Below are 72089 nucleotides of genomic sequence, written 5' to 3' on the forward strand. Positions count from 1 at the left end.
CTTCATAGACACCCTAGGAAACTTGAACTCTCTTTTCTGATACCAAGTTTGTCACGACTCAAGCCTACACTATTGCTCCTAAATGCACACGCAAGTGTACGTGGTCGCTAAAGTAGTACAACGACTCTTTCAAGCTAGATTGTCGAACCCAAAGGACTTCAAATCAACAAACACTAACTTTGTTGTAACTAAAATAAATTTAATAATGTGACGGACAATTTGAGAAAGTTTCTTCTAGTAACTATATGCACAATTTCAATTATAACTTACTGCACTTAAATTAGTTGCAAACAGGGATTTCACAAATTGGGAAATATTCCAGGGTTGTGGCATGCACCGATTTCAAACATAATAACAACTTATTCCAACATTTGACAGGTTAACCTCATTATTGATTCACAAGGTTGAATTTACATTCATGGTCTCCCGACCTCTAATCACCTACCACCATGGACAACTAAACTACATCATTGAGCAGGGATAGGCATGAACCAATTAAGGAGCATTATGCTATTGTCTTGTAGATTAACCAAATGAGGTATATAGGTATATTCCTATCCTATATACAAAACACTCTAAGTTTTACCCTAGAATGAACACGTTCCTTACATTCCTTGGTTTATCCCTCTATTTGTCTTACAAGTTCAAGAGTGAACAATGAATTTATTTTAAATTTCATCAATCATTATCAAAATAGTAAAACTAGAATGCAAGCATAAATCCTAAGAAAATCGGTCTCATGCTAGAAATAAATAATAGTATGCCATCAACCATAGCTACAACCCTATAATAAGGGAATTTAGCTACTCATAGTATGAATATTCATCAAATAATTTTCAAAGAGCATTAAAGTGTGCCAAAATGAAAGAGTATAAGAAAAGCCATAGAGTTTTTTAGCAAATTGCCCAAATCGTGTTCTCTTGTGTTTCAAAAATTGAATACAGATAAAATAATACAGCTGAACTATTTATAGTGTGAAATATAAAACACGTGACCAATTTCTGGGGTCCAGGTTTACGACGCGAACTTGTTCCCTCGCTTCACATTTTGAAGAATTGCTCTGCGACACGCCTTCATCACACACTTCATTGTTTTGTGTAATTCGTTTGCCACAGTTATCTCCCAGCTCCGCGACGCGGAGGTGCTCCCTCTCAATGTATTTTTCAGCTTCTTAGCCACTTCTCCTTATCAACTTTGACTTCTATTTTCCAACATCTTGGATGCTTTCCTTTTTTTAGCTCCTTTTGCTTGCTTTTCACCCTACAAACACCTAATTATATTGCTTAGAGGAAACACAATCAATTGACTCTGAAATTGCGATTCAAACTAGGAATTTAATCTCAACTCAACTCAGAGAAATAGGGCTCAACTTAACAATAAGATACTCAACTCTGGATACTCAAGGCTAGATACTCAACTCAAGATAAAGCAACAATAAAAGATGAAATATATGGAAAGCTTTTAAAACAATAGATAAAAACTCAATGTATTGAAGAATACAATGATAACTCAGTGTATATAAAAATACAATATAACTATATGAGAGATTCTCTAACCGGCAACCATTACTATGAGCTATGTGATGATACAGTGTCTTGCCCATGCTGCCACAACTTTCTTGTACTTCGTCGAGGTAGAACCTACTACTAAGTGGATCCACTAGTATATGCTAAAAAGCATTAAGGAATCATATAAAAAGTATGACCCTTTCTACCCACATTGGCTACATGGTTTATGAGGGTTGTGAGTTGTCTAAACTCTCCCCCATATCGGTGCTCAATACTACTCCTAAGAAAATACTGGCTCATATGTTGAAATATAACTCTTTCTGTGGTTTGAGATAATTGCTCAAACTACCCTCTTAAAAGAGGTAATTGCTCTTGAAATATCTTTTGAACTCATAATTCATTTAAAAATTTCAGTTTCTCTTTTATCAATGTAAAATTTATACCTCTGGGAATACATAGTCCCCTTATACTCTTACTCAATTCATACTTGAAAACTCTTTCTTAAAAAACATATAAAAATCATATTTTAATATGATCATTGATGACTCGGGAAGTCATACTACACAAACATTGATGGTATATCCAGCTACCATGTTGCTTAAACATTGATGGCATAACTAGATACCACACTATTTAAACATTGATGACATAAATAAATACCATACTACCTAAACATTGATGTCATACTCGATAGTCATACAAATAATATTTTAGAAAACTCTTTTCTCAAAACACATCTTTATTTCCTCCAAAAACTCAATTTAAAACTCAATTGTTGCCTTTAAATAAAAGCTTTTCAAAATTTATAACTAAACATAAGGTTCATGGTGAAATATACACATGAAAAATCAACTCAAGGATCTCAATAATAATATAGAAACTCAATAATTAGGAATTGAATTTTAAAAGAAACATGAACTCAAGAACTTAAAATCAACTTATCTCAAGAATACTCAAATCTAGGGAAAGCATCCTAGATTTCGCTTTTACTGATTTGAAAGTAGATGTAAGCCGTGAGGACGAACTAGTCAGACACTACGATAGCCTTACATACTTGGAAGAACAAGGTTCTTGAAGAATCTTGATGAGAAGTCTTGAAACCCTAGCTTGAAGGTAAACAATCAAGAAAACCTTTCTTGGGATTCTTGAGTTTCTTGAAATCTCTATGACCAAGAATTATCAGTCATTAGTGATTCATACTTGTATTGGAAAGAATGAAATTCGCAACTCTCACCTCAAGAACTCAACAAGAACTTCATTATCAAAGAACGAAGAACAAAACCTCAATAACTCAACAAGATTATCAATATACTCAATCTGATGGATGAAATTTGTAAAAGAAACTCATGATTGACGTGTGGGTGAACAAACTCAACATTATGGAAGCTTACATACCTCAAAGAACTAGGTTCTTGGCGAAATCTTGAATTTCTTGAACGAACACTTGAAACTTTGAACTTTTTCTCCTCTTGAATCTTCTCTCTAAAACCCTAAACGCTTTGGGGATGAATGAAACTGATTCTAATAAGTTTAGACCCTTAATTTTATGTATTTTGCATTTAGAATAAGAGGGGGTAAGAAAAAGATTAAAATACCCCTCTTATTTTTGGGTAACTTTTCTTAAATGGACAGCCTGACTTCAAAAGGGAATATCTCCCTCATACGAGCTCGAAAATTAGCAAACTCGATGGTATTGGAAAGAGGACTCAGAGATCATTTGATATCTTATGGGTCTCCTAAATCATCTTGTACTGAAAGTTATTGTCATTTGAAGTTGTCCCAAAACTTAAAGAACTAAGGAATGACTTGAATGAATTCTTTTTAATTCTTTTATGAACTCAAGTGCTATATCTTGTGACCTGACCTTAATACTTAAGAAATTTTAAATTACTTGGTAAAATCCTACTCACAACGAAGCATGGTTCGAGTCTTAGCTCAAAAAAAAAAATTGGAGTGTTATAGAAATAATAGTGTATCTAGGGGCGGAGTAAATATAGTGTTAGGATGAACCCCTTTAAACAAAAAATTATATTATTTATATACATATAAACTTATTTTTTAATGTATACATAGACATATAGTATAGTAGATGTTGAACTTCCTTCAACATATATTAAGGAGATTTTAAATCTCCTTAATTAAAATATTAGCTTTGCTACTTAGCGTATCCCATGCACCCTATAATAGAAAATGCACTAGGATTTTGAATCTTATGAAGAAATAATTCTATAAATACTCACATCCATAGCACATAAAATCACACTTGAATTAGTTTCTCTCTCTACAAAATATACACAAAATATAATGGGGTTCTTCCACAACCGTTTATTTTTAGCCATTTTCATACTTCTCATGGTTGTTACCAACAAAAGTATGTAGTCATTTGGAGTTATGAATACATGTTTTATTATTAATAGTTTTTCACATATATATTATGTTCTACGTCAAATCGGACTTGACTTTAATATCATGTCGATTTAAGATCTGACCTTAGTTTACACCTTAAAAGACGGTTATATAGGAGAAGATTTATCCAAATCTTATTAGAAATCCAGAATTATTGTCTTTCAGCGATGTGAAGATTTTTGCAACAATGTGTCGTTACTATGAAGGTGGTGACAGTGGGGAATGCTTTGGCTATCAGTGCTATTGCACCATTCCTTGTTAAGACATGTAGGAGGCTTACACGACAGGCTATTAGCTTAGTTGATAGAGCGTCCCGTCTCAAATGATTGTCATGTTAATTAGAAGAAGAAACAAGTTGTTAGCTTTATTTAATTTCCATTTGCATTCCATGTATTTTCTTTAATTTTCTTGTTTTAAATAAAGTATGTACCACTTATCATTTCTCAAAAAATTTATATCAAATAGTTTGAACATCAACAAGCGTAAAATAATACATAAATTGAGACTGAAGAAATAATACTTTATAAATATTATAGATATGAGTATATATTTAATTGATGCAAGTCAAAAGAAAGTTGAAAATCGCTATACTTGCTATCTTTATATTGACATTTAATTCAAATATTTTACTTTAGTATCGAATCTAAAGAAATATTTTATCAAACTATATAGTATATATATGACTAGAGACAAACACAGCAAACTCTAAGGAGTACGCCTCTAGGGAGATACGATCAACATAAATATCTGTCTAATTAAGCTTACTTATATTATCGTTCACTAATTTTTCAAAACATTTAGCCAATTAAACATGAAGAGACTAAAACACTGTGGTGTTAATGTTATAAAATATTTTTGTTATGTGTGATAACTTGAGAGACTAATTTCCTCAAACTGACATTATGCGGATTTCTAATTTTGAGATATTATTCTTATATATTAAATTTGACTGTATGTTTGAGGTCAATTAGTCAAGGTTGGTGATTTACTAGGATTTTGAAAATTAGAGATATAAATTATATTTAGAAAAAATAAATTAAAATTCTAAAAGATCTTTGCAAAAAGTATGGTCAAACACAACTCCAACTCCAACTTTGAAATTTAAAATAAAGTAATTTTTTTATATATATATTTTCATGTCCAAAATACCCACTTGATATTATCCGGCTACAAGTGAAATTGGGATGTAAACACAGATCATACACCTATTTTGAGGACCATAAATAAAGAAATTACATAAATTAAACTTACAAATAGTTAAACAAGAAATTACATTTTATTCTCTTGTGTATGTTGTGATCATTTCCTCCCAACAATCAACCAACATAGAAATCTTTATAATCTTCCTATGGGGAAGAAACTAAAATCAAAGGTACCTATGATAAAATAAGTTGCATTTAATGATGCCGCTTATTTTATCATAAGTATCTTTGATTTTATTTTCTTCCTTGTAGGAAGATTATAAAAATTACTATAAGCCATTGTTAGGGCTAGGGTCGGGGTTGAGTCCTTCATTAGATTGGGAATTGGATCCGAATCTGGGGTTATAGTATTTTCAGAATTTATGTCTAAATATTTTTGGAATAATAAGTGTTACAAAGAGGTCTTACTATATTAACTAAAGAAAGCTCTATTTTTTTTTTGTCAAGTAATAAAAATAACAGCAAAAATGACGTCATTTTCTGATTATGACATTCACACGAGCGAGAGATCTACATGAAGCTGAAGAACGTGAGGTACCATGTGAGAGGAGTTGATGCTCAAATTAAATGTGAGATGCTATATTATACATCCTTGACTCGTAATCTAGCATCTCACGTATTAAGCATCAATTTGTCTCATATCATATCTCACATTCTTCGGCTCCATGCAAATCTCCCGCCTCCTGTCAACATCATTATCAAAAAATTACACCATTATGGTTGTTATTAATAACTGGACAACAAAAGTAGAATTTTCTATATTTTTGGAATAATGAGTGTTACAAAGAGGTCTTACTATATTAACTAAAGAAAGCTCTATTTTTTTTTTGTCAAGTAATAAAAATAACAGCAAAAATGACGTCATTTTCTGATTTTGACATTCACACGAGCGAGAGATCTACATGAAGCTGAAGAACACGGTACCATGTGAGAGGAGTTGATGCTCAAGTTAAATGTGAGATGCTATATTATACATCCTTGACTCGTAATCTAGCATCTCACGTATTAAGCATCAATTTGTCTCATATCATATCTCACATTCTTCGGCTCCATGCAAATCTCCCGCCTCCTGTCAACATCATTATCAAAAAATTACACCATTATGGTTGTTATTAATAACTGGACAACAAAAATAGAATTTTCTATATTTTTGGAATAATGAGTGTTACAGAGAGGTCTTACTATATTAACTAAAGAAAGCTCTATTTTTTTTGTCAAGTAATAAAAATAACAGCAAAAATGACGTCATTTTCTGATTATGACATTCACAAGAGCGAGAGATCTACATGAAGCTGAAGAACGTGAGGTATCATGTGAGAGGAGTTGATGCTCAAATTAAATGTGAGATGCTATATTATACACCCTTGACTCGTAATCTAGCATCTCACGTATTAAGCATCAATTTGTCTCATATCGTATCTCACATTCTTCGGCTCCATGCAAATCTCCCGCCTCCTGTCAACATCATTATCAAAAAATTACACCATTATGGTTGTTATTAATAACTGGACAACAAAAATAGAATTTTCTATATTTAATATAGTTAGATATCTCTATAACAGTCATTTACTAATTACTTCAGCAGGGGTGATGCTACTATAGATAAATTGTGATGAAAAGAAAATGCTAAGACCTTGAGTGTGGTGATGCCACTCTATGTAAAATGTGATGAAAATAAAATGTTAAGACCTTGGAAATTTATAGAGGATTGTGATCCTAATTTCATATGATGCAATAAATAATTTTACATAAAAAACATGGAAAGTTAAGATTTGGAAGGAACTTAATTATTTATCCCTTTTTGCTTATAGAATTAAAAAGTTTGCCATAAAACTCTTGGAAATTTAGTAGATGGAAGGAACTTAATTATTTATCCTTTTTTTCTTATAAAAGTAGAAGGAATGAGATACTGAGGACAAATTATATGAAATTGGACATTTAAGATATCGAAGGTACTTAATTATTTATCTTTCTTCAATTATAGAAGTAGAAGGAATAAAATAGTGAGAACAAATTATATGAAAAAGACTTAAAAGTGTGTTAGGTATGAATGAACATATTTTGAATTGCTTATTTTTTGGTGTTTTGTAAGTAAGGAGAAAACATTATCCCAAAAATATGTAAGTATAAACGTAACTATGTAAATACTATAACCTTATATCAGAATCCGTGTCCCAATGGTTGGGGCCCAACCCAATGAAGGACCCAACCGTTGTCCCTAACAACGACTTAAGAACTAACCCTAACCTTGAGACCCGACACTTACCCATTATTTGATCGAGTCTCTAAATTGGGATCGAATCTCAGGTCGGGGATGAGGATTGGATTATGGTTCAGGGTTGCATTTTGGCTTGAGTTCAGAGAAGAAAATCGGAGAAAAGATCCTTCATACCCTATGTCCAGATTTTTGCAACGATGTTTATTGTTATTATGAAGGCGGTGTCTGTGGGGAATGTTATGGCTGCCAGTGTTATTGCACCATTGCTTGTTAAGACATGTAGGAGGCTTACACGACGGGTTATTACCTCAGTTGGAAGAGTGGCAGCCCCTATCAAATGGTTGTCTTTGATGCTAATTTGAAGAAGAAAACAAGTTGTTGTCTTTATTTAGTTTCCATTTCCATTCTATGTGTTTTCTTAAATTTGCTTGTTTCAAAAAAATTATGTACCACTTATTCTTTCTCAAATGTTACTTTAAGATCAACTTAATTTTTTTCCAGATTAAAATTTAAATAATAAAAAAATTATTAAAAAAGTATAGTAAGTTGCATTGAACGTACAGTTTTCTAATCAATACGATGATTTTTTTAAAAAATAAATATTGACCAAAGATCATATAGTTTGAATATCGAAAAGCGAAAAGTATTGTATAAATTGAGATGGAAGGTATATATTTATTTGATGTAAGTATTAGGAATTCAAATAAGTTAAAAGTTTTATATTTGTAGTTGAAACGAAAGAAAGAAGCGCTACATATAAGGTAGGAGTGTGCAAGAATTGAACCGACCAATAAACCAAACCGAAATGAAATTATTGGGTTATTGTTCTGTATTGATTTTTAGTATTGAGTTATTGGTAAATCGATAACCCATTAAGATGATAGCAATATACTACTTTACCCTTCATAAAATATAAATATTATTAATTTAACATAACTATACACTATATAAGTACTCCACACTACAATCTACACATTTCACACTTCAAAATATTTTTACTTCGCATAAAAATGATAGATTATGTTTTGGATGTAATATGTAATTGTAGCCTTCGTACTACATCTACTCGAATTGATGCAATTTCTCATATATTTATTTTGAGCATTTTCTTATTGGGTAAACCAAAAATCAATCCATTAATAACCAAAAACCAATAAAGAATATATTATTGATCTAGCATATATAAAAACTGAAAATGATGAATCACATCAATAATACATAAAACCGAACTGAACCGATCAATGGTGTGAAATCTTTTAGAGAAATTGTGTAGGTAGTGCGACCCAAAATAAATAATAATATTATGTCTTTTTAAGAGTATTTTTATATTGTTTTAGTCCATTATTGATATGACAACTAACGATTTGACAAGCTGAATATGAAGATTGTGGAGTGATAGTGTGGGGCCCATCTTAGTGTCTTTTCTCATCTACAGATCGGTTTATTATCTTTAAAAATAGTTTTGAAGATGCATAAACAAAAAGGAAGTCTTCAGTGTGCTTTGGTAATCTTAAATACTCATATGATTTGGATGACACCAAATTTATTAATCTCTATATAAGTCTATAAAGTGATGAGTCATGTATATGTAGAACTTTATTAGTTCGAAAGGGAGATGGTTAGGTAGGAGCATATTATTAATTATATATTTGTAAAAGTAAAAAAGAAAATATACATATTATACGATGTAAAAATCTTTTCGATAATCTAAGGCCTCTTTAAGAAAAATCGTGTGAACTCAACTAATGCAATTAATATCATATCATATTAAAAGTATTTTGAATTTACTAACCTCACATAAAGTGCCTCCCAATCAAGTAAACATGTTTATATTTTTCAAATATTAAGTTACAAATCTATACTCATATAATCAAATAGCAAAATGTTCCGTAATTCCCTCCTCAATTTCCCCTTCTCTTACGCCTAACTTTTAAAAAAAGTGGAATATGGGAGAACAATAGTGTGTACACAAATCTTACATCTATCTTGTGAAGACAATTATTAGAGAAAACGAAAATCATAGATATGCTTCAACACATCATAGAGGTGTAGGATTTCAAATCTAGAGAGAATAAAATTTATTCTCTTGCATATATTATAATGTTTTGCTCCCGACAACAATCAGCCAACAACATAACAATTCATATAATCATCCCATAGGTAAGAAAATTAATTCTCAAAGTTATCTATGATAAAAGGTATTATAATAAGTTTCCAGTTCATTTTCCAGCTCAGTTTCTCTCCTCAAATAAGCATTAAGTCTTGTTATCATTAAATCCACCACTCCAGTCTTGCCGCGTAATCTAGCATCTTGTATCATAGCATTGATGTCTCTCAAATGATATCTCAAATTCTCCAACTTCACTTCCATAGCTCCGGGGTAAGATAGTCTTGATGAAGCTACTTCGGACTAAAGGTCGTAAGAACTCGAGCTATTACTTCCCTGCAAATCTCCCGCTTTCTATCGCCGTCATCATTTGACAATGTCATTTCCATGATAAATTAATTACCAGATAAAAAACAAAAAAAAAACAAGAAAAAGATTACTTTTTACGGTCAAACCTCTCTAAAATGATAATTAATTAGTGTCACGACCCAGGCATACACCCTGGACGTGGCCGATACTCGAGAATCATTGTTAGCCCCTAAGCGAACCCTAATCCTGATTGACTACAAGCGGAAGACTAACTCAAGCATACATAAGCATCAAATTGAAAAAAATGTTTAAAAAAAACAAATTATTGAATCTCAAAACTCAATTGGATATACTGAGTATGAAACGTACGTTTTAAATAAAACATCAGAAACTGAAAGACTCTCCAAAACGGTCTATCTATGAAGCCTCTACTATTAAGGAAGGATGTCGGGACAAGACCCACGACACCTCAAAACTACTAATTGTGAAGTCCTCTACAATACAAGGAGGCTCACCAAAGCTAACTGGAGTGTAGAGTGATCTCAATGTTGATAATCATGAATACATATATCTATATCATAAAAAGATGCAAGTCGAATGACATCAGTACATGGAATGTAGGAGTATGTAATATGGCTGAGTTAACAAATAACTGAACTAAATGACTGAAAGAAACTCAACTGAATCATGCATGGACGTAAAGTGAAAACCATTTAAGCCTTACAATAAAATATACAACGAAAACAACATGAAAATAATATATTTTACTTGTGGGGAGTTTTCTAACCGACAACCATTACCATGAGCCCAGCAATGATACAACATTTCGTATCACGTTGCCAGGGACATCCTATACTTTGTCGGCATATAGGATGATATCGTGACTACGGATCCATCTAATTAGCCTTCTCAGAGGCAGTGAGGACTCTCATGAAGAATCAATCCTATCCTATCCTATGATGGCTACGTAATTCTTTGGGACTTCTGAATCATAAAAGACTCTAACCCAATTCGGTGCTAGATACTACTCCCAAAATAATTAATATAACATTGTGCTCAATTCACCCATTACAAAGAATGGACTTCTTACATTACTTGAAATACTTTTCAAAACATGAGACGTAATTACCTTCTTGAAAATATGCACTTATGAACTTATCTTTTAAGTCCAATAATTAACATAGATACATATGTATATGTATATATATATTTGACGTAAGTATTAGGCATGCAAATAAGTTAAAGTCTTATATTTGTAGTTGAAACGAAAGAAAGAATCGTTACATATAAAGTAGGGGTGTGCAAAAATTGAACTGACCAATAAATCGAACCAAAAAAATATTATTGGGTAATTACTATCAGGTTATTGGGTTAGCGAATTTTTAATGGTTTTATAAAAGAAAATATTGGGTTATCATTCGGTATCGATTTTTAGTATTGTGTTATTGTGTAAGCCGATAATCAATTAAGACGATGGCAGTATACTACTTTACCTTTCATAAAAATTAACTATCAATAATTTAACATAACTATACACTATATCAGCACTCTACACTACAATCTACACATTTCACACTTCACAATACTTTTACTTCACATCAAAAAATTCATGTTATATATGTTTTGGATGTAACATGTAATTGTAGTCTTCGTAATACATATACTCTTGTTAATGCAATTTCCATTAGATGTCACATTTTATTTGTTTGTTTCATTGTATTGAGCCAAATCGTTAGAGAAGTGAGCAGTCATATATTTATTTAATGGGCATTGATGACGTCGCCCAAGTTGACAGTGCACAACATTTGAATTAATTGATACATGTCGGCGGACTAAAAGATGAATGGTGACTTGCCAAAGGCAAAGGGAGAACAAGGTGACCATAGCGAAATGTGACAATACTTGGAGAAAGATTGAAGGCTTGACAGAAGAACAAATGTGGTACTCGATGATACGCCGAATGTGAAAGGTTGACTCTTAGTTTGGTATTTTTTATGGGGTTGGTGTTGATTTAATGTAGTTGGTATTGTGTTACACTCCGTTTTGTTGTTTTTCATTTATGAATTCCAAATTTCTTGATAGAATTCTAAGTGCTATATCATTCTCTGTGGGATTCGACCCGGACTCTTAGTTTGGTATTTTTATTGACGACGACTGCTTACTCTTTTAATTGGTTTTGAAGAGTAGTTTGAGCATTATCAAGCATTTTCTTATTGGGTAATCCAAAAATTAAACCGTTAATGACCAAAAACTGATAAATCGAAAATCGATAAAGAATATCTTATTGGCTTGTTATTTGATTAGCATACTTAAAAAACTAAAAAATAATAAATCGGACCGATAATACATAAAATTGAACTGAACCGTCCGATGGTGTAACATCTCGGTATTTGAAGGAGCTAAAAATAGAAAGAACTAAATTGTAAATAGCAAAATCTGAAATTTTGCAAGGTAGGCATAAGTTATGAGTTCTAGGTCAACTTCAAACGACCACGAGTTAGGTGGCTCATGAGATATCAAATGAAAGGTCTTGGAATCTTCTTTCCAACGCAACCAAGTTTGCTAATTTTTAACTTCGTGTGAGGGAGATATGCCCGTTTGAAGTCGGGATGTCCAGTTAAAGAAAGTTACCCAAAAATATTAGGGGTATTTTGGTCTTTTCCTTATCCAATCAGATTAATTTGATTTTTAGTAATGTTTTGTGGTCAAATCTGAGTTGGATCAGTTTTAATAAATCAAAATACGCTTAGGGTTTTGAGAGGAGTTGGAGAAGAGGAGAAAAAAGAGGAAAGTTCAAGGCGTTCATCAAGATTCTTGAGTTTTGTTGCAGATTTCGCCAAGGGTTTGATCCCTAAGAAGCATGTGAGTTCTCATAGTGATGGGTTCGTTCACCAATACGCCAATCATGTTTTTTTAAGCAATTTCGTTCTCAAAATTGAAGGAATTGAGTTCTTGATTATTGTTCTTAAAGTATTGTGTTCGTTCTTGAATTAGGATGGGTTTGATGAGTTCTTGAGACAATTGTATGGAATTTAAGAGTTGTTGTTGAGTGTATTCTTGTGTACTTTTGTGGAGTATTTGATTCTAAGTGATAGGAGAAGAAACCATTCGATTCTAGGTGAATTAGGGTCAGAAATAGAAGAGGAAAATTGGTCAAATTTTCTGGGCGGTGCCTGGGGTGGTGCCACTGATGCGCTAGGGTTGGCTGGCGCACCACACTAACAGTGCGTCAAGAATAGTTAAATGTAGTTTAGGGGCTGGCGCCCACACCACTCACTGCAGCAGGGTCGCCTGCCCCCACCCCTTCTCTGTCATTTAGCCCGTCTGAGTTCTTTAAAAGGGTACCTTTACTACCCTTTGATTCTAACCACTCTAAACTACTTCTAAACATCTAGAAATCATTCAAAACATGAACCATAACCTTGAATTCATAATTCAAATTCAAGGTACAGCTAAGAGTCAAGTCTTGAAAGTTCTTCGAGTCATTTTAAGAAGTCTTTTACAAATTGTTTTAAAACTTGTTTTAAATGACTTGACCACTGAGTTAAGGAAGAGTAGAGCTAAGTTCATTTTCTTTAAAATTATGTATGGGAACTAAGTATTCCTCAAAGAAAATGTTTCTATATTTAAGAAAAGTGGAAACACCGATTTCCAAAGGAGTTTATGAATAGTTTAAAGTACTATCTATTTTTAGAGAAAACCTTTTGAGTAATAATCTCAAAGTTAAGGAAGAGGAAATGTATTCTTTAAAACATAATGAGCTAACTATATTTTGGGAGTAGTATTGAGCACCGATATGGGGGAGAGTTCTAACAACTCACAGCCCCCATAAACTATGTAGCCAACGTGGGTAGAAAAGGATCATGCTTTTTAGATGATTCTTTTATGGCTTTTTAGCATAGAGTAGTGGATCACTTGGTTGAGGAGTTCTATACCCCAGCAAAGTATAGGACAATTCTAGCACCGTGGGCTAGACGTTGTATCATCACATAGCTCATAGTGATGGTTGTCGGTTAAAGAATCCCAAACAGAGTTTACTTTGAATTTTTGCATACAAACAGAGTTTATATTGTATTTTCTAATACATTGAGTTGTTATCTATTGTTTTAAAAGCTTTTCTTTATATTGCATTACTGTTATTGCTTTATATTGAATTGAGTTGAGGTTGAGTTGAGTTAAGACTAGGTAAGTTGTTCCTTTAGTCCCAGTTCAAGCGTATGTCATGTTTTAGATTTCCCCTCACATGCTTGTACATTCAATGTAATGACATCATCTGGCCTCCATCGATTTATGATGCATATATAGGTTACCAGGATCAGCAACTAGCGCTTCGTTGATCTAGTTGAGTTCCAGAGCTATTTGGTGAGCCTCCTTGCTTGCGAAGGATTCCCTATTTACTTTTAGTTATTTCATTTTGTTATTAGGAATTCATGGGTCTTTTCCCGATGTCCATTTCAGTTAGTAGAGGCTTCATAGATAGATAGACATTAGTTCATAAGTCTTTTCCTTTTCAGTTATAAATGTTTATAGACTTGAGTTGCCTCTTTGTCTAGTTGAATGTTCCATTACAACATTCTGAGTTTATTACATGAATTTATCTTTTGAGTTCTTTTAATTTTGAGTAAGTCTTCCGCTAAGAGTTAAGCCAAGCCAAGTGTTCACTTGGGGCCAGCAATGATTCTTGAGTGTCGGTCACGTTCAGGGTGTACGCTTGGGGCGTGACAAACTTGGTTTGAGAGTATACAGTTCAAGAGTCTTAGGGTATCTATGAAGCCGTGTCTGTAGATTACTAGTTATCAATGTGATGTGCCCCACATCTATAATTAGGAAGCTATGACATTTAAGAACTATCTCACTTCTTTCTACTCTTTTTGTGCGATAGAATTCATCTCTATAAAAGTTTCTTTCCTACTCATTCTTGCGCGTATCTTTCAGATCATGCCTCCACAAAGAGCTGTCTGAGGTAATCTTACTAAAAGGAATATTGAGGATCAAGGGGTACCCAGTGCACGAGAAATGAAACCCCAAGGAGAGGTTACTAATGTTGAGTTCCGGGATGCTATTCGGATGTGGAGTCAAGTGGTGGCCAATCAAGCTGGTTAGCAGAGAGGGGATTGAAAGGATGTGGCTAATACATCTAGAGTCCGTGAGTTCTTAAGGATTAATCCTCAAAACTTCATCGGTTCAAGTGTCACTGAGAATCCGGAAAACTTTGTGGAAGAGCTGAAGAATGTTTTTGAGGTTATTCATGTTGCTGATGCTAAGCGAGTGGAACTAGATGCATACCAACTGAAGGGTGTTGTTAGAGTATGGTTCGATCAATGGAAGAAGGGTAGCGTTGAGAGTGCACCAATTGTGAGCTGGGCTATGTTCGAAGAGGCCTTCATGGGGCGTTGCTTTCCCCATGAGCTAAGAGAGGCAAAGGTAAGGGAATTCCTCCTTCTTAAGCAGGAATCTGTGAGTGTCCATGAGTACAACCTCAAGTTCACCAAACTTTCCCGCTACGCTCCGGAGATGGTTGCTCATATGAAGAGCAAGATGAGTCTATTTGTTTCTAGGTTGTCTAGTCTATCAAGCAAAGAGGGTAAGACAGCTATGTTGATAGGAGACATGGACATAGCAAGATTTATGATCCATGTTCAGAAGGTTGAGGAAGATAAGCTAAGAGATAGAGAAAAGTTCCGAAATAAGAAAGTTAAAACAACAAGGAACGAGTGCGGATAGCATAAGAGTAATGTGAACTGGTCGTCTTTCCAACAAAAGCAAAATGAACCTGCTCCAATATCTTACTAGTGCACCTGCACTAAGGAACAGAGGTGAGTTCAAGAATCAGAATTCATAAAATTTCAGAGCTAGACCTACACGGTCTCAGGGTAGTGTGGCACAAGGATATAATGGGACTAATAAATGCTCAACTACACCTCATCCAATACTAGGTGTAGGCAAGCGTAATCTAGTATATAACCCAATGAAAGGTTGGGGTCGAACCCACATGGAGTGGTACCCAATTCTATTAGGAAGTAAAGATGTGATTCTAATCGTTTATAAAAGTAGACATTGTCGAAATAAAAAAAAATAAGTCAAAGCTTTGACAATGAATGTCAGATGGGAGGTTTTAAGATATCAATTACCAACTACAATAATCACTAAAATAGGGGATTAGAAAAGTAGGATGAAATTCTCGGGATGTGATCGATTATAAGCTAATTTCACTAAATGGGTAATTGAAGCCTATTAATAAAGTGTTGAATCATTGTGGGTAGGCTAGACTATAGGTGTAATTGTTTTCTCTTGAACAACTATTATGGTTCAGGCGAGTTCTCTTGAACCTCGGCAAGCTTGACACTACAAAACTGCCCAAAACCTTAATTTATCTACTCTCTCGAGCTAGAAAGGTAGGAATGAGTTAAGATTAAATCTCTCGAGTTGAAGCCATAACGACCCACACACTACAATCATCAATCGATAACCGTGGTTTTAGAATCTCTCTCTTGAGCAAGCCCAAAACACTAAGCTAAAATTGTATTTGCAATTACAATTCATAAATTACTAAGAGTCTCAGCTTTCGATCAAACCCACATTAAAACAGCATTTAAGTCATTAAACAACAATACCGATAAGCTAATTAGGCAAATAATCACATAATCACACCCCAAGAATTGGGGTTTTAGCCAAGCATCATAAAAAGATAGAAATTAGTACCAAAAACATTCTCTATGATCTGGGTATTGCAATGCAAGTCTTTAAAATGATCCAAGTGTTAAAAATCAAAGACCCACTTCGAATCTACTTGAAAAACCATTCAAAGTTGTTCTCCAATGGAAAATAAGAAGCAAACTCTCCAAAAATGGAACAAAACTAAAACTGGACTTCAATAATAAAAACGAGGACTCTTTTGAACTCTTTCAAAATTCAATTTATAGTTTCCAAATTTCAACTGCAAGGACCATTGGGCGAGGTAACTCGAGCATCGCCGACGTGCCAATCGCTCCATCTCATCGCCAGTCTTCCTTGGCCTTTAATCCTCAAGGTTCTGTGACTTTAGGCGATCCTGATTAAAATGCTGAAGTTTCAGGTATTTGAAGTTTTAGTGGAAGCATGGACACTTAGGCACAAATAGGGCTGAAAAGAACAAGAAATGGAATCTTACGGATCACCGAGTTCAACTTGGCGAGTCATCGAAATGACATGAACCACCCTTCGTTCTAGTACGCAAAGCCTTGAAGGAAGTGGATCAAAAGGCGAGGAAAGGAACAATCGGTGAGTCGCCGATCAGTTCCACGAAGCAGTACTGTACCGCCCAATGATCCATAATGCGAGGATGCAGGGCAAGACACTGAAGGCGATGAGCTGACCAAAAGGCGGATCCCCGAGTTCATCGGCGATCTTGACTAATGTCGCCGAACAATCCTCTGCAGCACAATCTGTGAAAACTATAAATACTAGTTAGAATTGTAGTCTTAGTGTGGAACAATTATTATTATTATTTTCACTTTAGAACATACTTTAGCTGATATTTTTTCTCTCATGTTTGGAGAGGGTTTTGTGGAGACTTGAAGAAAGGAGTTCTTCTTCCCTATTTGATTTCATTATCACGTTAGGTATAATTTCTTATTTCTTGATGTGTGGCTAAAAACCCCCCATTCTTGAGGTGTGATTTAGCAAATATGGGTTGATATTCTTGTTGGGTCTTGCTTGCTGATAGGTTAGATGTATTTTAATGGTGATTTCACCTAGTGGTTATGGTTTAATCTAAAGGGTTTGTAGTTGCAAATACAAAGCCACCCATGTGTTTTCATCTTGCCCGAGAGGGAGGTCGCGAAACCAAAACCACTAGACTGATGGCCTAAGGAGTGGGTCGACATGAGATTCAGGCAGAGAGGGTGAGCCCTAGTCCCATATCCTAACACTCAGCTTGAGAGAGTGAGTGTGGTAAGGCATAGGCTGGTCTTCATGCGGCCAATGGGTGTCTGAGAGGAACGCATTCGAAATGGGGTAAGTTGCCCGAGAGGGAACTTATTTTCATTTAAAGCTTAGCCTAGTCACTATTATTTTGCAAATTTCCTATCGAAAGCATGTACCCAACAATTTATCTCAACTTATATTTCGGTCACATCTCAAGAACCTTTCCCCATACTTGATTTTCTTATCTATTTTTTTGTTTTAGTACTTGTTACAAAACCCCCTTTGATATTTGACACTTTTGTGTCGCCCCCTTTAATTTACAATGTCTTTTATCGTAAATGTTTTTAGCTACGACTGGTTAAAATGTAAATTCTATTTTTCTATCAATTCTCAAAACCGCTCCCTTGGGATACGACCCCAACCCTTGGTTGGGTTACTATATTATCGATGATCGTAGACACTCATACCATATGATAGTGCCGTTGGTCACGATAAGCATCAAGCCCAATCTTCTTAAGTGGCTCCACCAGACAGGACTACACCTAAAGGAGCTATTTCAGGAACAGGCGGAGGGGCAAACCGTCTATATGCTATCACCAGTTTCCAAGAGTAAGAGAATTCTCCAGATGTTGTCATTGGTACGATCAAAGTCTTTACTTTTGATGTATACACTTTGCTAGATCCAGAAGAGAGTCTATCTTTTTTGACTCACTATATTGCCATGAATTTTGATATTCTTCCTGAGCAACTTCTTGAGACCTTTAGTGTTTCTACACTTATTGGTGAGTCTATTATATCTGAGAGAGTTTATTGTGGTTGTACTATCTCTGTCAATTACAAGGACACCATGGCTAACTTAGTCGAGTTAGACATGATAGATTTTGATGTTATTCTAGGTATAGACTGGGTTCATACATGTTATGCCTCAGTTGATTGTAGAACTTGAGTAGGTAAGTTCCTATAACACCCCGGAAACTAGTAGGCTAAACTAGAGATAAACATGAGGGTTATAGTCAAGGAAGGAGGGCAAGGGCCAAAGGAGTGGACTAAGCCAGCCTTCATTGGTGTAGGCACTGCCCCACTTACCACGCCCACCACCACGGCTCATGGTCAAGACCACAGCTCATGGTGAATACCATGGCTCGTGGGAGGGCTCGTGGTGGGCTAGGTAGTAGCCTTTCCAAATCTGCCCAAAAATAGTCCCCCTCTTCACGAGCCACTTCAAGGATCGTGGTCAAGACCACAGTGCATGGAAAGGCTCATGGAGGGGAGTTTGTGGTAGAGGATGAGTAGGAGGTGTCTTAACCACTACCTCAAGGCCCACAAGAGGGACCACGGCTCGTGGAACCCCTCGTGAAGATGCCTTGGGCTTGTGGGCTAAAGGCACTAGATGCCTAGCCACTGCATCAAGTTTCACGAAGGGGACCACGGCTCATGGTCATGACCACGGATTGTGGGGCCTCTCGTGGTCCCTGGCAGCTCACTTAAAGTGAAGGATGTGTTGGGTAATTCTAGTTTAAGTTCAACTTAAGTGAGGTCGTTTTGCCTTAACATAGGGTCACTATATAAGTCATTTAACCCAAAATTTCCACCCATTCAACTCATTATTTCCAAAACCCAAATCAATTCCTAAAAGTTCATCCTCTCCAAAAAAAATCTCTCTCTAGAAAACTCAAAGAAGAAGAAGAAGGAAGTAAAAGCTAGGGTTCAAGGAGCAAGGTTTTCACACCAAATTCATTGGTCTTCATTGATCAGGTATGGTAGTCCTTCATCCATGGATAGCTTTCATCCATGGAGTCCCTTCAAAACCCTAATTTCAAAGATAGAAATTCCCAAAAGTTAGGGTTTGATTACAAAGTCATGGGTTCCTTTCAAAAATGATTCTAATGTTTGAATTATGTTATACTATGTATGAATTGATGAGTTCCCTATGTTTCTAGGATGAATCCCCCAAGAACCCATGAAACTCCCATGTTACTCAATGTAATTTGTGATGTGGGTCTTTGTTGATGAAAGAAGAATGCTATGAAATTATGCATGTAGTGATTGGGTTACTTGAATTATGATTATATACATGTTTAATGTATTGAATTCTAGATATGTTGATTTGATATGAGTTCTGAACCTTGAAGGCGTAAAGTATGAGAATGATGCATGTTTTTATGGAATCTATGTATATGTTTTAAGAATACTTTGAGAGTAAAGTGTCTATGATTATGATGTAGTTGTTGTGTTGTGAAACGGTGTTCTCATACACACTTATGCATGAATATGATATGATGTGAAAGGTTTTCTCACAATATGGAGGTTCTAAGGTTGAAATGATTTCTCACCTATTGAACCTATATGAAGACATGGACAATGAAAGGTTATTCTCACGCATGATATGAGAGTTATCTTATGAAATAAGCATGAATATGAATTAAGTCAAGACTTAATATGTACTCCATGGGAATTCATGCTTAGCACCGAGTTGATATTATATATGAGATGGAAACTTTTACACTAGTTGAGTCCGGCTTCCAAATAGGATCTTTCTACACTAGTTGAGTCAGAATCCCCAATGTATGTCTCATGAGAATGGAAACCTTTTACGTAAGTTGAGTCTGGGTTTCTAGTAGCAATCTCCTTGTCCCATAAACTACATTCCTCCGTATAATATTTAGCTAGTGGATCCACCAAAGCTAAGAGTATGGTTCTACCTACCCAGTGTTGACCTTATCGGAGGGTACACAAGGTTTTGTTGTGTATTGTGATGTGTTAAGAGTTACACTAAGTTGTGTGTTAAGGCAGAATAGAAAAGTTATAGCTTATGCCTCCAGACCACTTAAGATTCACGAGAGGAATTACCCAACCCATGATCTAGAGTTGGTTGTTGTAGTGTTTGTTTTGAATATATGGTGTCACTATCTTTATAGTGTTCATGTAGATGTGTTCACCAATCACAAGAGTCTTCAATATGTATTTAGTCAGAAAGAGCTTAATCTCAGACAAAGGAGGTGGTTGGAATTACTAAAGGATTAAGACAGAGTATTCTCTATCACCCAAGTAAGGCTAATGTTGTTGCTGATGTCTTAAGCAGGTTGTCTATGAGTAGTACTTCCCATATTGAGGAGGACAAGAAAGAGATAGCAAAAGATGTGCACAGACTTGCACAATTGGGAGTCCGGTTAATGGATTCCAATGAAAGAGAAATGGTGGTGATCTGAATGGGGTTGAATCATCATTAGCGTCTGAAGTGAAAGAGAAATCAGACCAAGATCCTATTTTGCTTGAATTGAAGACATATTTTCATAAGCAAAAAGTGATGGCTTTTGAACAAGGGGGAGATGGTGTATTGAGGTATCAAGGTATATTGTGTGTACCATAAGGTGGATGAACTTCAAGAGAGGATCATGGAGGAAGCTCATAGCTCCAGATACTCTATACATCCAGGTTCCACAAAGATGCATCGTGACTTGAGAGAAGTCTATTGGTGGAGTAGTATGAAGAGGGGCATTGCAGAGTTCGTTGCTAAATGTCCCAATTGCCAACAAGTTAAGGTAGAGCACAAAAGGCCCAGTGGTATAGCTTAGAATATAGATCTTCCGGAATGGAAGTGGGAGATGATCAATATAGATTTTATTACTGGTCTACCACGGTCTCGCAGGCAGCATGATTCGATTTGGGTGATTGTAGATCAAATGACTAAATCATCCCATTTCTTACCGATAAAGACTACATTTTCAGCAGATGATTATGCTAAGCTATATATTCAAGAGATAGCCAGATTTCATGGAGTTTCGGTCTCCATTATTTCATATAGAGGTGCGCAATTCACCGCGCAATTTTGGAAGTCTTTTCGAAAGGGTTTGGGTTCGAAAGTGAACCTTAGTACTACTTTTCATCCACAAACAGATGATCATGCATAGTTCATCAAGCAATGGAGAAAGTGAAGACTATTCAAGAAAGGTTGAAAAAAACTAGAGTCATCAGAAATCCTACATTGATGTTAGGAGAAGAGACTTAGAGTTTGAGGTAGATGATTGGGTTTACTTGAAGGTTTCACCCATGAAGGGTGTTATGAGGTTTGGAAAGAAGGGGATGCTTAGTCCCCGGTATATTGGTTGTTACAGAATATCCAAGAGGATTGGCAATGTAGCCTATGAGTTGGAGCTACCATCAGAATTAGCAACAGTCCACCCAGTATTCCACATTTCAATGTTGAAGAAGTGAATGGAATATCCTTCACTTATTATACCGACTGAAAATATTGGTATTAAGGATATCTTGTCTTATGAGGAGATTCCCGTTCAGATTCTGGATCGTTAGGTTTGCAAGTTGAGAACGAAGGAGGTAGCATCAGCCAAGGTCTTATGGAGGAATCAGTTTGTTGAGGAAGCTACTTGGGAGGCTGAGGAGGATATGAAAAAGAGATACCCACATCTCTTTGAGTCAAGAGTGATTCCAAATTAAAGTACTAATCCTTTTCTTGGCATTTATTTTAGTTGACATGTTGTGTTACTTAGTGTTTGGGCTGGGTGTTTATTTTACCACCATTAGTCTACTTAGAGTAATCTCATTCAAGGACGAATGTTCCCAAAGGGGAGATATTGTAACACCTTGGTATTTGAAGGAGATAAAAATAGAAAGAACTAATTGGAAATAGAAAAATCTGAAATTTTGTAAGTTAGGCATAAGTTATGAGTTTTAGGTAAACTTCAAACGATCATAACTTTCAGTACAGGATGAGTTAGGTGCCCCACAAGATATCAAATGAAAGGTCTTAGAATCCTTTTTCCAACACCATCGAGTTTTCTAATTTTCTAGCTCGTGTGAGGGAGATATGCCCATTTGAAATCATGTTGTCTAGTTAAGGAAAGTTACCCGAAAATATGAGGGGTATTTTGGTCTTTTGCTTACCCAATAAGATTAATTCGATTTTTAGTAATATTTTGGGGTCAATCTGATTTGGGTCTGTTTTCATAAATCAAAATACGTTTAGGGTTTTGAGAGGAGTTCGAGAAGAGGAGAAAAGGAGAAAAGTTCAAGGCATTCGTCAAGATTCTTGAGTTTTGTTGTAGATTTCGCCAAGCGTTTGATACCTAAGAGGTATGTGAGTTCTCATAGTGTTGGGTTCGTTCACCCTCTCGCCACTCATTTTTTTTAAGAAATTTTGTTCTCAAAATTGAAGGAATTGAGTTTTTGATTAGTGTTCTTAAAGTATTATGTTTGTTCTTGAATTACGATGGGTTTGATGAGTTGTTGAGATAATCATATCGAGTTTAATAGCTGTTGATGGGTAGACTCTTGTCTACTATTGTGGAGTATTCGATTCTAAGTTATTGGGGAAGAAACTATTTGACTCTAGGTGAATTAGTGAAATGACCCAAAAGGTTCTTAAAAATATGCTTCTGAAGTTACCAGAAACTTGTTTAGCTATATCAAAAAAAATCCGTTTCATTTTTCAAAAATCCGACTTCATATTCTTGTTTAGGGGGTCAAATTGAGTGGGAGATGGGTCTAACCCAAATTTTAGAGCAACCGTATCAAAATCCGAAATTTCCAAGTGAAGCCTTTTTCGAGGGTCTACTTTGGAGGGTCATATCTCCTAGCACACAAATAATTGGGTGGCCCATAACATATCCATGGAAAGACCTTTGAGTTAGCTACCTAACTCACTTCGTTTCACCTCATTCGGAATTCGGACGAAGAATTTATGCCCATTTTCGTAAAATCTGTCCGGCAGGAAATGCAATTTCCAGTGAGCGTTTTTACTGTTCACCCACCTCATTTTTTTTTCTAAGTGTTGGACCATTTTTTCAAAGGACATATGTTATTTTCTATATACCATTAGTTCAATTCCCATCTCTAAAACATTTCCCAAAACACCTCTCCCATACTTAGACACATTTTCTCTCAAGTTCTCTCAAGAACCCTAATCCAAAACCTTCCTCAAGATTGAAGAGACTCTTGCTCTAAATTCCAAGCTTCCATTGAAGACACTCTCAAGACCTTCATAAGAACTCAAGGTATGTGGTTTTGAACTCATGGGTCGTTCCACCCATAGTGTCTAGACTCTATTCTACTCACTAATTCATGGTTTAAGTTAAGATTCATAAATTAGTCTTGTTCTTTGTAATAATTTCCTGCACATTGAATTTTAAACATAAAAAGTGATTGTTTTGAGCATGTTGTGACTCTAGAACTTCAATCTAAATTTGGAATGGATGTGAAGATTTTCATGTGGTATTGTGGGTGATAAAAGGTGTTGTTGTAGGTTGTTCACTAGTTTGGCTGCATAATTACTACCCTATTTTCCATGCTCTTTGATTCCATTACATGCCTTCAAGGTGTTTGACAAAATGTCCAACTATGGAGAATTGATCAATCGATGCTTTAAAGCTTGAGTTATGAGATATATGGCAATCCAGAGATGTGTTGATGACAAACTAAGCTTGTGTATATGTTCATTCCATACGTGAGATTGAATCAGAGCCTAATGGGAATATCCTATATAAAGTGTTGCATGACCATGCCCGGTCCGGGGGAAAAGAACCGGACAACCATGTTAGAGGTTTATACCTCACCACCTAGGATGCTTGCGATGTGACCAACATCAACCATGTGAGAGGTTTATATCTCACCACCCAGGATGCTTGGGGTGTGACCAACATCAACCATGTGAGAGGTTTATATCTCACCACCTAGGATGCTTGGGGTGTGACCAACATCAACCATGTGAGAGGTTTATATCTCACCACCTAGGATGCTTGGGGTGTGACCAACATCAACCATGTGAGAGGTTTATATCTCACCACCTAGGATGCTTGGGGTGTGACCAACATCAACCATGTGAGGGGTTTATACCTTGCCACCAGGGTGTCCGGGTGTGAACGGCATCCCCCATCCTAAGTTGGGGTTATAGATTGGTTGGATCATGCATACACATATGATATCTACTATTAGTATAGATTTACTTAAACATGTTTTGACTTCACTTTGATCATGCATCCTCATATTGTTATTCATAATGCCTATGAAACTATTTCTTGTATTTCGATTGTGTCCTTGTCTATTGTTGTGTTGCACCCCGCATACTTAGTACATTCCAAGTACTAACGCATATTTTGCCTACATGATGTCACCATGTAGGGACCGGAGCTACTCTTGATCCTTCTCTCCATTCACGTGGCTAGTACGGTGCTTATCCGAGTTTGTTGGTGAGTCCTCAATGATTCGAGGGCTATGTTATGTTTCCTACTCCTATGTTTTGAGACTTTAGCTTGCAATTGTATTTTGACTATGAGGGGAGCCGGTAGTATGTCATGGCCCCCGTCCTATCTATGTATGTAGAGGTGTGCGTTGGACAAGTATTTTGTAAATGAGCTTGACTCTTGTTCTATGATGTCATTTTGAAATGGTTTGCCCTTAGTCCCTATTTCCCGTTAATTAATGTTGATTGTACTTCCGCGACCGATGAAGTGTGATGACAAGTTTGAGAGGCTTGTTTGGGGTTCCTTCGGGTTCCTCATTCGCCATGTCACGTCTAGGCCCTAGGCTTGGGTCGTGACAAGCTTGGTATCAGAGCACTAGGTTGTTAAATCCTCGGAGTCCAACACACCGCGTTGAGTAGAGTCCTAATCATGGTTGTGAAGCGCGCCACGACTATGAATGGGAGGCTACAAAACGTTTTAGGAAAGGTTTCCCTTCTTCATGTTCTATGTCGTGCTTAGAGTGCGATAAGGTGATTCCTCCCTAACGCTTGTTCTTTGGATTGCTAGATCATCATGCCAAACATGAGGGGAAGACGGGCCCGATCACCGGAAGAGCCACCCACCAATGGTGAGCTCCGTGATGCACTCACCATGCTTGCACAAGTGGTAGCTAACCAAGTGCAACAAGGAGCCCAAGCTCCTCGAACTACCACCCCGGGGGAAAGGGTGAGAGATTTCATGAGGATGAACCCTCCGGTCTTCCATGGTTCAAAGGTGGATGAGGACCCGCAAGAGTTCATCGATGAGGTATGCAAAATCTTGACCATTATGGATGTTGGTGCTTGTGAGAAGGCGGAATTGGCGGCCTACCAACTCAAGGGGGTTGCTCAAATTTGGTTTGATCAATGGAAGGGTGAGAAAGGTAATGGCTATGTGGTGTTGTGGGAGGAGTTTAAACTTGCTTTCCTTAATAGGTTCTTCCCTCTTGAGCTTAGGGAGGCAAAGTTGGTGGAGTTCATGAACTTGAAGCAAGGAGCTATGAGTGTGAGGGAGTATGCCCTCAAATTTGTCCAACTCTCCAAGTATGCACCTCACTTGGTGGCCGACTCTAGGTCGAGGATGAACAAATTTGTGATGGGTGTATCCGACTTGGTTAGTGAGGAGTGTCGGTCCGCTATGCTCATTGGAGATATGGATTTGTCTCGGTTGATGACTTATGCCGAGCAAATGGAGGAGGAGAAATTGAGGAAGAGAAGGGGGCACGAGGCCAAGAGGGCCCGATTGGAGAATAGGTTCCCTAAGGGTGCTAGATTTCATCAAGGCCGAGGAAACCCTCATGTCAACCGGGGATTTGCTATCAATGTTCCTAGACCTCAAGGGGGAGGTGAAGTGGGTTCTATGGATGTATGCCCTAAGTGTGGGAGGAAGCATGGTGGTCCTTGCATGAAGGGTTCGGGTGCTTGCTTTGAATGTGGAGAAGTGGGTCATAAGAGGTTTGAATGTCCCAAGATCCGCAACAAGGTCCGAAGTGCTAACACTACTCCTTTGGGTAGAGGTGCTTCTCAAAGTGGTGCCCCAAGGGACAATCGATTTTATGCTTTGCATGGTAGACAAGGTGTTAATGAGACTCCGGATGTGGTGACCGGTATGTTGCAAATCTTTGATCTTGATGTTTATACTTTGATTGATCCGGGTGCCACCCTTTCCTTTGTTACCCCCTTAGTTGCTAGAAAATTTCATGTCGAGTCGGAATTGTTGCATGAGTCATATGAAGTATCCACTCCCATTGGTGTCTCTATTGTTGCTAGAAAAGTGTATAGAAATTGTCCGGTTTGCATATTAAATAAGTTGTTGCCTTGTGATCTTGTTGAGTTGAACATGGTGGATTTTGATGTTATTCTTGGGATGGATTGGTTGCATGCATATTATGCTTCTATTGATTGTAGGACTCGTAAAGTCAAGTTCCGATTTCCTAATGAACCCGTCCTTGAGTGGGAGAGCCGGGATGTTGTGGTGAAGGGGAAATTCATTTCTTGCATTAAAGCCCATAGGTTGATTTCCAAAGGGTGCTTGTACCATATTGTGAGAGTCAATGATGTGGAGTCTAAAGTCCCTCCTATTGAGTCTATTCCGGTTGTTAATGAGTTTCTAGATGTCTTCCCAGAAGACCTTCCCGGTGTCCCTCCCGAAAGGGAGATAGATCTTGGTATAGACCTCCTTCCCGATACTCAACCTATTTCTATCCCCCCTTACCGTATGGCCCCGGCGGAGTTGAAAGAGTTGAAAGAGCAATTAAAAGATTTGTTAGAGAAGGGGTTTATTAGACCTAGTCATTCTCCCTGGGGTGCTCCGGTTTTGTTTGTGAAGAAGAAAGATGGGTCTCTTAGAATGTGTATTGATTATCGACAACTTAATAGGGTCACCGTCAAGAATAGGTATCCTCTTCCAAGGATTGACGATTTATTTGACCAATTGCATGGGGCTAGTCACTTCTCTAAGATTGATCTTCGGTCAGGGTATCATCAAGTGAAGGTGAGGGAGTGTGATATTCTCAAGACGGCCTTTCGTACTAGGTATGGGCACTATGAGTTTGTGGTGATGTCTTTCGGGTTGACTAATGCTCCGGCTCTCTTTATGGATTTGATGAATAGGGTTTTCAAACCCTACCTTGATTCTTTTGTGGTGGTGTTTATAGATGACATCTTGATCTATTCTCGGGGTGAGGAAGAGCACAAGGGTCACTTGAGGGTTGTACTCCAAAGATTGAGGGAAGAGAAGTTGTACGCTAAATATGAAAAGTGTGAGTTTTGGTTGAAGGAAGTTGCTTTCCTAGGCCATGTGGTGTCGGGGGATGGTATTAAGGTGGATCCTAAGAAGACCGATGTTATTAGGAATTGGCCTAGACCTTTGACCCCGTCGGATATAAGGAGTTTCTTGGGTTTAGCGGGTTATTATAGGAGATTTGTGGAAGGGTTTTCTTCTCTTGCTTCTCCTATGACTAAGTTGACTCAAAAGAAGGCTAAATTTGTGTGGTCGGATGAGTGTGAGGAAAGCTTCCAAACTTTGAAAGAAAGGCTTGTGTCCGCTCCTATTTTGTCACTTCCGGATGGGTTAGAAGGTTTTGTTGTTTATTGTGATGCTTCCCGTATTGGTTTGGGTTGTGTGTTGATGCAAAGTGGTAAGGTTATAGCCTATGCTTCTAGGCAACTTAAGGTTCATGAAAAAAATTACCCAACCCATGATCTTGAATTGGCCGCCGTGGTTTTTGCTTTAAAGATTTGGCGTCATTATTTGTATGGGGTGCATGTTGATATCTTCACCGACCATAAGAATCTCCAATATGTGTTCACGCAAAAAGATCTTAACTTGAGACAAAGGAGGTGGTTAGAATTCCTTAAGGATTATGATATGAGTGTTCACTATCATCCGGGGAAAGCTAATGTGGTGGCGGATGCATTGAGTAGAGTGTCCATGGGTAGCTTGGCTCATGTGGAGGAAGGTAGTAAAGAGTTGGCTAAGGAGGTCCATCGGTTGGCCAAATTGGGAGTTAGGTTAGAAGGGGTGGATAGTGGAGGAGTAGTTGTTGTTGATGGTTCAAGGTCTTCCTTGGTTGATGAGGTGATAGTCAAGCAAGATCTTGATCCTTCTTTGGTAGAATTAAAGGCTTCGGTGAGTAGTGGTAAGGTGGAGGTTTTCTCCCAAGGGGGAGATGGTGCCCTTAGGTACCAAGGTAGATTATGTGTTCCTTGTGTGGATGGTGTGAGGGAAAGAATCCTTGATGAGGCTCATAATTCTTTTTATTCTATTCATCCGGGGTCAACAAAGATGTATAGAGACTTGAGGGATGTGTATTGGTGGGGCGGTATGAAGAAGGACATTGCAAAATTTGTTTCGGGTTGCCATAGTTGTCAACAAGTCAAGGCCGAACATCAAAGGCCGGGTGGCCTAACTCAAGACATTGAGATACCTACTTGGAAGTGGGAAGAAATCAACATGGATTTTGTAGTGGGCTTACCCAAGGCTAGAAGAGGCTTTGATTCGGTTTGGGTGGTGGTTGATCGGATGACAAAGTCGGCTCATTTCCTACCGGTTAAAACTACTTACGGGGCTGAAGAGTATGCCAAGTTGTACATTCATGAATTGGTAAGGTTGCATGGGATTCCTTTGTCTATCATCTCGGATCGTGGTGCCCAATTCACTTCTCACTTTTGGAAGTCATTCCAAAGGGGTCTTGGTACAAAGGTAAAGCTTAGCACGGCCTTCCACCCTCAAACGGATGGCCAAGCCGAAAGAACAATTCAAACCTTGGAGGATATGCTTAGAGCTTGTGTATTGGAGTTGAAAGGTAGTTGGGATGATCATCTTCCTTTGATTGAATTTGCATACAACAATAGTTATCATTCTAGTATCGGTATGGCTCCTTTTGAGGCACTTTATGGTAGACGGTGTAGGTCACCGGTTGGGTGGTTTGAAGTTGGAGAGGTGGCCTTGTTGGGTCCGGATCTGGTCATGGATGCTCTTGAGAAGGTAAGGATGATTAGGGAGAGGTTGAAAACAGCCCAAAGTCGTCAAAAGTCTTATGCCGATGTGAGGAGACGGGATCTTGAATTCAAAGTGGGTGATTGGGTTTATTTGAAAGTTTCTCCAATGAAAGGTGTGGTTCGTTTTGGTAAGAAGGGGAAATTAAGTCCTAGGTATGTCGGTCCTTATGAGATAATAAGAAGGGTTGGTAAAGTAGCCTATGAGTTGGGGTTGCCCAAGGAGATGGAATTAGTTCATCCGGTATTCCATGTATCGATGTTGAGGAAATGTGTTGGTGATCCTAACGCTATTGTACCTCTTGAGGTTGTGGGTGTTGTAGAAGATAATTTGACGTATGAAGAAGTCCCGGTTCAGATCTTAGATAGACAAGTTAAAAGGTTGAGGAACAAAGAAGTGGCGTCCGTTAAGGTGCTTTGGAGAAATCAACAAGTGGAGAGTGCTACTTGGGAGGCCGAAGCGGACATGCAAAGACGTTATCCTTATCTATTCAACTCCACTCAAGCCTAAGGTATTAAATCAAGTCCTTTGTACTCCATTGAGTCTTACATTTCAGCCCCTGAATCATTAATGTGCATATATGTTTAAATTGATGAGTTATGGATGCTTTACACTAAGTTTTGAAATCTTGAAGTGATGTTTAAATAAAATTTTTGCATTCATGTTGGGGCTGATATGTTCTTACTAAGTCTTGCCTTGTACGTCTCTTCCACATTCGGGGACGAATGTTCCCAAGGGGGAGATATTGAAATGACCCAAAAGGTTCTTAAAAATGTGCTTCGGAAGTTACCGGAAACTTGTTTAGCTATATCAAAAAAAATCCGTTTCGTTTTTCGAAAATCCGACTTCATATTCTTGTTTAGGGGGTCAAATTGAGTGGGAAATGGGTCTAACCCAAATTTTAGAGCAACCGTATCAAAATCCGAAATTTCCAAGTGAAGCCTTTTTCGAGGGTCTACTTTGGAGGGTCATATCTCCTAGCACACAAATAATTGGGTGGCCCATAACATATCCATGGAAAGCCCTTTGAGTTAGCTACCTAACGCACTTCGTTTCACCTCATTCGGAGTTCGGACGAAGAAGTTATGCCCATTTTCGTAAAATCTGTCCGGCAGGAAATGCAATTTCCAGTGAGCGTTTTTACTGTTCACCCGCCTCATTTTTTTTTCTAAGTGTTGGACCATTTTTCCAAAGGGCATATGTTATTTCCTATATACCATTAGTTCAATTCCCATCTCTAAAACATTTCCCAAAACACCTCTCCCATACTTAGACACATTTTCTCTCAAGTTCTCTCAAGAACCCTAATCCAAAACCTTCCTCAAGATTGAAGAGACTCTTGCTCCAAGTTCCAAGCTTCCATTGAAGACACTCTCAAGACCTTCATAAGAACTCAAGGTATGTGGTGTTGAACTCATGGGTCCTTCCACCCATAGTGCCTAGACTCTATTCTACTCACTAATTCATGGTTTAAGTTAAGATTCATAAATTAGTCTTGTTCTTTGTAATAATTTCCTGCACATTGAATTTTAAACATGAAAAGTGATTGTTTTGAGCATGTTGTGACTCTAGAACTTGAATCTAAATTTGGAATGGATGTGGAGATTTTCATGTGGTATTGTGGGTGTTAAAAGGTGTTGTTGTAGGTTGTTCACTGGTTTGGCTGCATAATTACTACCCTATTTTCCATGCTCTTTGATTCCATTACATGCCTTCAAGGTGTTTGACAAAATGTCCAACTATGGAGAATTGATGAATCGATGCTTTAAAGCTTGAGTTATGAGATGTATGGCAATCCAGAGATGTGTTGATGACAAACTAAGCTTGTGTATATGTTCATTCCATACGTGAGATTGCATTAGAGCCTAATGGGAATTTCCTATATAAAGTGTTGCATGACCATGCCCGGTCCGGGGGAAAAGAACCGGACAACCATGTGAGAGGTTTATATCTCACCACCTAGGATGCTTGGGGTGTGACCAACATCAACCATGTGAGAGGTTTATATCTCACCACCTAGGATGCTTGGGGTGTGACCAACATCAACCATGTGAGGGGTTTATACCTTGCCACCAGGGTGTCCGGGTGTGAACGGCATCCCCCATCCTAAGTTGGGGTTATAGATTGGTTGGATCATGCATACACATATGATATCTACTATTAGTATAGATTTACTTAAACATGTTTTGACTTCACTTTGATCATGCATCCTCATATTGTTATTCATAATGCCTATGAAACTATTTCTTGTATTTCGATTGTGTCCTTGTCTATTGTTGTGTTGCACCCCGCATACTTAGTACATTCCAAGTACTAACGCATATTTTGCCTACATGATGTCACCATGTAGGGACCGGAGCTACTCTTGATCCTTCTCTCCATTCACGTGGCTAGTACGGTGCTTATCCGAGTTTGTTGGTGAGTCCTCAATGATTCGAGGGCTATGTTATGTTTCCTACTCCTATGTTTTGAGACTTTAGCTTGCAATTGTATTTTGACTATGAGGGGAGCCGGTAGTATGTCATGGCCCCCGTCCTATCTATGTATGTAGAGGTGTGCGTTGGACAAGTATTTTGTAAATGAGCTTGACTCTTGTTCTATGATGTCATTTTGAAATGGTTTGCCCTTAGTCCCTATTTCCCGTTAATTAATGTTGATTGTACTTCCGCGACCGATGAAGTGTGATGACAAGTTTGAGAGGCTTGTTTGGGGTTCCTTCGGGTTCCTCATTCGCCATGTCACGTCTAGGCCCTAGGCTTGGGTCGTGACAATTAGGGTCAGAAATTGAAGAGGAAAATTCATCAGGTTTTCTAAGCGGTGCATGGGGCGATGCGTCAAGGGTGGCTGGCGGACCACGCCAGAAGTTCTCCAAGAATAGTGCTCTATAGTTTAGGGACTGGCGCCCCATACCACTCAGTGTGCTAGGGTCGCCTGCCCCCAGTCCTTCTCCGACGTATAGCCCGTCTGAGTTTATTCAAAGGGTATCTTTACTCCCCTTTGATTCTAACTACTCTAAACTACTTCTAAACATCTAGAAATGATTCATAACATGAACCATAACCTTGAATTCATAATTCAAATTCAAGGTATAGCTAAGAGTCAAGTCTTGTGAGTTCTTTGAGTCATTTTAAGAAGTCTTTTACAAATTGTTTCAAAACTTGTTTTAAATGATTTGAGCACTGAGTTGGAGAAGAGTGGAGCAAATGTTTTTACATTTAATAAAAGTGGAAACACTAATTTCCAAAGGAGTTCATGAGCAGTTTAAAGTACTATCTCTTTTTTAGAGAAAACCTTTTGAGTAATAATCTCAAAAGTTGAGGCAGGAAATGTTTTCTTTAAAACATAATGAGTTAAGTATATTTTGGGAGTAGTACTAAGCACCGATATGGGGAAGAGTTCTAACAACTCACAGCCCCCATAAACCATGTAGCCAACGTGGGTAGAAAAGGTTCATACTTTTTAGATGATTCCGTTATGGATTTTTAGCATAGACTAGTGGATCCACTTGGTTGAGGAGTTCTATACCCCGGCAAAGTATAGGAGAGTTCTGGCAGCGTGGGCTAGACGTTGTATCATCACATAGCTCATAGTGATGGTTTTCGATTAGAAAATCTCCCAAACATAGTTTACTTTTTATTTTTGCATACAAACAGAGTTTATATTGTATTTTTTAATACATTGAGTTGTTATCTATTGTTTTAAAATATTTTCTTTATATTGCATTACTGTTATTGCTTTATATTGAATTGAGTTCAGGTTGAGTTGAGTTGAGACGAGGTAAGTTGTTTCTTCAGTTCCAATTCAAGCTTATGTCATGTTTTAGATTTCCCCTCACATGCTCATTCATTCCATGTACTGACGCCATTTGGCCTGCATCATTTTATGATGCAGATACAGGTAATCAGGATCAAACACCAGCGCTTTGTTGATCCAGTTCATTTCTAGAGTTGTTTGGTGAGCCTCCTTGCTTCCGGAGGATTCCCTATTTACTTTCAGTTATTTCATTTTGTTATTAGGATGTCATGGGCCTTGTCCCGATGTCCATATCAGTGAGTAGAGGCTATATATATAGATAGACATTAGTTGAGTCTTTTCCATTTTCAGTTATAAATGTTTAAAGACTTGAGTTGCCTCTTTGGCAAATTGAATGTTCCTTTACAACATCCTGAATTTATTACATGACTTTATCTTTTGAGCTATTTTAATGTTGAGTAAGTCTTCCGCTAAGAGTTAAGCCAGGCCAAGTGTTCGCTTGGGGCCATCAATGGTTCTCGAGTGCCGGCACGTCCAGGGTGTAGGGTCAAGGCGTGACAGATTGTGTGAGACTTTCTACAAATATTGTGTGGGTAGCTTGATACAAATTAAATAATAATAATATTCCTTCTTAAGAGTATATATTTTTATATTGTTTTAGCCCAATAATTGATATCACGACTAACGGTTTGACAAGGCGAATACAAAGACTGTGGAGTGATTTCGTAGGGCACATCTTATTGCCTTTTCTCATCTACAAGTCGGTTTATTATCTTTACCATTAGTTTTGTAGATGCATAAAAAGAGAAGTTTGTAGTGTGCTTGATTTTGGTAATCCTAAATACTCTTTATGATTTTATTGACACACAATTTACTAATTGTTGTATAAGTTTATAAACTGACGAGTCATGTATATGCAAAACTTAATTAGTTCGAAAGGGATATGGTAAGGTACGAGCATATTAATTCATTGTTGGTAAAAGTAAAAAAAAAAAACATACAAAAAAAGTTTTCAATAATCTAAGGCCTCTTTAAGAGAAATTGTGCAAACTCAACAAAAACAATTAATAACTTTTTATATTAAAAGTATCTTCAATTTACTAACCCCACATAAAGTGCCTCCTGAACAAGTAAGCTTGTTTATATTTCTCAAATAATTAAGTTACAAATCTCTATTCAAATAGAAAAATGTTCACCCTGTAATTCCCTCCTCAATTTTCCCTTCTCTTACCCCCAAGTTTTAAAAAAAAGTGAAATTTGGGAATACGATAGTGTGTACACAAATCTTACATTTACCTTGTAAAGATAATTATTAAAGAAAATGAAAAACAGATATACGCTTTAACACATCATATAGATACATGATTTCAAATCTAGAGGATAAAATTTATTCTCTTGCATATATTATAATTTTTTCTCCCGCCAACAACCAACCAACTACATAATTTTTTTTATGATATTCTCATATTGAAGAAAATAAATTATCAAAGGTATGTATGATAAAAGGTGTTATAATAAGTCTCTAGTTCATTTTCCGGCTCAGCTTCTCTCCTCAAATAAGCATCACGTCTTGTTAATAGTAGTAAAACAAACAATCCAGTCCTGCTGCGTAATCTAGCATCTTGTATCAAAGCATCGTTGTCTCTCAAATGATGTCTCAAATTCTCTCACTCCGTGCAGATCTCGCGCCTCCTATTGCCGCCATCATATGATGACAATGTCATTTCCACACATTAATTGCTATATATAACAAACAAAAATATAACAAAAAGATTAATTTTTATAGTCAAACCTCTCCAGAACAACAATTCTCAATCACTAATTTTCAAAAATATTTAGCCAACTAAACATGAAAAGACTGAAAAACATTTCTCCATATTGAACATCTACCTATATATAAAAGGAGAAGAAAATATAACATATGTCATTACCACAATTTTTTAGAATTTTAAATTTTAAATAATCAATAATAAATAATTATCTAAATAAATATTGACACATGTCAATAATTACAACAATTTTTTAGAATCTTAAATTTTAAATAATCAATAATAAATAATTATTTAAATAAATATTGACACATGTCAATAATTACAATTAGAATAATTGTACGGCAGTTACACAACATCTTAAATAAACAAAAATAAAATATTAGTCAATACCACAATAATCACTAATTATTAATTAAATCAATAAATACATATATCAATACTTAGATTTAGACTCATTTAATTTAATTCTACGGTAACTAAATATAATTTTAATTAATCTATAATAAATTATTACTTAACTATGGGATATATAGATGGAAAAATTACAAAAGTATACTACTTAAGACTTTTATTAACAAAATATCAATATACTTATATTTGATTACAAACTGAGTTTTTAAATTACATACATAACAAAATATTTAATTTTTGTATTTAATTGAATTTTGTTTTAATCGATTTTTCTCTCTCATACTATTAGTATTAACTGCCTTTTTATGTGGAGTATAATTAGGTATTAAATTTTATCAAATATTATCTCTTCTAATACAGATTCAAATACACATGTTTCATTAATTTTGTTATTCCCTTTTTTATGCTTTTGGACCTTTTTGGGATCATAATTATTTTATTCCTTTTTTTTTATAAAGCTTTTTGTTTTACCTAGAAAGTTGGTGTACTTATCAATGTGAAGTTATAGTTCCACGAAATCTTGAAAATGTTTTTTCTAGCAGTCAAAAGGGTTAACTTCTCCATATTCTTCTTCCATTTTTCTTAAACCTTTAATCTTCTTCACCGAATTGTTTGACAATCCAATTAACCAAAAATTTTACCATTGTTCGATGGAAAAGACTCCGTGTAAAAGTCCCAGGCTTAACAAATTTGTGGTAGTCGTTGATAGCCCGCCGATCAGTTGTTCAAGACCATCTTATGAGTTGAATGCATTTATGCAATCGCCTGTCAAAGTTGATAGTGGAGATGAAAACAAATTCGAATCTCACATCCCCTAAAATTGCTTTTACCTATGTAAAATAATCAGTAATTTAACTACACCAACACATATACCACAAACACATACACACGTATAAATTTGTCAAAATATTGGTATATAATATGATATATAATGATGTTTAATATTGATGTTTACGGTATATTTTACCAATAAACATACTTACACCATTCACATTCTATATTTTAGTGCCTTGACATGATATTTCATTAAATCGTAAGTGAGTAATAGTTATGCATTTGCAAATAATTACTTTATGAAAACGTTAATGAATTTGAACTAATTTGACACCTTGTTGCACCATTATAACCATATGTTATTCACACATTTTGTTGGCAAATCACATGTAGTGTAGTCTGAACACTAAATTTATACCTCAAGCTATATCAAATTAGTTGAAAGTTGTATTAAATTTTATATATTCAAATGGTATTATTATACCATAACGAAGACTTGGATTTTGACACTATTAACTTCTAGTTTCAACAATATAATGAATTACATCAATTCTTAAACAACTTATATACCAAATTAGTCTTACCATCAAAGTTAATCAAAAATATAGTAATTCATAATAACCAATATCTTAATACCACTAAAAAAAATCAGAAAATCTCATTCTTAAAAAATGAAAAATTAAACTCTGCAATGTTATTATTGCGGTGGAAATTTGGTACAATCCTTTTTGTTGGATGATCATCGGTAGACATTGATCACTCACACCATATTTAATTTCCAACTCAAATATTGTTGTATCCACACCTAACTGGGAAGCAATAGTCTTAATTAAGACATCGTTATTGATATTTGTGTCATATACTACTCCTTCAGTCTTGAAATCTACACACCGTCCTATAATATCATTCAAAATATAGTTAAAAACATACTAACTTTCAATGTTACTTAAATTTAAACAAACAAACTCGAAATTCCTTCATAAATCAGAAACTTTTTGTATTACCAATAGAATTAGTATGCAAAATGATGCACATGATGGTTTAAAGTTGGTGTCGAGTTCAATATTAAGATAATGCAAGACTTACACCGATCATTAATAAACTACATATAAAAATTGGAGTATAATTGGTTGAGAACTTGGTTTTGATTGTTCCATTTACAATACATAACACCATAATTTTTTAAACCAATTTCTTAGTATCATCAAATAAATTAAATTAGTGTATATTATAATTTAAAATTGATGTTTAGTTCAATCTATCATAATGAATAAATTACACCAAATATGGTGTTTACATCATCATTATGTACCAAACCATAATCAATATGTTCACCATCTTCATGTACAACAATAAACCCAACTCCGAATGACACCAACAAAACATCAATAGTATACCAAATAAATTAAAACGATTAATTTCACCAAATAAATGCAACTTTGAATGCAGTCCATCATTGTGATAGTTAAAAACGATTAAATTTACCAAATAAATTACCAAAACAGATAATCACTAAATATTCTTTCTATTCTGTATCTCAAAATCATACAATAAACCAAATAATTAATAATAATAAAATCATCCTATATTACACCATTATTTAAACAAGTCCAGATAGACAACATTTAATTTTTTAAAAGTGATTTTTAACGTAAATATGGTGTTTAAACCATCATTACATACTCTTATATTATCAATACGTTCACCATAATCATGCACAATAAACTTGGCGTTTATCAAATGAATTACTTTGTGGTTTCCCCAAATAACATGAAATTTAAGACAACAATACACAAACACAAGCTTACCTTCACTTTGAATACAAAAGTTACGGAAATTCAAGATCCATCTTTTCATATGGATATATTCAATATCCGCACCTTTGAACAATTGACAATTCATTACAATGTTGATGAGACAGAGCTTTTGGGTAATAATGATATGTTAAATTCCATTCATTATATTTTAAATTTTAAATTTACAAAACTACTAATTTATTTTCTATCTATATATAATAGGAGAAGAAAAAATGTCTACCTGTTAGCACCACAAAATTTATAGATATATTAAATCATAAATAACAATTTAAAAAACAAAACAATTTAAATAACAAACCATAAATTAAAAACAGTTTAAAAATTTGTTTACACTAACTACACTTCATAGAATTATTTAAATTTTCAAAAGGTAATTATTTTTAAAATATAAAGATCTAAAATTTAAATTTTAATACAAATTATTTTGGGGACAGTTCTAAAAAATAGGATGTGTGAATTCTTTTTCTGTGGGAAGTTAGTATATTTTTAATAATAATAATAATAATAATAATAATAATAATAATAATAATAATAATAATATAATAATAATAATAATACTAATACTAATAGTTCCGTAATTATTAAATATTTTAAAATATTATACATTACAAAATTGTATTTTGTAAAAATATGATAAAATAGAGACACGTATGATTAGTTAATTAATTTTAAATTAGTGAATGAAAAGGGAAGTATTGGATTCCAAAAATATAGGTTACTGATTAGAATTAATTAACAATTAATCTAAAAATGTCTTTATCTAGAATTAACGTAAACTGCTTATTAAGTTCTTCATTTATTAAAACATTTTATATATACCGTTTTAATTTTCATTTTCTTTTATAATTTATCTTATATATTATTCCAAAATTTTAAAATAAAACCTGATAAATAGACAGATAATTATTTATATATTTTTTCGTTTGAATAGGCATGTTTGTCAAACGCTTCAGTTAAATAATTTTAAATTGAAGAAACTATGTCTACGTGTCAGCACCACAAAATTTATTATATAACAATTTAAAAAACAAAACAATTAAAATAACAAACCATAAATTAAAAACATTTTTTAAAATTTGTTTACGTACACTTCAGAATTATTTAAATTTTCAAAACTTAATTATTTTTAAAATATAAAGATCTAAAATTTAAATTTTAATACAAATTGTTTTGGGGACAGTTCTTAAAAATAGGATGTGTGAATCCTTTTTCTGTGGGAAGTTAGTATATTTTTAATAATAATAATACTAATAATTTAGTAATTATTAAATATTTTAAAATATTATATATTACAAAATTGTATTTTGTAAAAATATAATAAAATAGAGACACATATGATTAGTTAATTAATTTTAAATTAGTTAATGAAAAGGGCAGAGTATTGGATTCCAAAAATATAGGTAACTGATTATTAATTAAGTAACAATTAATCTAAAAATGTATTTATCACTTAAACTGCTTATTAAGTTCTTCATTTATTAAAACATTTATACCATTTTCATTTTCTTTCATAATTTATCTTTCATATTATTCAAAAGACTTAAAATAATACCTAATAAATAGACAGATAATTATTTATATATTTTTACGTTTAGAAATGATTATTGCTTAGTTTTTCGTTTCTTTTTAAAATGAAAACCGTGTTTTAACATTTTTGGGCTCTTTAAAAAAACAAATTGGAAAGTGGTATTTGAGTTTATTCTTAATATTCTATGTTTGAAAGTTACTGAGTGGTAAAATTAGTAACTGCAAAAAGATAAATAAAAGCACATTTGTAAACCGCTTCAGTTAATGAATTTTAAATTGAAGAAACCATTAATGTCATTTTTATAGGAACTACATTAGCAAAATTTTAACGAAAAAAGTCAGAAAAAATTATTTATCCTTAATTATCCATATAGTAATAATAATAATAATAATAATTTCGTAATTTATCAGTATTTTTTAAAAATTAAATATTACAAAATTATATATTGCAAAACTATAATAAACTAGAGACACATATAATTAGTTAATTAATTTTAAATTAGTGAATGGAAAGGGCAGTAGAGGACTCCAAAAAATATATTTATCCTTAATTATCCAGATAATAATAATAATAATAATAATTCCGTAATTATTCAGTATTTTAAAAAAATTAAATATTACAAAATTAAACTGTTTATTATGTTCTTCAATTTTTAAAACATTTCATATTTTTATCGTTTTTATTTTCATTTTCTTTTATAAATACATTATTAAAAAAAATTAACATGAAATCTAATATATAGAAAGATAATTATTTATATATATATATATATATATATATATATATATATATTATTTTTTTATTTGTTTTTTCCCTCCCCTCTGAGCTCCCACCCTTTTTGCTCCCTTGGTGACTCGAACTCACAGCCTTCGGGTTGGAAGTGAGGGTTGCTTACCATCTGAGCAACTCCCTCTCGTCACAAAATTATTTATATATTTTACGTATTGGACTCTTTTTAAAATTAGAAATTAGAAATGATTATTGTTTAGTTTTTTTTTCTTTTAAAATGAAAATCGTGTTTTAACATTTTTGGGCTCTTTTAAAAAAAGACTTATTTTTTTTCTTTTTAAAATGAAAACTTTGTTTTAACATTTTTGGGCTCTTTTAAAAAATAAATTAGAATATTGTATTTGAGTTTATTCTTATTGGTTACGATATATTTAATATTTAATTATTTAGAAATTTAATACTTAAAAGTTACTTAATAGTAAAATTAGTAACTGCAAAAAGATAAATAAAAGATTTGAATAGACATGTTTGTCAACCACTTCTGTTAAATAATTTTAAATTGAAGAAACTATTAATGTCATTTTTATGGAAAAGCCAGAAAAATGATTTATCCTATTGCGAGAACATTGAAGCTTTATTTTGATTGCATAAAATTAAATATTGTAAATATATGTTTGAAACATAAAACCTATTGTTATTATTTATGTGTTTTAAAAAACTGAATTTATTAAATATTAAAAATCTAATTTAAAAAAAATTGCGTGAAACAAAACCTTTGCGTATGCATAATTATATATTTTAATCTAAATTTAATTTTTATTAGTTTTAAAAAACCTTATATATATATACTAAACTTTTAAAAAATTGTTCCATATAAAACAGTTTCATAACTCTACATTACCCCTCCATTACTACATAGTCTTAACTCTTATAATCAATGAGAATTGTGTTGATAACCTTATATTTTATGAGTATTTATCTAAACTAAATAAATAATAAATAATAACAAAATAAATAATTACAATTATTTTAATTAATATAGTTGTAGTCAAACAATTGGAAAATACACATGGATCAATTGAAAAGTACATAATAAAGTATTTCAAAGACCAGATTCATAAAGTTAGCATTTTCTACATAGTATTCTAAAACCTATAATTAAGAGAATAAAAATTTTAATCTAACTATTTAAAATAAGAAAAAAAAAATGACAAGTGATTTTGGTATATAATTTGAGTACGTAAAGTTTTTATTGCTTTTTTTATAAAAAAATTGGAAGTAATTTGAAAAAATAAATAGAATCCTAATTCAATATAAATATCTTTATAAAGTAATTGTTGAACTTTCTTTTCCTTTTTTATTTTTGAATTACTTTTATTTGTATTTATTATATCCTTTTTAATTATTATATAACAATAAACATTTCATACCTTTTTGTCGATTACTAACTTTGATTTCCCGTATAATTTCAGGTTTTACAATATTAAATTTTACATGAGCGGTCATAATTAATGCCTTCAATGTAATAGCGATAAAAAAAAATTAACTCTTACAAATTATTTGTTAATAATTTGAATTTTAATATTAAGGATAATTTTTCTTGAAACCAAACAAAAAATTGTTCAAAATGGAATAAAAAAATTCACAAATTAGTTAAGCATATTTTGTGAAACTACCTATTTTTGTGAAATTATATTTCTACAAAATACTCTTGGAAAGTAATTACCATGTTGATATATTGTACTTAAAATAAATGAACTCTCTTTAACTTTTGGAATCTTTAAACCTATAGAATGTCTAGAGATTCTAAAAATAAAATGATACAAAGGAGATTTCTTATACTACAAGGTCTCAAAGAACGAAAAAATATTTTTATCAAAAGTGAAATACATAGTATGCCATTTGATTACTTAGAAATTACCATTTAATTAATTAGGAATTATTAAAGAAAAGGTGTAAAATATTAGGCCATTTAACAAAATTGTGAAACAACTAACAATTCACTAACGATTTTAGTTGTTTCATAATTGTAGGATAATTATAACATTGGAAGGTACTCTCTAATAGTGCACATAATTATTTAGTTTGTTTAAAAATATTTTTATTTGTATACAGATTCAATTTTTATCTCAATTGTGTAGAAAGTTTAACAATGATCATAAATAATTTTAATCAATATTCTTAATAGGAAAATTGAATTTGCTCGAGATTTCTTCGTTAATAAAAATAGAAATTATTGTAAGTATTTTTTTTCTTTCTATTATTAAACTAAAATAACTATGGAATGAAAATAATAAGTAAAGATTACACGTTGTATTAAAATAATAAGTATTAAAAATAGTGATAAACTTTACAATAGTGAAATTTATGCATTAATTAATATATTAGAATACTAGAAAAAATGGTAAGTTCCTCGACATCTATTCATTGATAAACATATAAATTATTATTTTCGCATGTGAAAATTAAAAGTCTGAATTAATAATGTAAAAAATAATACAACAAGTAACTGATTCACTATTTGTAATTAATTTATTTCAATGATTATATATATAATAATTTTAAATATTGCATTTTATGTATATTTTTGTATTATTATTAAACTATTTTATCTTTACTCTATTTTAAATCATTTTTCTATTATAATTTTACACAAATTTAGGAATGTAAAGAATATTTTGAACCTCCTGAATTATAAAAAACAAATACAAAATATACCAACATGTCATTTAATCTTATGATATTTAATATTTTATTGGAAAAGTTTGAATTAATAAATTCTTAACAAGAAAAATTATATGTCCGCGCAACGCGCGGGTACGTATACTAGTATCCTTAATTAGGAAGGAAAAAGCACTAGTGTTACTATATGTTATAAAATATTTTCGTTATATGGGATAACTTCAAAGACTTTCCTCACATTAACATTATTTGTAGTAGCTCGTATATGTAATTTAATCTACGACATTATGTGATTATCTATTTTGAGATATTACTCTTGTAGATCAAATTTGATTGTATGCTTGAGGTAGATTAGTCAAGTTTGGTGATTTTTTAGGTTTTTAAAAATTGGAGATATAAATCATATTTAGAAAGGATACATTCAAACTCTAAAAGATCTTTGCAAAAGTATTGTCAAACACAACTCCAACTCCAACTTTGAAATTTAAAATAAAGTTAATATTTCTTTTATATATATTTTCATGTCCAAATACCCACTTGATATTATCCCACAAGTGAAATTGAGATGTATACACATATCATACACTTATTTCTGAAGACCATAAATAAAGAAATTACATAAATTAAACTTAAACAAACTTTAACACGATATTAATTTTTTTTGTCTTGTGTATATTATGATCATATACTCCTAACAATCAATCAACATAGTAATTTTTATTATCTTCATACAGGGGAGAAAATAAAAATCAAAGATACCTACGATAAAAGAAGTTGTCTTTAATGATACAACTTTTTTTTTTTTATCATAAGTATCTTTGATTTTATTTTCTTCCATGTAAGAAGATTATAAGAATTGATATAGGTCGTTGTTAGGGCTAGGGCCGGGGTTGGGTCCTTCATTAGATTGGGACATGGATTTAAATTTGGGGTTATAGTATTTGCAGAATTTATGTCTAACTATTTTTTGAATAATAAGTGTTATAGGGATGCATACTATATTAACTAAAGAAAGCTTGGTCAAGTGATTAAATAACAGGGAAAATGGCTGTCACGACCCGATTTCTCGATTCATGATGGCACCTACTATACCCTACCAGTAGGTAAGCCAACCCGAAATCCAGAACATCAAGCAATGAGTGTAAGGGTAGAAACTAGCGGAAACAATAAACTGAACAAGGACAACAAGGCGGACGCAAACCAAAATAAATATATATACAGAAATCCCTCCCAGAACCGGGAAGTCACTAGTACAGAGCTATCTAATAAAAAGTACAAGTCCCAAAAGTGGACCACAACAGAGCGTGTCTCAAAAGCAACAAGACTAGCTAAACCAAAAGAAGGAGGCAGAACAAACCCAAAACACCAAGTGCTCGCCCTCGTCTCCGAGTCACAACTGTAAAAAAAGGCTGGAACTACTCACCGCTGATAACTCGTACTGGGACCTGCATCACGAAATAGATGCAGAGTGTACCATGAGTTCCAACACAATAGGTACTCAGTAGGCATCATAGGCCGACTGAGCAAAAAGGGTAAAAACAATATGAAAGGATAGAATCTAGACACAGAGAGGTCAAAGCGGATACGAAAAGAAAGCACACGAGCATACCAGAAATAAACTAAGTACAACTAAACTAAACCTAACTGGACCCCCACAAGCCCAGAAGGAACACTCGTGCGCAAGTTCTAATAAAACCTGAACGGACCCCCATAAGCCCGACAGGTACACAGAAAAGCTAAGTCTACTGAGAAAGAAGAAAATCGGGCTCCCAGCTCAAAGTAACTAAGATAATCTATCAGACTCCACCCAACCAACAATGCACTCCCAACCCAGCTAGAAAGAGTGACCCCAGGGGGCACCCAACCAAACAGTCCACTCCCAGCCCAACTAGAAAGAGGGACTCGTGAGTGAGGTAGATATCGCGAGTTGTCCTACCATGCATTCAGCTCCCAGCCTAGCTAGAAAGAGCGACCCGGGGACACCCAGCCAGCAGCACACTCCCAGCTCAGCTAGAAAGAGAGGCCCGGGGGCGATCGATGATATCACCGAGTCTACCTGGCTAGCAATGCACTCCCAGCCCAGCTAGAAAGAACGACCCCAGAGGTGATGGTATCTCCAATAGGATCCAATCCAACAACAACCACCATGGAACACCGTCCACTCTAAGAATCATATAAAATGCTCCAAGCCTATACTATCTCAATTCCGCGCCTCTAGTGATGCACCGGACCTTCGAGAATGCGTTGGAACTGCAGAATGAGAGGGAGAAGATACATAAGTACAACAAGCAGCAATAAAGCCTAATCTAAGTCTCAAACTATCAGACTCAAGTATGCTACTCCAGTCTACAAGGAGCTAAGTCATCGTTCCGATGTCGGCAGAAAGTCAAGGCTATCCAGCCCACATGGGTCATAAGTCTAAGGTAATGCTAGCCTAACCTAGACTAAGGACATCATGCTTATGGTTAAGGATGAGCAAGGCATGCAACACATAGCATACAAGCATACAATAGCATTTAGCACATAAGCATGCAACTCTACTAAATCGGTTAACATGATACTACACCCGAATATGGCCAATCGATCCTAACATGAGGTATCTAATCAAAGTAAGGTAGAAAACTGGTACCCACCCCCAATTAACTCTAATCGACATGATTTTACATAATTAAGCTCAATCTAAAAGAAAAGAAGTCGTAGCCTACCTTAAGGCTGACCACGCGCGCTCCAAATCACTTTACCGCATTTACTTCCCGAACGACCCTTGAACGTTGTCACTCTATCAAATATAGGATCACAACGTTAGTACGATCGTTTAGACACCAAAATAAAACAAACGGAGACGGGTCAATTTTGGAGTCACAACGGAAATCGTGGGACCCGCACCGAACTGTCTGAAATTGACTTCGTCAAGAGACCCTAAATAGCACCCCAAACTTGTGTTCCAAAATGGAACACAATTCAAGGCTCAAAACACAGCAAAAACCAACAACCAAGAAAACCACACTTAATCAACTTAAAAGAAAACAGCAGCAGTCTAAACTCGGAACTAACAAGAATCGAAAAGTTTCCAGCACTCCTTGAACACTCTACGAGGTAGCCACGATAATTCCCAATATGTGGGACTTTGAATCACCTAAAACCGAGCTAAAATGAGTGAGATATGACCAAAACAAGAATGCCAAAAACAAAGGCTCGAAAAAGGGTACAACAGTTAGGTTAATCACGAAATTACCTCAAACTACGTGCACCCGACAACTTCCGAACACTCTACAGCGAAGCCACCGAAAATACGAAGCTCTCGCACTTTGAATCACCTAAATCGGTTGAGAGATGAGAGAGAGATGAGGGTCTTAAGTTTGGAAAAGTTGGCTGATATATCTGCATTTATAGCAGATATTTCTGCAATTTTTTTCCAAAACATAAAAACTCCGACGGGGTGCTCCGAACTCGTTCGGAACCCCGTGCACTGAAATGAAATATGCAACCATACCAAATTTGATATTCCAGACTCAATGGAGCAGTCAAAATTTCCATACGAGGTCATCTTGACAAAAAGTGGGTCCCACACCCAAATGCCATTTTAAGTAAAAAACCACAAAAGGGCTTGAAAAACTATCAAAAACCTCGGGATACAAAAGAAGGGTAAATCTAGACCAAACTCGACATTCTGGAGCTAACCGCACAGACGAAATTCTCATCTGAGCACGTTTACTCAGAATGTTGACTAAAGTCAAACTTAGGCTTAAACTTAAAGTTAAAACGCCTGATCGCACCAACTCACATTGAAAACATCGGGAGTCATTCCGACCATTCTACTAGCCTAAAATGACCTTTTCGGAGCTGATGAAATCGTCAGAATTGGAATCTGATGTCATCTTTTTGAAATTTTGATCGAAAATGATCGTTCAAGGTTCATAAGCTCCAAAAACACTAAAACTCACACAAAAGCCAAACGAATAGCCAGGTGGCCGAATTGTCAGTCCCAGCAAGTCATTAATGACTTGGGGGTCGCTACAGGAACGCTCTAAACGACACACAGAAGGCAAAATACAAAATGACCAGAAGGGTCATTACAATATCTACTACTAAAAAGGACTTTCGTCCGCGAAAGAAAGGATCAAGAAGTACCTGAAGGCTCAAATAAGCCAGGAAACTGCTCTCGCATCTCCTGCTCGGTCTCCCAGGTAGCCTCCTCGACTGGACGATGCCTCCAACGGACCTTAACAATAGGAATGGCTCTCGTGCTCAATCTCCTCACATCTTTGGGTAGAATGGCAATTGGCTCCTCTACAAATGTCAAACGGTCATCCAACTCGACTGTATCATACTGGAGCACATGAGACTCAACAAGAACATACCGCCGCAACATCGAGACATGGTAAATCGGGTGGATGGATGAAAATACTGGAGGTAGGATCAACTCATAAGCAACCTCCCCAACTGTCCGGAGTATCTCAAAAGGCCCAATGTACCTAGGGCTAAGCTTGCCCCGCCTCCCTAACCTCATCACGCCCTTCATGGGTGACACACGGAGGAATACCCGATCACCAACAGAGAATCTCAAAGGCCGATGCCTCCGATCCGCATAACTCTGGTGCCTACTCTGGTGCCATCCTGAGTCTATCCTGAATCACTCTCACCTTGTCCAAAGCCTCCTGAATCAAATCCGTACCCCGCGACCTAGGCTCTGTAGACTCAAACCAACCCACCAGAGAGTGACAACGCCTACCATACAATGCCTCGAACGGGGCAATCTGAATGCTAAAATGGTACTTGTTGTTATACGCAAACTCCGCCAAAGGTAAGAACTTGTTCCAATGACCACCAAACTCCAACACACAAGCCCGTAGCATGTCCTGAAAGACCTAAATAGTACGCTCGGACGACCATCAGTCTGCGGGTGGAAAGCTGTGCTAAGGTCAACCCAAGTGCCCAACTCATCCTGAAAGGTCCTCCAAAAGCTAAACGTGAACTGAGAACCTCGATCTGATATAATAGAAACTGGCACCCCATGAGGTCGAACCACCTCCCGAATGAAGATACGAGCCAACCTCTCGGCGCTAAATAAAGACTGAACAGGAAGGAAATGTGCTGACTTGGTCAATCGATCAATAATGACCCAAATGCTATCAACACCTCTAGAAGTCCGCGGTAGGCCATCCACAAAATCCATAGTAATGCGATCCCACTTCCACTCCAGAATGGGTAATCTTTGAAACTCACCACCAGGCCTCAAATGCTCGACCTTTACCTGCTGGCAGCACAAGCAACGGGAAACAAAGTCAGTAATATCTCTATTCATGCCACTCCACCAGTAATGCAGCCTAAAATCACGATACCTCTTCATTGTGCCTGGATGGATAGAGTATCTAGACTCATGACCCTCAGAAAGTATCAACTGTATCAAATCCCCAACTCTCGGAACATAGATGCGGCCGACGAATCTCAACACTCCATCAGGATCTAAGGTAGCCTGACCACCATCACCCGCTAATACTCGATCTCTAAGGGCCACCAAGGCCTCATCCTCAAACTGACAACCACATATCCTATCAAGCAAAGAAGACTGAACTCCCATATAGGCCAAGATGCGTCTAGAATTGGAGATATCCAACAGAACCATGCTATTAGCTAAGAACTGAATGTCCAAGCCAAGGGTCGCTCCTCAACAGATAAGAAGGCTAGACTACACATACTCACCACCTTCCGGCTCAAGGCGTCCGCTACCACATTCGCCTTGCCTAGATGATAGAGAATAGAGAGGTCATAGTCCTTCAGGAGCTCAATCCAGTGACGTTGCCTCAAATTAAGGTCCCTCTGGCTCATGATGTACTGAAGACTCCTATGATCGGTATAGATCTCATATCAAACTCTATACAAGTAGTGCCTCCAAATCTTAAGCGCGAAAACTACCGCCGCCAACTCTAAGTCATGAGTGGGGTAGTTGTGCTCATGGACCTTAAGTTACCTCAATGCATAAGCAATAACCCGGCCCTGCTGCATCAATACACAACCCAAACCAATGCCGGATGCGTCACAATAAACTGTGAAGCCCTCGCCCTCAACTGGAAGAATCAATATAGGAGCGGTGGTCAATAACTCCTTGAGCCTCAAAAAGCACACCTCACACTCCTCTGACCAAATAAAGGGAACATCAACATGAGTGAACCGGGTCAGAGGTGCTGCCAAGGTAGAGAAACCCTCCACAAATCGTCTGTAGTAGCCTGCTAGTCCGATGAAGCTCTGAATCTCAGTAACTGAGGTGGGCCTAGCCCAATCACGAATAGCCTCAATCTTCGCCGGATCTACCAAAATGCCCTCCTTGGATACAACGTACCCCAAGAACGCTACAGAGTCTAACCAAAACTGGCACTTTGAGAACTTGACAAAAAGCCGCTGATCTCTCAAAGTCTAGAGCACAACTCTCAAATGCTGCTCATGATCACCTCTACTCCGCGAGTATATCAAAATGTCATCAATGAAGACTATGACGAAGTAATCAAGATAAGGCCTGAACACACGCGTCATCAAGTCCATAAAGGCAGCAGGGACATTAGTCAACCCAAAAGACATCACCAAGAACTCATAATGGCCATAACGAGTCCTAAATGCAGTCTTAGGGATGTCCGCTGCCCTAATCCTCAACTGGTGGTAACCGGACCTCAAATCAATCTTAGAGAACACTGAAGCTCTTAGTAGCTGGTCAAATAGGTCATCAATCGTAGATAAAGGATATCGATTCTTCACTGTCACCTTATTCAACTGCCTATAGTCGATGCACATACGCATCGTACCGTCCTTATTCTTAACAAAAAGAACAGGAGCGCCCCAAGGTGATACACTAGGTCTGATAAATCACTTACCCAAGAGATCCTGAAGCTGAACACTGGGCTCCTTGAGCTCTGCAGGAGCCATCTGATATGACGAAATAGAAATAGGTCGAGTACCCGGCTCAAGCTCAGTTGAAAAATCAATACCACGCTCTGGGGTAGGCCATGTAGGTCGATAGGAAACACATTTAAGAAGTCACGAACAATAAGAACTGAATCAACCGGAGGGATCTCCCTACTCACATCACGCACGTAGGCCAAATATGATAAGTATCCGCTAGCCGCTAGCCTCCTAGCCCGAATAAAAGAGATAACCCCAACTGGTGTGCTACCACGAGATCCGTGCCACACCACCGGAGGAATACCAGGAATGGCTAAGGTAACAGTCTTAGAGAAGCAATCCAAAACAGTGCGATAAGGAGATAACCAGTCCATGCCCAGAATCACATCGAAATCAACCATGTCAAGCAATATAAGGTCAGTCTGGGTGTCATGCTCCTGGATAGTAACTAAGCAAGATCAAAATACCTGATCCACTACTAAAGACTCACCCACGGGGGTCGACACACGCAACAGCGCTACCAGAGGCTTAGACATCATAATCGAGCGAGAGGCATAGTAAATAGAAACATACAAAAAAATAGAGCCCGGATCAAATAAAGCCAAGATGGGCTGCTGGCATAAAAGAATTGTACTTGTGATCACATCGTCTAATGCCTCAGCCTCTGCCTTCGTTGGAGCTTCATAGAAATGGCTATGTCTACCTCTACCCTGACCATCAAACCTACCACCCAACCTGCTTTCTTGGGGACCACCCCATATACCCTGATGACAACCTTTATGATCTTGACCCTGACCACAACCTCTAGCTGGAGGTGCTGGTAAAGCTGGGAGAGCTGCCTGAAGAGTGGAAGCAATCCGACTATGCTGAGGGCAGTCCCTGGCCCAATGACCCATCTCACCACACTCATCGCAACCCTGTCGAGGGCGACTCTCAGAAGAACGACCACCATGGCCTGAAGAACCCGACTGAAACACCTCACGGCCCTGACTCGAACTGGCCTCACTCCGACCACTATTTGATGCTTGAAGAGAGGCCTGTGTAGGTCTGCTAGACTGACCATGTCGAAACCGTCGCCCAATCCTGTCATGATAATCCCTAGACCTAGGGCGGGAGTCAATGTAGCCGCCCTCATGCCTAGCCCTCATTTCGCTGCCACCTTGGGCCTCGTGACGAAGATGATCCATAGTATTGGCATGGTCAAACTACGTCTAAAAAGGGGTGCTCCGAACTCGTTCGGAACCCCGTGCACAAAAATGAGATATGAAACCATACCAAATTTGATATTCTGGACTCAATGACGCAGTCAAAATTTCCATACGAGATCATCTTGAAAAAGTGGGTCCCACACCCAAATGTCATTTTAAGTCAAAAACCACAAAAGGGCTCGGAAAAATATCAAAAACCTCGGGACACAAAAGAAGGGTCAATCTAGACAAAATTGTCGGACAAGTCTCTAATAGGACAATCTTAGATTGAGTTCTAAATTGGTCATGGGCTGGAAATATATGGATCGCGTTACGAGGTGGTAGGTTGAGGGGATAGAGGTCAGGGTGTTTAGGTGGATTAGGTGGTGGGGGTGGTGAAGTAGAAACAATATTTAAGAAGTCAATATTTTCCTTAAAGTTGGAGGAAAATAAATTAATTTGAAAAATGTTTTTCAAAATAATTAAGCCAATTGAACATAAGAAAATCCAGAAAAAAAATCCTCCATACCTAACACATCCTTAATTAGGAAGAAAAATCAGTGGTGGTAGTGCATATCATAAAACACTTTTTTTATAAGGGATCATTTCATCCACAAACCATAGATTTGACTCTATAACACTAACACTCTATGCGGTGTGCGATATTAAGCTTACCTTCCTTTTAATCTTTTCATAACAATTCTTTTAGCATAATTATATTATAAAATCAACCTTAAAATAGTTAGTAAAAAGTAAATAAGAAACATAAACAAAGAAAACAAAGAGAGTCAAGAATAAAATGCTTAGAGATTTTCTCATTTTTTCAAGAGTATTTCAATTGTTAAGTTTATCGAATATGAGCTTTTATGCTTTTGTTATAGTGTTCATAAAGGCATACAAAAAGTTTTCATGATATAGCATTAACAATAAGATCAACAATAAGATGCGAGAGTTATATTAATAATGGTGTGTGGAGTAGTGAATGATTAACTATACATCATGAAGAAGATTAATAGTCGTCCATATTAATGCCTATAAAAATGGTGAGACTTTACGTATTACTCCCCCAACTCCCTACGGAGAGTTTTGTAACTGTTTCGCATAGAAATATTTCTAAAGTCACATCACCAAAATATTCATGGGCTAACACATGTGAAAAAATGATTAAAAAAATAACCTAATTCTAGTAAATTGACACTTAAGTTCCCAAAAATGACTTTATAAATGGTGAGACTGCTCCCCCAACTCCTAAGGGTTCTATAAAGGTTTCATAAAGAAATCACCCACAAGCCATATCACCAAACTATTCATTGGCTACATAAAAAAAACTTAAAAAATGTATTTTTTTCCTTTAAATTTCCCATAAATGTCCAAAAATAACTCTAAAAATGGTGATCAGACTATACATACTGCTCTACCAATTCCCTATTGAGAGTTCCCTAAATGTTTCGCACAGAAATCGTCCTGAAGCCATATCACAAAAATATTGATGGGCTAACAAACAAGAAAAACTGAAAAAAATCATCTAATTCATGTAAATTGGACCTTTAATGCTCAAAAATGACTCTAAAATGGTTTAACACCTCGGTATTTGAAAGAACTAGAATTAGAAAGAACTATTTTGGAAAGAGTAAAAATTAGAAATTTTAGCAAGTTATGCTGAGTATGAATTTTGAATCAACTTCAAATTACTATAAATTTCTATACAGGATGATTTAGGTGGTCCATAAGATAAAAAATTAAAGGTCTTGGAATCCTCTTTCCAACGCCACCGAGTTTGCTAATTTTCGATCTCGTATGAGGGAGATATGACTGTTTAAAGTTGGGCTTTCCTTACCCTATCAAATTTAATTCTTTTTTTAATAATTAATTAGGGGTAAAAACTGATTTGGTTCAGTTTACACAATCCTAATTTACTCTAGGGTTTTAGAAAAAAATTCAAGAAGAGAAAAGAAGAGAAAAGTCAAGGCGCTCATCAAGTTTCTTGCGAAATCAAAGGTCGTTTCGCCAAGGGTTTGATCCCTTAGAGGTATGTGAGTTTCTCATAGTGTTGGGTTTGTTCACCCACACCCAAATCATATTACTTTTAGAGAAGTTTCATTCTTGAAGTTGAAGAATTTGAGTTCTTGATTTTTTTCTTGAAATTGTTGTTTCCGTTCTTGAATTAGGATGGATTTGATGAATTCTTGAGATAAAAGTTAGTGAATTGAGGGTGTTTTGGAGTAGATTATCGTGTACATAAGTTGAGTATTCGAATCTAAGTGATTGGGAAAGAAGCCATTCGATTCTAGGCAAATTAGGGTAGAAAAAATGAGTAAGAAAAGATCGGGTAGAAAATAAGGTACCAGGTTCGTGTCGCGGACCTGTTCCCCTAGAGTGAACTTTCCCTCTCCATGTCGCGGACTTGTTCTCCAGAGTGAAATTTCCCTCTCCGCATCGCGGAGAGAATGCGTACTCCACTGTTTCAAAAATTATTTCGAAACCAAATATTATAATTCATCTCTACATCGCAGACTTTCTCCCAGATAGTTTTTTTCACCATTTCTCATTATCAACTATATAAAACTCATTTAATCATCATGGTATCCTTTCTATCACAAATCGAAACCTTGAATTCATAATTCAAATTCAAGGTAGAGTTAAGAGTCAAGTTTTGAGAGTTCTTCAAGTCAGTTTACGAAGTCTTTTACAAATCTTTTAAACTTGTTTTAAGACTTGAGCATTCGAGTTTGAGAAAGAGTAAAGTTGAGTTCATTTTCTTTAAAATGATATATGTGAACTAAGTATTCCCAAGAGCAAATGTTTTTTCATTTAAGATAAGAGGAAACACCGATTTCTAAAAGAGTTTTCATGAGCAGTTTGAGTATCATCTCTTTTAAGAGAAAGATTTTTGAGTAATAATCTCAAACCACAGAAAGAGTTATATTTTAAAAAACATATGATCTAGTATATTTTGGGAGTAGTATTGAGCACCGATATGGGGGAGAGTTCATACAACTCACAGCCCCCATAAACCATGTAGCCAACGTGGGTAGAAATGGTCATACTTTTTAGATGATTCCTCAATGCTGTTTAGCATAGACTTGTGGATCCACTTAGTAGTAGGTTCTATACCCTAGCAAAGTATAGGAGAGTTCTGGCAGCGTGGTCTAGACGTCGTATCGTCACATAGCTTAGAGTGATGGTTGTCAGTTAAAGAATCTCCCATAGACTTATTTTGTATCTTTATATATACAAACTGAGTTCTATTGTATTTTTAAATACATTGAGTTTCTGTCAACTGTTTTAAATGCTTTTCTTTATATTGCATATTTATCACTACTTTATCGAAATGAGTTGAGTTGAGTTGAGATGAGGTAAGTTGTTTCTCTAATTCCAGTTCAAGCTTATGTCTTGTTATATATTTCCCCTTACATGCTCATACATTCAATGTACTGACGCCATTTGGACTGCATCTTTTATGATGCAAATACAGGTAACCTGGATCAGCATCTGACGTTTCTTTGATCCAGTCGAGTTCCAGAGTCATTTGGTGAGCCTCCTTGCTTCCGGAGGACCCCTTTATTATTATTTTTATTCAGCTTTGTTAGGATGATCGGATGTCTTGTCCTGACATCCCTCATAGTATTTAGAGGCTTCATTGATAAATAGACATAGTTCATGAGTCTCGTTCATTTTATTTATTTATGTCTAAGACTTGAGTTGCCATTTTGGCTAGTTGAATGTTTATTTCTAAAACATTTTGAGTTTATCTATTGGGACAGTTCAGTTAAGATTGTATTTCAGTACATTTTATATTGAGTAAAGACTTCTGCTAAGAGTTAAGCCATGTCACGACCCAAGGCTACCCACGAGATGTGAAACAGTGTACAAGACTCCGAAAAGCCTCATACAAGCCTCATAGCATATCATAACATTAGAACATAAGAAATAGTACAGAAATTTAATACTTTTCTTTACAATCGAAGTCTTTTATAAAAACAAGAGGGAGTCTACAACACTATGTCTCAAACCATCTATAACACTTGAATACAATCTTAGGGACACAACCCTTACAAAAGTCTAAAACATAAAGAAAGACTTAAAAGACATAATGGTCAAGCCCTCGAATACTATGAAGACTCACTAAGCTTCTTCTTCTTGATCTACTATGATTCTACCCATGAAGGTGGAAGTCGATATCGCCGAACCATACACTTATAGAAAAATATAAAAAATATTGGTTAGCACAAAAATTGCACTAAGTATGGTAGCCATCCATAAAAATCCTTAAAACATGCAAAAAAGGATATTTTAGTTGAAATCATGCTATATGCCAATTTTGAACATCATCTTTGAAATAGTTGGGGAATGTAACTAATAAGACATCTCATGTACAATTCATCATAGCATAAAGTATATCATCATAATCACAATCATAGTCTCCAACATAACCATAATGCATACCCCAATCATCACAAGACCTAGTTCACACACATAGTTAAATACCAAGATCATCTTATCATAATAGAACCATCACATAAGTGACCTTAAGTTATACTTGTGCAATACATAGATAGGATCCCATAATCCCATCTATACTAAGTACCACTTTTAGGCCACCATGCTCATACTTATCATTCTTTGATATCATCCATAGTCAATACTCATAGACAAGGAAGCATTAATGTTAATAGCTTATAACAAGGAAAGCCACTCTTAGCAACAATCCACATCATACATGCATAAATTCAAATATCTTCATAGCATAAGGAAACACACCATAACCCCTTTCATGGTCTACTTGTGCAATGCATAAGTGAAGTCCCATATCCCTACTCACACTAAGTAAAGCTCATTAAGAAGTCACAAGCATAGTTCATGTTCATGTTCATAATTCATATAAAGCATGCATTAACTCATAAATCATCATGTCATAATAGAAACATACCATGACCATTCTCAAGGCCTACTTGTGCAATGCATGAATGAAGTCCCATACCCCCACTCATACAAAGTAGAACCTCTTGAGGAACCATAGTACATAACTCATGTTCTTGTTCATAGCTCATGTTCTTGTCATAGAGGGAAATAGCCTTAACCGACATATACCATGTCAGCTACATGGAATCCGGTGTCATGCCCCATACCAAAAAGAGATGTCCTACTTGCCTAAGGTAGAAGTACATGTATTAAATTTTAGGTGGATCCACTAGCTAAAGACCTATGTGGGCACATAGTTATGGGATAGGGAGATTGCTTCTAGAAACCCCAAACCTATTGTATTGACAGGGGAGCTTCCATCTAATGAGATTGCTTGACCCGGCCTATTGAGTTGACGGGAGGGCCTCTATCTCATATTCCGTATCCACTCAGTGCTAAACATTATTTTCCAAAATTATATGTTTAGTCTTGAATTTAATTTACATGCATTAAAGAGTATCTTACCCTCCATACAATATAACTCTTGATAAAATTGCTCATAGATTCATTAGGTGAGAACTAACTTTCAACCTAGAATCTTCCATATGTGAGGAAAACTTTCACATTATAATCATGTGTTTTCATGAGAAAAGACTTTCAATCAACACAAGAAGATTATCATGGTCATTTACATTTCATGCATAGCCATGTGTAAAGGTGCATATGAGAATTAGCCTTTCAACAACACGTTAGTCACATCACAGTCATGTTCATGCATGGGGTGTTTGTGATTGTCCTTTCAATGACACAACAACAACATTATCATCATAGACACTTCAGTCTCAAAGTGTTCATAAAACATGCACATAATATCATATTCATAGTATCTTCACTTTCTAAGTGAGTCACAAGCTCATACACAATTCTTATTAACATGTACAAACCCTAATAATTTGCCCTTCAAGGAATATGAATCAAACTCAACCAAAACATCTAGAATTACTACATTAGATAAGGGGAATATCATGATTCAAATAATGTCATATACAATTTAACATACATAATAGCTTCCTTCTTTCAGCCTTAACATCCTTAGCTTATTCATATTAGCTTTTACCCGTAAGGCCCTAAAGGTCATCTTCATGCTACAAGCCTTTATCTCAAGCAATGCTTCACATGTTCATCATGTATACCGAATTCTCAAGGTAATCTAACCACATGCTTCATTCTTAATCAATTATAGTCATATGACATCATATAAACTCTATCACAATACCACTCAACCATGTTCCATCATGTAAGACCTAATCTAATCAATTCATGTCTAGAAGCATTACTTTTAAGCAATTCGTATCTAGGTGTTCTAATCTCAAGCAATTCATAAAGAAGTTCATCAATCTTCAAAGGTCATATCTAGGCCCTCAATCCCCTTTTTCATGGCATAATACTAACTATATCAATTTAACCCTAGAATCTTAGGTTAATCAAGAATACATGTATGATCATACTAAAATCATGTAATTACACCATCAACAACCATTATTCACTCAATTGGGCCAATATACAACGATACTCATGTATAAATTTTCATAATTTACCCATCAATAATCATGAATCACATTTATCCCAACATCTACAATTTCTAGATTATATATGGGTAATAACACAATAATTCAATTAATTCATACAAGACCCATTTACATGCTTCTAAGATCACAATTTAGCAATAGAGGGGATCCATGGGTTCTTGGGGGAAGTTTTCAAAAATTCAACCATAAATCATCAATTCAATCATAACCCAACATAATTCAACCATTGAAACTATTTTTAAAGGGGACCCAAGTCACTCGACCAAAACCCTTGAAATTGGGGAAAATTGCAAGTTTTGAAATCAAGCTTTGAAGGAGCTCTTTGGGTGGAATCTACCCACAGATGAAAACTACCATACCTTGATGATGAATCCTTGAAGAATTTGATGAAAAACCCTTGATTTCTTCAAGCCCAAGCTTCAATTTTACTCTTCTTCTTCTTGGGTTTTTAGAGAGAGAAATATTGTGAGGAAGATGAACTTTTGATTTTGATTTGGGTCTTTATGAAAATGCTTTTGATTGGGTGTTTAATGACTTAAAATACCTTATATATTCATTTGAAAACAATCTAAAATATACCCATTTTAATTGGACAAATATATAAAAATGACAAAACTACCCATTTGCCCCCCAAGTGGACTTGCCAAAAAAAAAACTAAGGCAAGTACCAAGGGGGCTTCCATGGGCAGTGGAGTGCTCCACGTGCCGTGGACCTTCCTTGGACTGTTGCCTTTATCTTTTGAAGCTAAGGCATTGTCCACGAGGGTCTTCACGTGCAGTAGAAGCTTCCACCAGCTGTGGACCCAAGCATGGACTACCCACTACCTCACGCGACTAAGGCATTACCACGAGAGGCTCTCCACGGGCAGTGAAGTCCTTCACGCCTCGTCGACCCTTGCGTGGAATGCCTCTTTGCCAAAATTTGGCTAAGGCATTCTCCACGGAAGGTCTTCACGGGCAGTGAACCTTCACGTGGACTACCTTCCTTGCTTCAAAATGGCTAAGGCAAAGTCCACAAAGCTACTAGAAATAAGCTATTTGCCGACTACAAATCTGTAATCGGAAAACTGGATAATTTTTCGACTTATGTAATCGGTACATTAAAATTTATATTTATTTTAATTGTTTTTAAATTTTACTGACAATGATTTCGACTACTAAATTCGTAAGTTTTATTAAATAAAGTCAACAAAATAATTGACTAGTGTTCCGATTAGAGTAGTCGGCAACTTGTTAAAATAATTAAAAAGTACTTTTAATTACAGACTACTGTAATTGACAATTTTACAATATTTTTTAATTAAAATTAATTTATTTTTTTTATTGCAGTAAAGTAATAGCGAAGGTCCCTAGTTCGATCCTAGGCATCAACAATTTACTTTGTAAATATTTTTTTAAGTAGTAAATTCTGACCCATTAATTAAAAAAGAGAAAATTAGTCTAAAGTAATAGTAATAGTATTCTTGACCCATTATTTCACAAACCAACTACCGCATCTCTAAAAGCTAAAAGGATTAGAGCTACTGCAAGTTTTTCAATAAACTACCGCATCTCACAACGAGTTTTTCATGAGGAGAATTTTTTTCCAGAATCTAAAAGCAAAGCATTTCAAGAATCGTTTGAAAGAGGTACGGTAAACTCCTCTCCTTTTTAGGGATTCAATTTGGTTGAGGTATTGTAAAGTCTTTTCCTCTTTAGGGTTTCAATTTGATTGAGGTTGTAACATCTCGCACTTAGAAACAACTATAAAGAGTTTAAAATATGAAAATATTGATTTTTGGAAAGAATAAGGAAATCTGGAAATTTTGTGTAAGTTAAGAAAGTGAGTTTTGGCCATTTTCAAACGGCCATAACTCCTAGATTAGGAGGAGTTAGGAAAAGATCTTGATATGGTTGGAAAGCCCTTGGAGATATCTTTTGAACTCCGCCAAGATTTCACGATTTTGACATCGTATGAGTGAGATATGCCTTTCGGAAGTTGGGCTGTTGGATTGAGGAAAGTCCCAATCCGGATTTAGGGAAGGGCAAAGTAGTCTTTTCTCTAATTAATTTCCTAATTTGATTTTAGAGATTTATTGGGGTAAAAAGATGACTTAGTCAGTTTGGAGAATTGAGAAATATGCTTAGGGCATGGAGAAGAGAGAAAAGAAGAAACAAAGGGAGAAAAAGACAAGAATTCTTCAAGATCATCCAACCTTGCTAGTGGAATTCGTCAGGGGTGATCCCTATTAAGGTATGTGAGATATTTTTGTGTTGGGTTAGTTCACCCACACACCAACTTGGTTCTATCCTATTGTTTTGAGTTGTTTAAATGTTGAAGAAGTAAGGTTCTTGAAGAACAAATTGTAGAATTCTTGTTGGTTGAGTTGTTGATGCTTGGGGGTGAGTTGATTAATGTTTCAGAGTTTTTTTTCGAGTTAGATTGGTTGTATATTGAGGGTACAATTTATCCTAAGTGTTTGGGGGAAGGAACTATGGAAGTTAGGGAGGTTTAGAGAGGAAGAACGAAAGAGAAAATTCGGAAGTCGCTGGGCAAAAGGGCTGGGGCGCCGCGCTTACTAGAGCACCAGAAAAACTTCTCTGAAGTTTGGCCTCTGGCGTGTCACGGCAGCCAGACTTCTCTGAAGTTTGAGGGCTGGCTCCCCTCGCCTCTTATAGCGCCAGGGACGCCAGTTCTCCCCATTCGTTCTCCACTTTTTCGTACTTGTTCCTAAGCGATGTACCTATGTTTTCTAGTTCTTTCCAACACTCTAAAACATCATGAAATCATCCGTAAACATGAGATCATGAACCTTGAACCCATAATCCTATTCTAGGAAAGTTAAGATCAAAGTAAATAAGTTAAGAGTCAAGTCTAGAAGTTAAGAAGCAAGTCAAAGCAAAGTCTCTTAAAGTTTTCAAGAGTCTTTATTAAACGTTTAAACTTCGTTTTAAGACTCAAGTTTCAAGTAAAGTAAAGAGTAAAGAGTTGAGTTCATTTCTCTAAAGTTATTAGGGGACTAAGTATTTCCAAAGAGTTTATAAATATTTTCACATTTGAGCAAGAAAGGGAACATCGATTCCAAGAGAGCTTTTAAGCTAAGTTTTGAGTAATTACTTCAATTCAAAGAAAGAGTTTTGTTTTTACAAACAAATGAGATAAGTATATTTTGGGATTAGTATTGAGCACCGATATGGGGATGCGAGTTCTTATTAACTCAAGTCTCCATAAACCTTGTAGCCATCATGGGTAGTAAATGATCATACTTTTTAGATGACTCCTTAAAGATGCTTTTAGCATAGACTAGTGGATCCACTAAGTTAAGCGTTCTATATGACGACAAAGTATAGGACAGTTCTGGCAGCGTGGGCAAGACATTGTATCACCACTTAGGCTCATAGTGGTGGCTGTCGGTTAGAGAATCTCCCACAAAAGTTATATTACTTTTATATTTAAGTAAAGTTGAGTTTGTTATTGCTTTATCTTTAACGAACTAAGTTGTTTACACTGTTTTACAAGCTTTATATATAGCATGTGTCTTTTTATGATGCAGACACAGGTAACCAGGATCAGCATCCAGCACGCCGTTGATCCAGTTGAGCACTCCAGAGTCAGTGGTGAGCTTCCTTGCATTTCGGATGACTTTGTTATTTCGCTTTCCTAGTTTTGCTTTATTAGGATGTTGTGGGGTCTGTTCGAACATCCATCTCAGTATTATAGAGGCTTCATAGACAGTCAGACAACTAGTATTGAGTCTCTCATCTATGTATTTGCAAATACTTTGTTTTGAGACATAAGTTGCCATTTTGGCTAAGATGTTATCATTTTAACTATTGCATTGAGTTTATTCTGTTGAGTTAAGTCTTCCGATGAGTTAAGTAAGCCAGGCCAAGGGTCTACTTGGTCCCAACGATGGTCACCGAGTGCCGGCCACATCCAGGGTGTAGGCTCGGGGCGTGACAAACTTGGTATCAGAGCACAGAGTTCAAGAGTCCTAGGGAGTCTAAGAAGCCGTGTCAGTAGAGTCCTAGTTATCGGTGTGAAGTGCGCCACATATATAATTAGGAGGCTGCAACATTTAGGAAATTCTTCGCTTCCTTCATATCCATCTCATGCGTTAGAGTTTATCTCTAAAAGTTTCCTTGTAATTCGTGCTTGTGCGTGTTACAGATAACCATGCCTCCACGAAGAGCAGCACGAGGTCATCCAGCTAGGAGAAATGTTGAACCACAAGAGCAAGGGGTACCTAATGCACCAAACTTGCAACCTTAGGGCGAGGTCACTAATGTTGAATTTCGTGAGGCTATCTGGATGCTGCGCCAAGCTATGACTAACCAGGTTGGGCAGCCAAGAGGACCAAGACAAGATGAGGCTGACACTTCGAGGATTCGCGAATTCTTGAGAATTAATCCTCCTAGTTTCACTGGTTCGATCATTACTGAGGATCCGAAAAATTTTATTGAGGAGCTAAAGAAGGTATTTGATGTGATGCATGTGGCAAATACTGAGCGAGTTGAACTAGCTGCATATCAACTGAAGGATGTTGCTAGAACATGGTTCGATAAGTAGAAAGGGGGTCGACCTGAGAATGCACCACCTGCTAGTTGGGCTTGTTTCGAGAAAGCCTTCTTGGGGCGTTTCTTTTCCCGAGAACTGAAGGAGGCTAAGGTACGATAGTTTCTTTCATTGAAACAGGATTCCTTGAGTGTGCCTGAGTGTGGGTTGAAGTTCACCCAGTTGTCCTGGTATGCTCCCGAAATGGTTAAGGACATGAGGACTAGAATGAGCTTATTTATTGCTGGCTTGAGTCGTCTGTCAAGCAAAGAGGGCAAGGCAGCGATGCTGATAGGTGACATGGACATATCAAGGTTGATGGTTTATGTACAACAGGTTGAGAAAGAAAAGTTAAGAGACAGGGAAGAGTTCAGAATTAAGAAAGCGAAGACAGGGAATGAGTCTAGGCAGCAGAAAGGCAATGTAAATCGTTTTTCTTTTCAGTAGAAACAAAAGGGGCTTGCTCCATCATCTGCTAGTGCACATGCACCTCGAAACAAAGGCAAATATTATGGTCAGAATTCGCAGAACTTCAGATCTAAACCAGTGTAGTCCCAGGGTAGTGTGGCACAAGGAGGTAGTTGGGCTCCTACATGTGCTAAGTGTGGGAGAACCCACCCAGGTAAGTGTTGTATTTGCTTGACAGGTTGTTTCAAGTGTGGACAAGAAGGACATTTCTTGAAAGAGTGTCCTAAGAATAAGCAATGGTGGAAATCCAGGCAATAGAGCAAAGTCTTCATCAGTTGCTCCACCAGAAAGGGCTGCACCTAGAGGAGCTACTTCTGGTACTGGCGGAGGAGCAAACCATTTTTATGCAATCACCAGTCGCCAAGAGGAAGAGAAATCTCCAGATGTTGTCACTGATATGATCAAAGTCTGTGCTTTTGATGTTTATGCTTTGCTAGACCCAGGAGAAAATTTATCTTTTGTGACCCCTTATGTTGCAAATAAGTTTGATGTTATCCCTGAGAAACTTTGTGAACCTTTCTGTATTTCTACACCTGTTGGGGAGTCTATTCTAGCTGAGCGAGTTTATCGTGATTGTGTCATTTCCATCAATCACAAAGAAACCATGGCTGATTTAGTTGAGTTAGACATGGTAGATTTCAATGTCATTCTAGGTATGGACTGACTTCATGCCTGCTATGCATCAATATATTGTAGAACTCGAGTTGTCAAGTTTCAGATTCCTAATGAGCCAGTCATAGAGTGGAGTAGTAGTTCAGTTGTGCCTAAGGGTCATTTCATTTCATAAATTAAGGCGAGAAAGTTAATTTCGAAGGGGTGTATCTATCACTTAGTTCGAGTTAATGACTCAAGTGTTGAGGTACCTCTTATTCAATTAGTTCCTTTAGTAAGAGAGTTTCCAGAAGTCTTTCCTAATGATCTACTCAGAGTCCCTCCTGAGAGAGAAATAGACTTTGGTATAGACATCATTCCAGATGCTCGTCCTATCTCTATTATGCCATAAAGAATGGCACCAGCAGAGTTGAAAGAGTTGAAAGAGCAGTTGAAAGGTCTCCTCGATAAGGGTTTCATTCGAACAAGTGTCTCACCTTAAGGCACTCCGATCTTGTTTGTGAGAAAGAAAGATGGTTCCCTTAGGATGTGTATAGATTACCGCCAATTAAATAAGGTTACCATTAAGAATAAGTATCCTCTTCCAAGGATAGATGATTTATTTGATCAACTTTAGGGTGCCACCTATTTTTTTAAAATTGACCTTAGATTAGGCTACCATGAGTTGAAAGTTAGGGAATGCGACATTCCAAAGACAGCATTCAGGACTAGATATGGTCATTATGAGTTCTTGGTCATGTCCTTTGGTTTGACCAATGCACTAGCAACGTTCATAGATCTTATGAACAGAGTCTTCAAAGCTTATTTAGATATGTTTGTTTTCATCTTCATTGATGACATACTAATCTATTCAAGGAATGAAGAAAATCATGCTAGTCATCTCAAAATAGTCCTTCAGACCTTGGAAGATAAGGAGTTGTATGGCAGGTTCTCTAAGTGTGAGTTTTGGCTTGAGTCTGTGGCATTCTTGGGCCATATAATTTCTAGTGATGGTATTAGAGTTGATACTCAGAAAATTGAGGCAGAGCAAAATTGGCCTAGACCCACATATCCAACTGATATTAGGAGTTTCTTGGGCTTGGCTGCCTATTATAGGAGATTTGTAGAGGGCTTCTCATCTATTTCGTCTCCTTTGACCAAGTTGACTCAGAAGACAGTGAAATTTCAATGGTCTGAAGCTTGTGAGAAGATCTTTCAGGAATTGAAGAAGAGGTTGACTAGCGCCCTAGTTTTGACCTTACCAAAGGGTACTCAAGGTTTTGTGGTGTATTGTTATGCATCCAGAGTTGGTTTAGGTTGTGTGTTAATGCAAAATGGCAAGGTGATAGCTTATGCGTCCAGACAGTTGAAGGTTCATGAGAAGAATTATCCAACCCATGACTTAGAGTTGGCTGCTGTAGTTTTCTCCTTGAAGATTTGGCGACACTACTTGTACGGTGTTCATGTTGATATATTCACTGATCACAAGAGCTTTCAATATGTATTCACTCAGAAGGAGCTCAATCTCAGACAGAGGAGGTGGTTGGAATTACTCAAGGATTATGACATGAGTATTCTTTACCACCCAGGTAAGGCTAATGTTGTTGCTGATGCTTTAAGCAGGTTATCTATGGGTAGTATCACCCATGTTGAGGTGGAAAAGAGGGAGTTAGCCAAAGATGTGCACAGACTTGCACGCTTGGGAGTTAGACTTATGGATTCCACAGAAGGAGGAATAGTGGTGACGAATGGGGTTGAATCATCACTAGTGTCAGAAGTGAAGGAAAAGCAAGACCAAGACCCCATTTTGCTCGACTTGAAGGCAAATGTTCAAAAGAAAAGAGTATTAGCTTTTGAATAAGGGGGAGATGGTGTATTGAGATATCAAGGTAGATTGTGTGTACCAATGGTGGATGAACTCCAAGAGAAGATCATGGAGGAAGCTCAAAGCTCCAGATATTCCATTCATCCAGGTTCCACAAAGATGTATCCGATTTGAGAGAAGTGTATTGGTGGAATGGCATGAGGAAGGGCATTGTAGAGTTTGTTGCTAAGTGTCCAAATTGCCAGCAAGTGAAAGTCGAGCACCAAAGGCCCAGTGGTTTGGCCCAGAATATAGAACTTCCAGATTGGAAGTGGGAGATGATTAATATGGATTTCATCACAGGTTTACCGAGGTCTTGCAGGCAACATGATTTTATTTGGGTGATTGTCAACAGAATGACAAAATCAGCCCATTTTTATCGGTAGAGACTACCCATTCGACAGAAGACTATGCTAAGCTATATATTCAAGAAGTGGTAAGACTCCATGGAGTTTCGGTCTTCATTATTTCAGATAGAGGTGCATAATTTACTGCATAGTTCTGGAAATCTTTCTCGAAAGGTTTGGGTTCGAAGGTGAATTTAAGTACTGCCTTTCATCCTCAGACAAATAGGCAAGCAGAGCGCACTATTCAGACCTTAGAGGATATGTTGAGGGCTTGTGTGATCGATTTCAAAGGGAGTTGGGATGATCACCTACCTCTCATTGAGTTTTCTTACAACAACAGTTACCACTCCAGCATTCAAATGGCTCCATATGAAGCTCTTTATGGGAGAAGATGCAGATCTCCTATTGGATGGTTTGAAGTTGGTGAAGCAGGGTTGATAGGACCATATTTAGTTCATCAAGCTATGGAGAAAGTGAAAGTAATTTAAGAGAGATTGAAAACAGCCCAGAGTCGTCAGAAATCCTACACTGATGTTAGAAGAAGGGTGTTAGAGTTCAAAGTAGATGATTGGGTATATTAAAAAGTTTCACCCATGAAGGGTGTTATGAGGTTTGGTAAGAAGGGGAAGCTTAGTCCCCGATATATTGGACCTTATCGCATAACCACGAGGATTGGCAGTGTAGATTACGAGTTGGAGCTACCACAGGAATTGACAGCGATTCATCCGGTATTTCACATCTCTATGTTGAAGAAGTGCATGGGAGATCCTTCATTGATAGTGCAAACTGAAAATGTTGAGATTAAGGATAATTTATCTTATGAGGAGATTCCGGTCTAGATTTTAGATAGCCAAGTTCGCAAGTTGAGAACAATGGAGGTCGCATTAGTCAAAGTCCTTTGGAGGAACCAATTTGTTGAAGAAGCTACTTGGGAAGCTGAAGAGAATATGAAGAAGATATATCCACATCTCTTTGAATTCGGACAAAATTCAGATCAAGGTACTAATCCTCTTCTTAGTACTAGCTAAATAATGAGTATGCATGTTGTTACTTGATGCTATTTGTTTAGTGTTGAACTTAATGTTACTACCCTTAGCTTAGTGCATTGAAGCTCATTCGAGGACAAATGTTCCTAAAGGGGAGATATTGTAACATCTCGCACCTAGAAACGACTATAAAGAGTTTAAAATATGAAAATATTGATTTTTGGAAATAATAAGGAAATCTGGAAATTTTGTGTAAGTTAAGAAAGTGAGTTTTGACCATTTTCAAACGGCCATAACTCCTAGATTAGGAGGAGTTAGGAAAATATCTTGATATGGTTGGAAAGCCCTTGGAGATATCTTTCCAACTCCGCCAAGATTGCATGATTTTGGCATCGTATGAGTGAGATATGCCTTTCGGAAGTTGGGATGTTGGATTGAGGAAAGTCCCAATCCAGATTTAGGGAAGGGCAAAGTAATCTTTTCTCTAATTAATTTCCTAATTTGATTTTAGGGATTTATTGGGGTAAAAACATGACTTAGTCAGCTTGGAGAATTGAGAAATACGCTTAGGGCTTGGAGAAGAGAGAAAAGAAGAAAGAAAGGGAGAAAAAGGCAAGAATTCGTCAAGATCATCCAACCTTGCTAGTGGATAAGGTATGTGAGATATTTTTGTGTTGGGTTAGTTCACCCACACACCAACTTACACTACAAGAAAAACAGTCAATAACGAAGGGAAAACTGGTCCCTAAAAGTGAGATTCTAGTCCCTAAAGGTCCATAACGACCACAAAATCTGGTCGCCACCCCGTCCCTATAGCCTCCGTCGCTAATAGTCATTAAGGACGAGATGAACAAGCCGGTCCTTAAATTGTTTCTGAGACGGGTATAAAGCTGGTCCCTAAGATTGGTTTAGGGACTGCATTTCTGTTCCCTAGTACAAAAATCTAGTCCTAATAAACACTTTTAGGGAGCATTTTTACTGGTCCTTGCATACAAGATCCACCAGTTTAGTGGGCTTTTTAGGACCAGCTAATTCTTATTTTTTAAATTGTAATAAAAAATTTATTAGCAATAATTAGTGGCACATACAAAAATTTATCATACTCTGCTTTCATATATACAAGTATATAAATACAGAATTTATTACATCAATCACGTCAGTATTTACACAAGCTACTACTTCACCAACAAAAAAAAACTATCATCCTTTATAAAATAATGCAAATGTAGATGTCTTGTTGGTTTATTCAATTGACAATGCTTTTTTGAGTTCCAGCACAAGCAGTTCCCACGTCTGAAAAATGTCACGGCTAACAAGCTATTTCGAGCAATTCTTGGTCAAATTTCTGTCAAGTCCATGGAGGAGAGATGAGCTTCTGTTACACTAGGCAAATATGGGATTGTGATACTGTTTGCTATTACAATTATTGTCACTATAGTGTGTTGATGAAAACCAATAGTTTAATGCACCTGCAATGATCAAAGACATAAAATTTGGCCAATGTGTGCTCAGTTTAATTTTAAAATAAAGGGAGCTAATTTTCAAAATCAAGATGATACACAAGCATGTTTATCCTAGATATCTTATGCAGAATGTGTAGGCTGAATAATGTGCAACTTTAATTGAGCTACTGTCAAGTGCTTACACAGAAAAGTCCAATTGTTTTAACAGTGATCTAATTCAAGAATATAGAATAATTTCTCAAAGTATGCAAGTTTTGATGACCTCAATCAAAAAATTATAGAGTTCAAATTGTTTAATCTTTTCTCATATTCACCATCCTAAAAGTATTAAATCTTGTGAATTGAATTAACACATGCTTTACTAGTTCTATATAACTTACTAAAGAAAAAAGGAAGCATCATTATGTGAATATATTCTATAGTTAAAAGGAAGCAAGAGGTTTTTATGCATTTGAGAAATTCTTAAAAGATCAGCAAGGAGTGTTTGATTCCTCAGAGTAATGAAAGTTTAAACTTCATATATAATTTTCCACATTATATAAGCAAGTTGTAGTTGTAGCTTCTATAAATATTAAAAAGATCTCAAAGTATATTTTATCTTGTCTTTCGATCTTAAAAGACCAAATAATAATTTCTAGTTGTTTCAAGTTACTCAATAATTAGCTCGATGCATAAAAAAATGTAATCAGTCAGGTAAAAAGTTTCAGAGTAACTCATTGAAGAAGGTACTTGCCTCGAAACTCTTTAAAAATTCTATAGAAGTTCCAAAGATGCGACCAATTTTCTAAAACTGCAGCAAAGCCAATAGTCATAACCACTAAATTTCCATAGATAAGAATACATGATAAAGTTTTGGTCTCATGAAATGCTAAAATCAAGCAAGTTTATATGCCTTCCAGAAAACAGACAGAGTTGAAATTATGATTACACTTGTCTTATTTGCATCTGCAGAAAATCAACATATCTTGTAAAATAGACCAACAACTACTTGAATTATTATTCAAACAAAACATTAAAGTTTACATGACAAATTATATTACTAAAGTGACACATATTTTGCGATTAAGAAAGTACTTTTCAATGTGCATAGAATCAGACCAGTGAACTCTTTCAATGGAAGTATCGCATCTTTTGGAACTGGTCAAGTATAACATAAGTCATGTAGTAGAAGCAAGGTGCTAAGAGAATGATAAGTTAAAACAAGAGATACTAGAATAATTGAAACAAAGCTCATTAAAGAAATTTAATCATCTAAGATTTCTTCACTCCAGTTTTACTAGAGCGAAGATGCAACCAACACTAATGAAAGAAAGTAAAATATTAAACACAATAGTTAACTGAATCCTTTCAACATTAAAAGAAAAGGCGTAGGGAAAACACATACATTTCAATGAGGTAGTGATAAAAGTTTATAGCTATCACATAACACCTTTAGAGAAAAAAAATGTAGCAAACAACTAGTGTTGAAGCTTCAACTAACAAATTTATACATAAGAAGCAACTAAGAACAATAGAAAACCTCTTCTTTTGCTAATGCTCATAGAAGCTATTTTAAGCCATTGAAACACCTCATTCTCATCTCATTGTGGATGCTAAAGTAGATAAAACACACACTCTTTTCTTAAAACATCATTGAGATATGTACTAATCATTAAAATCTAATTGTTGAATCATGTCAATACCTATTTATCTTTTTTGAATTTTCTTTTTCTATTAACTTTTAGCAAGTTCTAGCTATAAAATTTGCTAAGCTAGCTGCAATGCTTAAAGAGAACATACAATAAAAAATAAAAGAATCTCAAAATGTGTACATCAATAGCAAGTAATATTTAATCAAGTAAACAACTCAAGATTACTCATCAACATGTTCTCATGAAGTACTTTTGTTTTCTAAGACAACACACTCCAGATAGTTAAATGAGTAGTATAAAAAAACTGTCAGCTTAATATTTTTTTTAAATAGTGAATTATACTATTTAATAAGTGTTAACTTCACTGCATTGGATACATAGTTCTCAAAACCATAATTGTAGCCTAACCTCACGTATTGTTTGAATTCAACCAATTCACCTCATAGTAAAAGCCATAATTGTTGCTTAACCTCACATATCCAAGAAAGTTTCCAGAAGACTAATTGTTTTCTTCAGATCAATATCATAGTTCATATGTTTGATTTCGATTTTTCTTATGTCTACTTTCCCTGTTAAACTGTCTAATGTTTTACACTTTAAGGAAAATTTAAAAAATCATTGTGCAAGATTGAACATGAACTAATTTATTGCTTTGAACATACTAGAGAGAATAGAAAGTTTTGTTATCTCAATTGTGAGTAGGCTCACTCACCATACCAAAAGGCAAAAACACAAGAGTTCTGTTCCCTAAATTTATTTTCTCATACGAATCAAATAATTAATGGGAAATAGCTTCATGCCTCAATCCTCCTTCCCCTCAAGCCCTTTTTAATATCTAACCCTAACCACCATTCCTCACACAAAGCCCAATACTCCAAGTAACAGAACTAGTGACAAAACAATCAATATTAAGTAAAATCAATTTCAAAAATCGTCATTCTCAAATAGTCATTATTCTTCGATTACAAAATTTCTTGTTTTAAATCCAATAAGAAAAGACGAAGAAAATAGACAAACCTGTTCGAATATACATATCTTTTCAGCCAAATTGTGAATCTTCAGCCACCTTGGATAGATTTCGATTGAGATTCCAGATCTTGAGAGTGAAATTTGAACGAGTCCTTTATTTTGGATTTACGAGCTTTCACATAGAAAAAAATGATAGAGAGGATAGGGTTTTATTAAAAGGGGGTGGGGTGGGGTAGGAGCATTTATAAGTACTTTTATTTTGCTTCTTTTACTTTGCCAGATATAGGGACGAGATTTGTTTTCTTTTAGCGACCAGATCAGAACTCTTCGCTAAGTTGGGACCAGAAATAAATTCCGTCCCTATTAGTATATTTTTAGGGACGAGATTATAACACTGTCGCTAAATGTTGGTCTTTAAAAAGCAGTTTTCTTGTAGTGAATATAAGTTTAATGTTAGAAAAAAAAAGGGTAAAACTAGAAGATAGTTTAACTAAAGAACAAATTGTAGAATTCTTGTTGGTTGAGTTGTTGATGCTTGGGGGTGAGTTGATTCATGTTTCCGAGTTGTTTTTAGAGTTAGATTGGTTGTATATTGAGGGTACAATTGATCCTAAGTGTTTGGGGAAGGAACTATGGAAGTTAGGGAGGTTTAGAGAGGAAGAATGAAAGAGAAAAGTCGAAAGTCGCTGGGCAAAAGGGCTGGGGCGCCACGCCTGCCAGAGCGCCACAAAAACTTCTATGAAGTTTGGCTTCTGGTGTGTCACACCAGCCAAACTTCTCTGAAGTTTGAGGGCTGGCTCCCCGAGCCTCTCAGAACGCCATGGACGCCAGTTCTCCTCATTCGTTCCCCACCTTTTTGTACTTGTTCCTAAGCGATGTACCTATGTTTTCTAGTTGTTTCTAACACTTTAAGGTACATCTAAACATCATGAAATCATCTGTAAAATGAGATGAACCTTGAACCCATAATCCAATTCAAGGAAAGTTAAGATCAAAGTCAAAGAAGTTAAGAGTCAAGTCTAGAAGTTAAGAAGCAAGTCAAAGCAAAGTCTCTTAAAGTTTTCAAGAGTCTTTATTAAACGTTTAAACTTCGTTTTAATGCTCAAGTTTCAAGTAAAGTAAAGAGTAAGAGTTGAGTTCAATTCTCAAAAGTTATTAGGGGACTAAGTATTCCCAAAGAGTTTATTAATGTTTTCACATTTGAGCAAGAAATGGAACATCGATTCCAAGAGAGCTTTTAAGCTAAATTTTGAGTAATTACCTCAATTCAAAGAAAGAGTTTTGTTTTTACAAACATATGAGTTAAGTATATTTTGGGAGTAGTATTGAGCACCGATATGGGGATGCAAGTTCATATTAACTCAAGTCTCCATAAACCATGTAGCCATCATGGGTAGTAAAGGATCATACTTTTTAGATGACTCCTTAAGATGCTTTAAGCATAGACTAGTGGATCCACTAATTTAAGCGTTCTATATGACGACAAAGTATATGATAGTTCTGGCAACGTGGGTAAGACGTTGTATCACCACTTAGGCTCATAGTGGTGGTTGTCGGTTAGAGAATCTCCCACAAAAGTTATATTACTTTTATATTTAAGTAAAGTTAAGTTTGTTATTGCTTTATCTTTAACGAATTAAGTTGTTTACACTGTTTTACAAGCTTTATATATATTACATGTGTCTTATTGCTTTATATAGAGTTCAATTGTTCATGAGATAAATAGGGCCAAGGTAAGTGTTCCTTTGTACTCATTTCAAGCTTAAGTTGTTGTTTAGCTTTCCAACTCGCATACTCGTACATTCAAT

The sequence above is a fragment of the Solanum stenotomum genome, chromosome 3 (genome assembly GCF_019186545.1).
Source record: "Solanum stenotomum isolate F172 chromosome 3, ASM1918654v1, whole genome shotgun sequence".
Lineage (NCBI taxonomy): Eukaryota > Viridiplantae > Streptophyta > Magnoliopsida > Solanales > Solanaceae > Solanum > Solanum stenotomum.